General features: G+C 31.8%; 1 protein-coding gene and 1 long non-coding RNA gene across 2 annotated transcripts; one reads left to right on the top strand and one right to left on the bottom strand.

The window, feature by feature from the left end:
* Nucleotides 1-36,591: 36,591 nt before the first annotated feature.
* LOC127724587 (NADP-dependent malic enzyme-like) lies at nucleotides 36,592-66,841 on the bottom strand. Its single transcript, XM_052231605.1, has 13 exons — nucleotides 66,673-66,841; nucleotides 64,783-64,905; nucleotides 59,325-59,608; nucleotides 53,117-53,192; nucleotides 52,406-52,567; nucleotides 51,004-51,107; nucleotides 49,805-49,914; nucleotides 46,774-46,871; nucleotides 45,927-46,040; nucleotides 43,311-43,422; nucleotides 42,455-42,597; nucleotides 40,810-40,980; nucleotides 36,592-38,558 (listed from the first exon to the last, which is right to left on the bottom strand). Exons 2-13 carry the CDS (start codon nucleotides 64,870-64,872, stop codon nucleotides 38,304-38,306), a joined length of 1,719 nt encoding a protein of 572 aa, XP_052087565.1. The 5' UTR covers nucleotides 64,873-64,905; nucleotides 66,673-66,841; the 3' UTR covers nucleotides 36,592-38,303.
* LOC127724615 (uncharacterized) lies at nucleotides 55,136-57,409 on the top strand. The gene is made up of 4 exons (XR_007992603.1): nucleotides 55,136-55,643; nucleotides 55,914-56,017; nucleotides 56,311-56,397; nucleotides 57,043-57,409. It is a non-coding gene; the product is annotated as an uncharacterized LOC127724615 (long non-coding RNA).
* Nucleotides 66,842-72,089: the final 5,248 nt, after the last annotated feature.

Below are 72,089 nucleotides of genomic sequence, written 5' to 3'. Positions count from 1 at the left end.
AGTGTTTTATTTTTTTTTATCTTAATGATTTTAACTGATTAAATGTGTTAGTTGAATGTATTTATTCGTTAGAGAATGTAGGCAATCGCATTTAAGGGGATCGAGATTGCTGGGTTCCTCTTTTTTTTGTGGGGGGGAGGGGTGGGGGGGGGGGGGACCTTTTTAAAAAGTTTTTCGAATCGTAAAATATCACGTAAATTAGGCTGGAGCAAACACCCTCCTTAAATGATGGGACCTCCTATCCCACATTAAAAATTCATAACGTTATAATTTTATTAATCGCTTAAAAAGTGCAAAGATCCATCTCTTTATTTTGAGGCAACAGTAGTTTATAGATGTTCAAATCTTATACATCGATTAAGAAGAAAAAATCAAGGTAAAAATCAAAACCATGAGGAATCACGTGAATTCCATAAGAAGAGAGACCCGGATGCGTCGTCAGGGTAAGTGTCTCCTGCTATACATGCATTACCCGCCAATCAAATCCAGTCAAATATCACAATAGGTAAAACTACAGATTAGACGGCTATTCTGGAATCTAAATCCAAGACTGCAAAAACTTGTCGGTCGTTAGTGAATTGAGACCACGGACATATCGTATCGATTAGTCAATTCGGGATGATGACTGTAAACGTATTTAGGGTCAATTTTAATCGTTCTTTCACATAAATCTGTTGGTTTGTGTAATGAGCACAATCTTGCTAATGAAGTCCGTATAGTACGAACATGCACAATCCATACGTATCAATTAAAATATGTAAACGTCACACGATTAGCCAAAGGGTATTTTACTACTGAGAAATGGGAAGTCGACAATTTGAAAGTTGAAATCATCTTTATTCTCATGTAAGTATACTAGTTTGAAGTCGTCCATCTGTGTCAATATCAGGAAAAGATCAAGATATGAAGCAGACCTTCCAGCTTAATCTCAAGTTCACCTGGATAAATCAGATGCAAGCACGCACTGAGCACTGAAATTTGTGTTATTGAGTTATAGAACATCAACATCATATAATAAATATGAAGTAAAATTAAATAACTTTGCAAGATGTTTTTTTTTCCTATTAAGAAGGTGCGATCAGAAAGTTCGCATTTTAATGATCTTCGATGTATTTGTTTGTGAAATCGGTGCAGTTCTTCACAATGTAGGATATTTCATAACCTTAAACACGAAATCTATCCACGATACCCATTTTTTTTTAAAAAGCTCTGTTTATATTAATGAGACGTTGTTTTCGATCTTTTTGATTTCTACATGGAGAATAGAAGTGTAAAGTGTTGAAAAAACAATAGTTTGATATTATACTGCAAACAATTTATCCATATATAGGACGAGAACATGTTGATGTGATATGAATATGAACCCTGCTTTGTACTAGACCGACACGGTGAGCGGATTTTTAACATGGTATTTCATAAGATAACAATCCACAGAGAGGTATGTGACTCTGCCCGGACACATTATTCTGACCCCGGGGCGACTAGTCTTTGCTCAAATTCAAAGTGTCGCTTGCTTAGAGCAGACGCAGCAATAAACAATTTTAAAGCTTTTGGTCTAAACCGGCCGGGGATCGAACCCACGGCTTCCCTTATTCTAGGCGAGCACGCTATCACGATACCAGCGAGGCGGTTAATAAAAATTGTAAAGATTGTGATTGAAGATTTTGCAGTAGATCTTAAGAGCTTTTGAGAATCCACACCTGATTAAACACGCTAAACTGAAACAATTGTTTTTTTCTAACTGTAAATTGTTAAATCTATAACAACAAAAAAAGCAACGTTAAGTATTGTCTATTTACAACGACGAAATACTAGTAGATACATTTATTAGTTTTTAGTTGAGATACTGTTTAGCGGGTTTGTTTTTCTTTTTTTTTCTTAAATAATGATATTTACTTACTTTATTGATTAATTGATTGATTTTTAACGCCACTTTCAGCACTATTATGCTATTTCGTGGCGGTCAAGTTTTAATGGTGGAGGAAGCTGGAGTGCCCGGAGTAAACTACCGAGCCTCGTTAGGAAAACTGACAATCCTAGTCAATTAAGATTGGAGTCGAGCTCACCTGCCAAATACGGGATTCGAACTCACATCCCCCGTATCTAATTTGAAATGGAAGGCACGATTCGGAATAGTGCGTTTTTATATTCATAAAGAAAGACGACATGCATATTTTAGCAATCATGTGCTTTTTGTGTGACTGTTGATCATTCTGACTATGGAACCTTACCTACAATTGAATTGTGGGGAGATGTACAGAAGTTAAAAACAATACATGTGCTATCTATGTTATATATGATAAGTTTATTTACACCAACTTTGCTTTCGAAATTAAACTGTGAAAATAACAACGGACCACACGGTTTAGAATTATGAATCGATGCCGAAAAGAAATACAGATAAACCTAAAATAAAACAATATACCTTAGAGGATAAAAGAAGTTATTGATTACTTGAAGAAGAATGAAGTGAAAGACTTTATTAATAGGCACCAACTGAACACTGAACACTTAATTGAATTAGATCATTGATTGTAATTCATCGAATACAAATATATGGAACGCCATAGCTGCCTTATATGTACTTATTTCTATATATGCACATACTTGTCTATATATGCACATACTTTTTCTATATATGTACATACTTTTTCTATATATGCACATATTTTTTCTATATATGCACATACTTGTCTATATATGCACATACTTTATCTATATATGCACATACTTGTCTACAAGTCTAAATTGAAAACAACGTTCAAACCTATGATTGCGTTGGATAAAAACCGCAATTTTTATACGTGTGCATGCAAAACAAATTTCTTGTTAGAGGGGCCTAAATACAGCACAAACAACATTTTCCAAAAGACCAAAAAAGTGATAAAGTATATTTTAACAAAACGCATTTGACTAACAGGTCGAACAACAAATGTTCTTAAACCCTGCTGACTGCCATTGGCGATTGCCAAATAAACGGATCACAAGGTGTAATAAATGGATCTTAACTATAAATTTAATACCAAACAGAAAACAATAAACTTGCGGAAAAGATGGTATACCGCAAACAAAGGTGCAAAGATTTTTTGTACACCATATCCGGATTTCGACAATTAATTTCTCTTCAGTGATGTTAGGAATCGAAACGGTTATTGGAAGGCCACATAATTTACCTCAATGTAGGATAGACTCTTGAATTTTGAGGAGTCAAAATAGGATGAACGGATCATATAAACCCGAAGGCAAATATAATACAAGCCCAAACGAAAATATATAAACAAGTCTAAATTGAAAACAACGTTCAAACATATGATTGCGTTGGATAAAAACCGCAATTTTTATACGTGTGCATGCAAAACAAATTTCTTGTTAGAGGGGTCTAAATACAGCACAAACAACATTTTCCAAGAGACCAAGAAAGTGATAAAGTAAGATGCACGTACTTGTCTATATATGCACATACTTGTCTATATATGCACATACTTTGTCTATGATATATGCACATACTTTGTCTATATATGCACATACTTTATCTTTATACTTTGTCTATATATGCACATACTTTGTCTATATATGTACATACTTTGTCTATATATGCACATACTTTGTCTATATATGTACATACTTTGTCTATATATGCACATACTTTGTCTATATATGCACATACTTTTCTTTATACTTTTTCTATATATGCACATACTTTTCCTTTATACTTTTTCTTTATACTTTTTCTATATATACACATACTTTTTCTTTATACTTTTTCTATAATGCACATACTTTTTCTTTATACTTTTTCTATATATGCACATACTTTTTCTTTATACTTTTTCTATATATGCACATACTTTTTCTTTATGCTTTTTCTATATATGCACATACTTTTTTTTTAAATGATCATAACTCCCCCTCTCACCCCCTATTTACGGTATAGATCGCAACTTTTACCTTACATTGTGTTTTGTATTACATGTATTTTATTCAATGTTTCGGGTTATTTTAGGAGACTTTTCAGGGCAACTCTCCTCAGAGCTAGGCCATCCCGTATGTCAACTGAGTTTGTCAATTCCAGATATATTTGTTTAAAACCAGGTGACACCCACTAAGATGCAAATATGTATAGCAAAGTGTCTATCACCTAGTATGTGTGGCTTAATAAAAAAAGTTGTTGTTTAAGGCAACAAGGAAAGCAACTGCCTCCAGCAATACAAACTGACCGCCACGATATCCAATAATGCTGAAAGTGGCGTTTAACAACAACAATCAATCAATCCAATTTAAGTAGGTAGTAGGTTAAGGGAGATTCCTTTTTAAATCAGTCATGCATGAGTTTGTAATAGTTGGTTCCATAAATGTTTTTAAAGCCTTCGTGTGAAGGCAGCATTAATATAATATGTGTTAGATTAATAGAATTAAGATAAGAATACATTGTATATTCATCAAAAAGGGTTTGAAAAAACGTAACAAAGGTTATCAAGAGTTATGTTCCTTATCCTAGTTCTATCTCCTAAAACGAAATTAACGGTCTAAACTTTTCCTGATGAAGTTGAAACCTTAAATTGCAATATTTTTCGAATTGTTATTTTATAAAAATGCATGTTCTGTTGGATTAATTCATAACTTTTCTATTTTCTAGTTTCAACTTGGTATTTCGTAAAGACACGTCTATTTTCAATAAACTGTTAACACAGAGATAAGGCTCGCCTTCTGGTAATTTTGATAATGCAAACGATGAAATTAAAATGGCATTACTTTAACATGTAAGTTATGCAAATATTCAAAGTCAACGAACCGTGACTGAAGGTACAGGGCTAAACAATCTCTATGTACATGATATGTGCCAATGCTATTACAACTGCATACTAAATATCATTGACTTATCTTAAGCCGCCCCCATTAAACAAACCTAAACACAAACATTAACTTGTAAACTATGTAAAAGTTTCAGTCAATAAACCATGATGAGGGGGTGGCTATATAATCTTCATGGAAATGGGACTTGAAAATGCCAATACTTTTGCATACCAAATATCATTGACTTGATATAAGTGGTTCATCTTAAACTGATCTAATCACAAACTAATACATGTAAACTAAGCAAAAAATTCAAAGTCAATAGACCATGACTTAGGGGGTGGGGCCAAATAATTTTGGAAATGAGATATGCCAATGCTTATACAACTGCATACCAAATATCATTGACTTCATATAAGTGGTTCATCTTAAACTGATCTAATCACAAACTAATACATGTAAACTAAGCAAAAAATTCAAAGTCAATAGACCATGACTTAGGGGGTGGGGCCAAATAATTTTGGAAATGAGATATGCCAATGCTTATACAACTGCATACCAAATATCATTGACCTGCCACTAGTGGTTCCCAATAAACTTACCTAATCACAAACTAATACCGGTACATGTAAATTAAGCAGAAGTTTCAAAGTCAATAGATCATGACTGGCGGGGCCAAATAATCTCCATCGAAATGAGATGTGCCAATGCTAATACAACTGCATACCAAAAATATCATTGACATACCACCAGTGGTTCACCAGAAACTATACCTAATCACAAACTAATACATTGTTGACGACGCCGCTGCCGACGCCGGGAACAGCGTACCTATGTCTCGCTTTTTGACTCCGTCAAGGCGAAACAAAAACCTTATGTTGACCTCTTCATGTTCTCTGATATTTTGTCTCGCCTCGACGAAATGCAAAGGTGAGACTTTAATATTTGCTGTTCCCGGCGGCGACGGCTTCATCGTTAATGGTTCTGATTAACAAAGTAAGAGAAGAACCACAATTGGTAAGTCAATCATATTTTGTATGCAGTTGAAGAAGCATTACCATGTCTTATTTCAATAAAAATCATTGTGCCTCGATCCCAGAGTCATAATCTCTTGTTTTTAAAACATTTGCTTTGTTCAAATGTCAAAGTTCGTTATTAGGTCAGTGTGAGGGGAACCACTAATGATAAGTCATTGATATTTGGTTTGTAGTTGTATCAGCAATATCACATTTCATGTCCATGGAGATTATTGGGTCTTGTCCCCTCTTTCTCGTGGTCTTTTGAGTCTGCAACTTTTGCATAGTTTACATAGATATAAGAAGATGTGGTATGAGTGTAAATGACACAACTCTCCATCCAAGTCACAATTTGTAAAAGTAAACCATTATAGGTCAAAGTACGGCCTTCAACACGAAGTCTTGGCTCACACCGAACAGCAAGCTATGAAGGGTCCAAAAAATGACTAGTGTAAAACCATTCAAACAGGAAAACCAACGGTCTAATCTATATAAAAAACGAGAAACGAGAAACACTTATGAACCACATTAACAAACGACAACCACTGAACATCAGGTTCCTGACTTAATAGGCGCCAACCTTCACCCTACCTGAAACAATAGTGTAGCATAACAACAAAGAAAGACACACTATAAAATATCAATTGAAATGGCTTAACTCAATCAAAAGATATATTAACAAAAACAAGTGAACATACATTGAACGAATAAATTTGATCTATGACACAATGTAAATAAAAAATTAATAAAACAAGGGGGTTAGATTTAAAACAATACCAGAAAAACAACCATAACCTTGGAAAAATGCCGCCAAATAAAATAACGTACACAGGTAAATAAAAATAATTTTGTTGTAAGGTATACATGGAGTACGGAAATAATTTTTACAAAATAAATAATTTTGTTGTTCCTAGTACGAGAACAAAAATGAAAATTTATCGTCATACTAAACACTTTTCAAAGATGGTATATATTAAAAATAGTGAGACTAGATATAACACTGAATAAGTAAACATTAAATTAGAAAAATACATTACAAATTGTATCAACAGGCAAATTAACACGAAAGTACGATTTGAGAGTACTCGCAGGTACTGAAAGCTAGTTAAAAGCCAAAAACAATTAATAATAAAAAATCATGCATCAGAGACTACATGTTAAGGTTTGTTATTAGATCAGTTTGAGGGAATCCCACTATGGTAACTAAACGATATTATATATGAAGTTGTATAAGTATTCAAATATGGCATCATCCTTCAGGCACGGTTCACCTACTTTGGATTTTTTTTCATGGTCAACCTGTTAAAGTTAGTGATTAGCTCAGTCTATGGGGAACTACTAATGATCATTATTCATATATTTGGTATCCACTTGTACGAGCCTTGGCTCACACCGAACAGCAAGCTATAAATGGCCCCAAAAAGACTATTGTAAAGCAATTCAAACAGGAAAACCAACGGTCTAATCTATATAAAAAACGAGAAGTAGATGTTTACTTCATCAGTCTGGACTGAAGTCAGAATTTTAAGGAAATCCAACATGGGATTTAGTACTTTAAAATGATTGAAAATTCCACAAATTGAATGTAAATATATAAACAGTAATGTTCACATCAATCCCGTTATCCCAAAGGTATCTAACATTTAATTGTCGTCAGATATCAACAATGACTATCTCGAAACAATGCAGAATCTTTACTCTTTAATATTGCTACAGTTCCCCACCTTTGTATATGTATGGAGCATGAGCGACTGAAACTCACGAAGGACATGAGTTAACACACTGTGCTTGTGCTGTTCAATTTTGACTGTTCTATGTATAGATATTTTCGTTGGTTATTTTTTCATGATTTTTATTGCTCCTTTGGTAGCATCTTCATACAATTATATACGCCCGTCTTAGTCGGGCGTAATATAGTAAACGATAGTAAGTCCGTCCGTCAACGCTTCGTATGATAACTCAAATTGGCCTGAACTAGTTCTTATGTAATTTTTAACACAACATTAGGAGTGTCTAAAAGAAAATTTGCTTTCGTTCCAGAGTCACAGGACTTAACAATTACATTCAATACAACTTCGAATATTGCGCACTACTTTCAGTGTACTTGGGTTGAATTCTTCAAAATTTTACTATTTCTTGGATTGATAAGAGGAAGCTTCTTTTCGATTTTAAAGATGCTAAGGGATGTATTTCCAGAGCAGCAGGACTTTAACTGTCAGATTTAAGTGCCATTACTTGAGTATGCCTGTGTAGATTTAAGTTTATATTATTGTTGGAGTTGATGGAAGTAATACCGATCGACTTTGAAAATTTCACGATTTGCAATTTGTTATCATAAAATACGAATGATTTTTAGGTCTAAGTTGGATAATTAGAATATCACAACACATCACAAAATATCTTATATTATGAGATTGAGAGAATGTAAAAGGACCAACGTTAAAGCCTTCCCATCCAGTGGCCAAAGAGTATATGTTTGACCTATTTCATTATGTAAATAAATTGTTGTGCCTTTTGAATGAATTTGAAATTGATAGGGGTCTTTACGGCGAAATCGTTAACTCTTTCAATATGCGATTTTAGCAGTATTTAAATGTAAGGAAAGACATTTTAGATAGTGTCGGTAAGATCATTTTGCTATGAAAAACCATTTGTGTAATTCAGGAATATATATATATATATAAGTTTGAAAATTACACCCAACAGTGTTAGAATTAGACTTTTATGCTGACAAATTTTTGTCCCTCAATGGGATTCGAACTCACACCTTTGATACACTACAGCACCAATCGCTTAGCCTCATGTCCAGCGCTCTAGACCACACGACCACATCCGCTATATTAAAATATAACTTCAATAGTCGTAGTGTTACCTTGTCACGTAAGGCGAATCTAGAGATAAACATAAGACATGTGTTTTAAGCCAGTGAAGATGTTATATTATTATTTTATACACAATGTATTTGTTATTTGTCAGCAATCTAATTCAACAATTTTTATATATCGTATGGGATAATGATTCAATTCATTATACAGTCACTAGAAATAAGTATATCATACAAACAAGTCTAAGCAAGTGACAACCATACAATATATATGCCCACTGGATCTCAGTGTGTTTGAGACACAGGGTTAATACAAATATTTATATAAGTCTGAAAATTACACCCAACAGTGTTAGAATTAGACTTTTATGCTAACAAATGTTTGTCCCTCAATGGGATTCGAACTCACACCTTTGATACACTACAGCACCAATCGCTTAGCCTCATGTCCAGCGCTCTAGACCACACGACCACATCCGCTATATTAAAATATAACTTCAATAGTCGTAGTGTTACCTTGTCACGTAAGGCGAATCTAGAGATAAACATAAGACATGTGTTTTAAGCCAGTGAAGATGTTATATTATTATTTTATACACAATGTATTTGTTATTTGTCAGCAATCTAATTCAACAATTTTTATATATCGTATGGGATAATGATTCAATTCATTATACAGTCACTAGAAATAAGTATATCATACAAACAAGTCTAAGCAAGTGACAACCATACAATATATATGCCCACTGGATCTCAGTGTGTTTGAGACACAGGGTTAATACAAATATTTATATAAGTCTGAAAATTACACCCAACAGTGTTAGAATTAGACTTTTATATATATATATATAAATAAAAAGAAACTGTAGTAACCTATGTTAAAATCTCACAAATCCATTTAGAAGATCATACTATTTAAAAAATAACTAGAACACACCCGCGAAATCTTTTAAGCTTGGTTAAAAGTATGTAAACTGTTGTAGGATGAATTTTTGTAAAAGATTTTATGTGTGGAGAATTTCAGAAAAGGTATCAAACTGAGTCATAGGCACTTGGAGACGGAACAATTATTTTAAGCCCTCTCCCTTTTTTCCAAAGTCCGTTATTTTTTTGCTCTCTGTTAAATTCCATGATTTTCGCGTTTCTGTATAGTATGAACATACATATAATATAAATAAAGTGTATTTGCTATTAACTATCAATTCCAATTTTCTTCTCCACGGCGATCACTGCTATATTATATAGAGAGTCTATATATTATAGAATTATAATCATAGTATACATGCAGAATAACGCGAAAATAATTTTCCCTTTTACTCCCCTCTTTAAACATAATTTTTATAATTACTCGGGGACATACCAATTATTGAGAAGTGTTATGACCTTATTCTAAAGATATAGGCTTACTTGTAGTGACAACCTAAATGTGATATTTCATTCAATCATTCAATATTTTTATATAATCAAAATGGCAGCTAGATATGGAATTAACTGCAGTACACACATTGGGAAGCGACTGGAATACTTCTGTTGTGATAAACTTATATGTGTCTCTTGCCAAAACGACCATTTAAATCACAGCTCACTTATGTCAATATCTGAAAAATGTGAAGAAGTTAGGGGAAATATCCCAATTTACCAAACCCGTCTTCAAACACTTCAAAACGATGTAGATAGAAAAATATGGGAATATGAATCATTGAGGACGACAAACAAAGGAAATAAAAGTAAAAACAAAGAACAAATTCAAAAGAAGATTCAAGACCTCATAAAGCATCTTAAAGAAGTAGAGGCGAACTTGCAAAATGAATTTGAAAAAGGTCACAGAAAACTTGAAGAAATCTTAAACACTATCATAGATCATCACAGAGAGAAAAAAGAAGATATAATTAACATGCAAAGAATTTGTGATAGGATACCCATCATGCAAACGGAAATAGTACCCGTACAAAACGCTATGCAATTAAGTAAAAAGCTTGACGACTTCCTTGCCAATCGTGAACTTCAGTATCAGCAACCACAGATTCCTGAATTTATTGCTGCAGAAACAATGCCGAACAAGAATATTCTAAGACAGATAATCGGATCGATCAATGATGGCCTAGACATGGATTCCGATTGGGTAACAACTATTAACGAAAGATATAAAATTGAAAAGAAATTTAATGTAAAATGGAAAAATATAGGTATATCTCCTGTCGGAACAGACTGTGGCTGGCTATACAGAATTGGCACAAATGGTCCAATTCAGCTAGTTTCACAAAACGGTGATAAAATTATAGAAATTCCAAGTCAAAACATAGAGAAAATATTTACCACAAGCCGAAAAAATGCATGGATAACAAAAGTTGGGACAGAGAGCATCAAAGTTCTCAAACAAAAAGGAGAGCTTGAGCACCGTTTTAAAATAGCAAACGGGTTTCATTGCTTTGGAATATGTCCTACGAAATCTGGCACCGGTGTTTGGATTTGTCTTGCAAATGCGGCGTCGTTTGTTCCAAATCTTAAAGGTAAGACAAAAGTAGTTAAGATGACAGTATGGGGAGAACAAATATGCGAAATAGAATCTTCAAATGGACAAAATGTCTTCTCATTTCCATACAGGTGTGTAGAAAGCACCGTCAATGAAGATGTATATGTAATAGACCGACTAATTGAAGACAATAAAGGACAGGTGCTCTTCTTCAACAAAGGCGGTGAGCCAACTGGTGGGTATATTGGAACAGAGCTAAACCGAGAATTTGATCCACGTGATATATGTTGCAACAGTCAAGGAGATATAATTATTTCGGATTTTTCAAATGACGCAATTCACATTTTATTTCCTAACGGAAGCTTAAAAAATATATTGGGACTTGATTTACGCAGTTTAACACAACCGCTGTCAGTTGCAGTCGATGATACAGACAGAATTTGGGTAGCATTTAACAATGGGGATATAGTTATTATAACGAATTATCATTAAGCCGGTAATTCTACATTGTTGTATAGCCGTTAATGTTATTCTTCTGATGTTAAATTAAAGCAGAATAATGTTCTTACTTTCAAAATATTATACAATTCCTGTCTTTTGATGAGGTAAATATTTTGTTAATTGACTTTAAAAACACTGATATTCACTGAGGCCAACGGCCGGAGTGAATATAAGTTTTTCAAAAGTCAATTAAACTACATATTTACCGAAACAAAAGACAGTAATTGATTTGTTCTATATTCCCAGAAAAAAACAATGTATTTAATGACATTTACTTACCTAAACCATTTGTTTGAGCCATAAAAGCGTCCTGTACAGAAAAGATATATTTTAATGTGTCCGATGCTGTGAAAAAGTGTCCATTCAATCGGACATAATTTCATGACAACATACTATTAATTTCTGACCTGTAAAGTTCGATTTTTTAATTAGAGGACACTTTTTCACAGTAAAATGTGTTCTTTAAAGGAAGATAATAAAAAAGTCACTGAAATTATTTAGCGATATTTAATTTTCGATTACTAAAACAAACCAATTATGAACTAGTAAACAAAAATGGAAGGTGTTGAATTCCTGTCACAACCCCTGTGAAAAGAACAAGAAAGACCAAATGTAGGAAGAACACTATTGATGAGTACTATTCTTGATTTCATGATGTTGTAAATTGAAATGAATTATGCATACATGTATTGTTATTCACATAATTCATGAATTAAGTTCTATTAAATATATTACTCTTTTTGTGTGTATTAGTACATGTTTTATTGTATAACTTATGTTTAATGAGGCATGGTGATGATTACATTTTTAAGCAAAAAAATAAAATAGCCTTTCAAGACGTCATAATTATTTGGATTTGGACTAACATTTTGTATGCATTCAATACTCCAGTTTACATACCATGTTTTAATAGAGACAAAACCCCCATGTCAATTTTAAAACTTCAACTTAGAACTGAAGCTTGAATACATTTTGTAGGTATTGAGGATGGATATTTTTTTCACATGAAATACTATACAAGTACTGTCTTTTGATGAGGTAAATGTGTGGTTTTATTGACTTTTGAAAAAAACTGATATTCACTGAGGCCAACGGCCGAAGTGAATGTCACTAGGTTTTTCAAAAGTCAATTAAACCACATATTTACCGAAACAAAAGACATTAATTGTTTTATTCCATGTTCCGAGACAAAAAAATATGTGTAAAATAACAGTTATTTACCAAAACCAACTAACGTCAAACATTGTATCGTTATTATACACGTAAAAGCACGCGACGTTTTGCGCAGTGAATATACTTTTTCCGCAGGTGAATATGCTTTTTTATTCAAAATCCCATTCATATAGAAAAACCTACTTAAGTTCTATCAATATGGAATAATGTCCTTTCTTTGAAGGACACTTTTTCATATGAAATATTGTCCTTTCTTTGAAGGACACTTTTTCACATATGTGGACACGATTTCATAGATAAATATTGTCCGGACGATATTTCATTATCCATGGACATAATTTACTGTGAAAAAGTGTCCGGTGGATATAATTTCATGGCGAACCATATTTAATCATACATTTGTACATCAATGTTTACCATAACGTTACATGTGAAAGCACGTGACGTTTAGCGCGGTGAATATTCTTTTTCGACAGGTGAATATGCTGTTTTGTTCAAAATCCAAATCATATAGAAAAACCTACTCATAATATCGATATGGAATAATCGTTTACATCATATCCGTTTCTTGTCAGTATGTATATATATAGATTGATACTGTTTGGATTTGTTTGATTAGTACTCAGCTTTTTATGTTAATAAGTCTAGGTTAGTCTATGGAAAGGTATATACTATGAAATTTAGAGCGAGGGGCTTGCCCCAAGCTCTTAATTTCATAGTATATACCTTTCCATAGACTATCCAATTTAGCACATATTTACAACTCGAGTAATCTTTTAATTGGTCTATTGATAGTTTATTTTGGCTGACTACTTGTATCACAGGTGTTTGTAAAACGGAGCTCATTAACGAATTTTGTAAATCTACTCACCAGTATCATTGTAAAATATGTGATTTCAAAAGGCCCTTCACTCCAGAATGAAAAGATGGTAGCTGCTGGTGTAAGTATGTATACTGATATATAGCGGTGTTTTACTATACATGTTCTTCTTAGGTAAGATGACAAAATGAATTGATAAAAGCAGGTAATAATGAAATTGCAGTGGAAGCTTTATATGTTTTGAAAACATTTTTTAATTTCACAGTAAAACTAAAGCTATAATAAATTTGAAACATATAGATAGTTTGTCCCCAAAGATATAGTCTAGCAGATAGGCATTAAAAAGCAACGTCAAATAGATCAGAGATTATAGGTTTTGTGTGTTTTTTTTTATTAGTTCAAAGTAAAAACTAAAAGATTTATCAGAATATGTTTATATATATATATATATATATAGGTGGCACATTATCTTCAGACATAATCACAGTTTTTCAATTCATGACATCGTCCTGAACATGCAGGAAATATTTGCCACTGGACATTAAGCAACCAATAATCAATAAATCAATCAATTCATGACGAAATAGATCACTTTCCTTCAGAAAGTTTAAAAAATTATTACCAAGTTGCTTTAATTTTCCTTCACAAGTTTTCATAGTACACACTTTTCTGTGTACAAAGTAATTGCATGGATGATACATTATCATAATTTTAAGATATCGTTGTACTCTAATCAAGGTATAAAGAACCATATGTATTACCCTTTATTTTAATGATAAAATTTGCAATTGTCAAAAACATTTTTTAGATCCAAAGATTTTAATAGCAGGATATTTAAAAATCAATGTGAAAACTAATTACAAACTATTTAATTTAATGTCTTTAATTTGGAACACAGCATTTTATTTCAAAATAGCCAGTGGCAATTTTTGTTTTAAATATCTTGATTACGATACAATGAAATCTTACCCTTGTGGTCATTCATGCGTAGTTACTTAGTACACAGGAAAAGTATGTACTATGAAAATTAGAAGGCAAATATAAGCAATTTGATTGGACGAGAAGTTGTAAGTATGTGCTAAAATAACATAAAAAGATATGTTGACATTCGAACTCTGTTTTCTAGACTGACTAGAGAATTGTGCTTACGATCATGATAAGTTACTTTAGTTAAGTAACAGCGTCTGACGTAAACAATAAGGGTCGCATTAATCAATATCTATGAGTTGCGGTAAATCTGTGATAGATATATTTGGCTATTGTCGAGACGCATTATCAGACAGAAACTACAAGATATGGCTTTGTTGGCCGTTATGGAATATCTGTTTTACAGATGACGACGAATATGTTCCAATTTTCGTAACCACAATTCCGTCCTCTTTTCGGCGTTTTTGGCATCACCGAATTAGACTAATTATCAAGTTTTTGAACAAACATTAGTAACAAGACGGGTGTCACATTTGGAGCAGTCTCTTCTGACCATTCCGGAGCATCTACGATCAACCCCGGTTTGTGGGGAGATCATATTGATCAGTCTTTAGTTTTCTTTTTTACGTTTTGTATTGTTTTTATTTCGTCTTGTGGTTGTTTTTCGTTTTATTTTTTGTCGTGGCGTTGTCAGTTTTTTTTCGACATGAGTTTGAATAACTACTTCTGGGTGGTGTTTAACGACCTTGACTACCCTCAAGTTTGAATAACCGTTTCCTTTTATACAATGGAGAGATTTGTTTTCGACTGTCTTTGTCATAAGCCTTTAAAAATATATACGTTTATCCTATATATGCACTCAATATATGAATTCGTTTATTGTTGAATTTTGTTCTGTAAATTGAAATGTGGTATTTTTTCAAATCAAAATTGGTACATCTACAGAATAAAATAGTTGGCAAAAAGTGAATTTAAATACTTCAAATTTAGCAAAAGGTAAAATAGCAAAATGACCGAACTCCAAGGAAAATTCAAAACAAAAGGTCCTTTATCAAATGGCAAAATTAAAAGCTGAAACACATCAAACGAATGGAAAACAACTGCCATATTCCTGACTTGGTACAGGCATTTCCTTATGTAGAAAATGGTGAATTAGACTAGGTTTTATAGCTAGCTAAACCTCTCGTTTGTATGACAGTCGCATAGAGTTCCATAATATTGACAACAATGTGTGAGCAAAACAAACAAACATAATAGGTAAAATTGTCAAAAATTGGGTTACAGCAGTCAACATTGTTTTGTAATCTTAAGCACTTTAAAAACAAATAACCGTCTCACCCAAGAAAAAAAAGGCAAATAGACACTCTATAGACAAAATACAAAAGCAAAAATGAAAGAAAAGAATACAAAAAAATAAAATTGCTTTTAAACATTTGAGCGTGCCGTCTTAAATTAGATTTTTTTTCACCTTTGAAAAAACTAAACATTTTGCTAATTATTGAATTGTTGAATAATTAATTGAAGACAATTTTGAAATCATAAATTATGCTAGCTCCTACAAGAATAATATATCAAATGCTCCTTTTACATTTTGGTTAAAAGTTCGTATTGCTATTGTGCATATCAGTTGGTCAGCAACAATGAAAATGGTAATTATACAAATAATGCATATATATATATATATAAATATTCATCAGTTTAATATTGAGTTAAGAACAAGTTTTGGCAAACAATCCTGATAATGTATACGTATTTGATTTGCAAAATTAAGGCAATAGGAAAATTCATAAGTTAATAAAATTTAAAACGCCTTCTCCTTTCATTAAATATATTTAATAGCATGCAAATATTTTCTAATAATTTTAAAATTATTGTATTAAACTTTATAGATAGGAGAAAATATAATAGGAATTGACGTGTATTTGAGTTTCACATATCATTTATTTTTTACATGATGATCAGTTGCATTATATTAGAAATCGTTATCTCTTTATTGATTTAATATTTTCAAATACATTTCTAAAAATTTCTAGGTTTTGTTCACATTTTAACATAATTTGACAAGGAGCCAACAACTCTAGATCAAAGAAAAGATCGTCAGACAACCAATTAAGATAGTTCTGTAACCCCAGGTTTAAAGGGGCAATCAAAAGTAAAAGATGTTTTAATTCTTCATGTTTAGCTCCATAAAGACAAGATGAAGTATATAATCAATATTGATCTTATATTGATCTCCACTGAAAATTGCAGTTCAGAATAAAATCTTGGTAGCTATCATATAATGAAAAAATAATTAGACATCGTCAAGTGATACATACACTCTAATTATACAAAAAAGACAGGGGACCACTTCAACACCAAAATGGTAAGAGCCATAAAACCCACCATGAAGATTGATTTTTTTAAATGGTATTGAAGTCGTCCACCTTACCTATGATTGTAATTATATAGTTTAAATTAGCTTTTTAAAATTTTGATTAAGTTAAATGTTAAGTTCGACCTTTAAATGTAATAAAGCGGGAAAGGTTTTTGACTCTTTATCAAAATTGACATATTTAAAAACCGCTATTTTGGATTTCTTAATCGGAACCTATGAATAGTGTATCTAGATGAATAAAACACGATAGACTTATTTTTATCCATATATCATCACAACGATTATCCATAAAAAAAAACAAGTCATTATAACCATAAACAATAACAATATACACAAAATAAATGGAGAATGTGTTAATGGGCCACAGACGCCCCCGCTTGTAAATTTGCATGAGTCAATGTACTTATTATTGACATTTTCTTTTCTTTTAAAGTTAATGTCATATATTTCTACATGTTGACATTAGAAATTGCTTGAAGGTTTGAGTGCTCTAATTGTTCAATAACAACTAGTAATTAGGGATGTTGTTCGTTTTTATTCTTTTATGTTAATGTATAAAATAGTGTCACCTGTGTTTACGTAACCCCTTGCAATAATTTGTAATCTAAAGTTATCATGTTATACATTATGGCTATACTGATAATAACATTTTAACTTACTTCTGTATAAATCTAGCCTTTTGTCAACTTCCAAATACAGATGCAGGATTCACGTAGTTAAGACCGTTTTTTGTGATAATAAGCATTGTGTATAAGTTTCATAACATTTAGTTGAGGCAAACTAAGGTCAGAGAACGGAAACGCCAGATTTAGCAATTTTTCCATGCATAAAGGATCATAACTCAAGAACGGTTAAAGTGACGCCACCCAATTTCAAACTTCATCTGTGTTTTGTGGTAATAAGCATTGTGTATAAGTTTCATAACATTTGGTTGAGGCAAACTAAAGATAGAAAACGGAAACGAAAATTTGGCGATTTGTATGTTTATAAAGGGGCATAACTCATGAACGGAAAAGTGACGCCACCCAATTTCGAATATGATCTGTGTTTTGTGGTAATAATCATTGTGTGTAAGTTTTATAACATTTGGTTGAGGCAAACTAAAGTTAGAGAACGGAAACCAATTTTGGGGACGTACGCGATGGACGGACGGACGGACGGACAAGGGTAACACTTAATGCCCCCTTCGCCTAGCGGCGGGGGCATAAAAATGAAAATCATATGCCTAACAACGGATTTTCAAAATATAATTCAATCTACTGTTTCTTAAATGATGAACTATTCAAAACACTATGGTATTTTTACCCAAGGCAAAGATAACCTTAGTTGTATTTGGCGTAACGTTCTCGAATTGTTGATTTTGAATGCTCTTCAACTTTGTCTTTGATTTGACATTCCAAATATTTTGATTCCAATTTTCTGTAGACGGAATGTGCTTCTTTCGTACTACATTAAGGATGTTCGCTCCTCTTGTTTTTGAATTTTTGCCAGATTTTCGGAATCCTCTGGTTTTATCCATGTTTAGCCATTAAAAAATTTTGTCCACTAACCCCTACTTTTCTTTTCAATTTTTTTTTAACATATAGTTTAAAAGCCATATTTGAAAATCTTACAAAATTCTTGTTATTTTTTCATAGTTTTTAAAAGAGAAAAGCGGACAATGTTAAAAGCATGAAAAATCTAGAGAGAATCATTTCCCGCCAAATTTTCAGTGGCTTATATTTCGAAAATAAGCACACCGACCCTTCATTTTTTTCTGCTTTTTTAGTTCCTTTATCTATATACTATCATTTTATAACAGTCTTTTAAAAGGCTTGTTATTTTGAAACAGAGTAGCGAAAAAAAAATCAGTATCGTCCAGAGATTTTATTTCCAGTAGTTAAAATGATGAAATATAATTTCTTTTTGGTGTATCCATGGCAACAATCTACATTTATTTGCTATAAAGTATTGCAAAAAGGGGTGTGATGTCACATATTTCCCCAAAATTTGTTTAAAAGTAGAATTTCAATCCATTAGAATGATACCTTTTCTGAAACTGTTTACATATATCTATGAAGAAATCAAATAAAAATCACATGTCTTTCTTCTCATTTTTTCGTAAAATTGCGTCAAAAAGTTCGTGTGAAAAAAAGTGTTTGTAAACATTACAATAATTTCTAGACCTATGGCCGGTCGTGATAAGAAAATTCGGACAGTCAAACGGAAAATAGCCCATAAAACATGTAAAACTAATCTTGGTGTTCCTATTAACCCAATCTGAAGGCTTTATTAGTCATCAGCTGTCTAAAAATGAATTTTATTGCACATTAACTTTCATATTTGAAAAATCCACAGGGGCCAAAATGCGAATCCACACTCCTAATTAACTGTGTATTCAGTGTATATAAAGTGCGAATCCAGTTAGTTCATTTTCAGTGTTGTATGCGAGTATGTCTATTGTAGAATAAAGGATGATGGGAAAACTGCGTTTGTTTACTCTTTGAAAATACAAAATAATAGATTTGAATGTATGTTTTAACAGAATTTCATTAGAATATAACTTTTTAATGTATAATAACAGGATTAAAGTCCAAAAAAAGTGTTATTTAAGCAGCAGAATCCATAATATTGATTACTGAATGCGATTCATTTTAACTATAGATGCGATGAATTATCACTGTAAGTGCAATCATTTCTGATGTGGAATTTTTGGAAGTGCGATGAATTTTCATTGTCGTTTTATATGATTATTCGACATACAACAACTGAAAATAGTTTTTAAATGACTTTAATACTGATGATATTTACAATTTGAAATGCAAGCTAGTCGTAGCTGCTTACTTGAATATACATGGGTATAACCACGTTCATATCATGAATACATACTTCAGACATAATCACAGTTTTTCAATTCATGACATCGTCCTGAACATGCAGGAAATATTTGCCACTGGACATTAAGCAACCAATAATCAATAAATCAATCAATTCATGACGAAATAGATCACTTTCCTTCAGAAAGTTTAAAAAATTATTACCAAGTTGCTTTAATTTTCCTTCACAAGTTTTCATAGTACACACTTTTCTGTGTACAAAGTAATTGCATGGATGATACATTATCATAATTTTAAGATATCGTTGTACTCTAATCAAGGTATAAAGAACCATATGTATTACCCTTTATTTTAATGATAAAATTTGCAATTGTCAAAAACATTTTTTAGATCCAAAGATTTTAATAGCAGGATATTTAAAAATCAATGTGAAAACTAATTACAAACTATTTAATTTAATGTCTTTAATTTGGAACACAGCATTTTATTTCAAAATAGCCAGTGGCAATTTTTGTTTTAAATATCTTGATTACGATACAATGAAATCTTACCCTTGTGGTCATTCATGCGTAGTTACTTAGTACACAGGAAAAGTATGTACTATGAAAATTAGAAGGCAAATATAAGCAATTTGATTGGACGAGAAGTTGTAAGTATGTGCTAAAATAACATAAAAAGATATGTTGACATTCGAACTCTGTTTTCTAGACTGACTAGAGAATTGTGCTTACGATCATGATAAGTTACTTTAGTTAAGTAACAGTGTCTGACGTAAACAATAAGGGTCGCATTAATCAATATCTATGAGTTGCGGTAAATCTGTGATAGATATATTTGGCTATTGTCGAGACGCATTATCAGACAGAAACTACAAGATATGGCTTTGTTGGCCGTTATGGAATATCTGTTTTACAGATGACGACGAATATGTTCCAATTTTCGTAACCACAATTCCGTCCTCTTTTCGGCGTTTTTGGCATCACCGAATTAGACTAATTATCAAGTTTTTGAACAAACATTAGTAACAAGACGGGTGTCACATTTGGAGCAGTCTCTTCTGACCATTCCGGAGCATCTACGATCAACCCCGGTTTGTGGGGAGATCATATTGATCAGTCTTTAGTTTTCTTTTTTACGTTTTGTATTGTTTTTATTTCGTCTTGTGGTTGTTTTTCGTTTTATTTTTTGTCGTGGCGTTGTCAGTTTTTTTTCGACATGAGTTTGAATAACTACTTCTGGGTGGTGTTTAACGACCTTGACTACCCTCAAGTTTGAATAACCGTTTCCTTTTATACAATGGAGAGATTTGTTTTCGACTGTCTTTGTCATAAGCCTTTAAAAATATATACGTTTATCCTATATATGCACTCAATATATGAATTCGTTTATTGTTGAATTTTGTTCTGTAAATTGAAATGTGGTATTTTTTCAAATCAAAATTGGTACATCTACAGAATAAAATAGTTGGCAAAAAGTGAATTTAAATACTTCAAATTTAGCAAAAGGTAAAATAGCAAAATGACCGAACTCCAAGGAAAATTCAAAACAAAAGGTCCTTTATCAAATGGCAAAATTAAAAGCTGAAACACATCAAACGAATGGAAAACAACTGCCATATTCCTGACTTGGTACAGGCATTTCCTTATGTAGAAAATGGTGAATTAGACTAGGTTTTATAGCTAGCTAAACCTCTCGTTTGTATGACAGTCGCATAGAGTTCCATAATATTGACAACAATGTGTGAGCAAAACAAACAAACATAATAGGTAAAATTGTCAAAAATTGGGTTACAGCAGTCAACATTGTTTTGTAATCTTAAGCACTTTAAAAACAAATAACCGTCTCACCCAAGAAAAAAAAAGGCAAATAGACACTCTATAGACAAAGCACAAAAGCAAAAATGAAAGACAAGAATACAAAAAATTAAAATTGCTTTTAAACATTCGAGCGTGCCGGCATGTCTTAAATGAGATTTCTTTTCACCTTTGAAAAAACTAAACATTTTGCTAATTAATGAATTATTGAATAATTAATTGAAGACAATTTTGAAATCATAAATTATGCTAGCTTCTACAAAAATAATATATCAAATGCTCCTTTTACATTTTGGTTAAAAGTTCGTATTGCTATTGTGCATATCAGTTGGTCAGCAACAATGAAAATGGAAATTATACAAATAATGCATATATATATAGATTCTTACATTGATACCAGTGGATTATCGGATTTATCCAATCGAGATAGTTAAATTATCAATTTTAAAGTCTGAGCCTTGGCGAGGACTTTAAAATTTATAATTTAACTATCGAGATTGGATAAATCCGATAATTCACGAGTAACTATGTAAGAATCTGTTTCTCTAATGATTAAAAAATAAATTTTTATTTTTTGTTAAACCAAAACCCCCTTCGAGTGCCTTCCACATTTCACAAAGTTGTCAATTTCATTAACACCTGTTAGCATATTTTGAGCTGATAAAGGTTATGACCCTTAAATTCATCCAATCATCTTCTGAGATCACCGGCAACCACACGTTGATTAAATTTTTTTATACAATGAGTGCAGAAAGGTATAAATTGTCAAAGAATTAGAGAAATATATATATATATATATATATATATATAAATATTCATCAGTTTAATATTGAGTTAAGAACAAGTTTTGGCAAACAATCCTGATAATGTATACGTATTTGATTTGCAAAATTAAGGCAATAGGAAAATTCATAAGTTAATAAAATTTAAAACGCCTTCTCCTTTCATTAAATATATTTAATAGCATGCAAATATTTTCTAATAATTTTAAAATTATTGTATTAAACTTTATAGATAGGAGAAAATATAATAGGAATTGACGTGTATTTGAGTTTCACATATCATTTATTTTTTACATGATGATCAGTTGCATTATATTAGAAATCGTTATCTCTTTATTGATTTAATATTTTCAAATACATTTCTAAAATTTCTAGGTTTTGTTCACATTTTAACATAATTTGACAAGGAGCCAACAACTCTAGATCAAAGAAAAGATCGTCAGACAACCAATTAAGATAGTTCTGTAACCCCAGGTTTAAAGGGGCAATCAAAAGTAAAAGATGTTTTAATTCTTCATGTTTAGCTCCACAAAGACAAGATGAAGTATATAATCAATATTGATCTTATATTGATCTCCATTGAAAATTGCAGTTCAGAATAAAATCTTGGTAGCTATCATATAATGAAAAAATAATTAGACATCGTCAAGTGATACATACACTCTAATTATACAAAAAAGACAGGGGACCACTTCAACACCAAAATGGTAAGAGCCATAAAACCCGCCATGAAGATTGATTTTTTTAAATGGTATTGAAGTCGTCCACCTTACCTATGATTGTAATTATATAGTTTAAATTAGCTTTTTAAAATTTTGATTAAGTTAAATGTTAAGTTCGACCTTTAAATGTAATGAAGCGGGAAAGGTTTTTGACTCTTTATCAAAATTGACATATTTAAAAACCGCTATTTGGGATTTCTTAATCGGAACCTATGAATAGTGTATCTAGATGAATAAAACACGATAGACTTATTTTTATCCATATATCATCACAACGATTATCCATAAAAAAAAACAAGTCATTATAACCATAAACAATAACAATATACACAAAATAAATGGAGAATGTGTTAATGGGCCACAGATGCCCCCGCTTGTAAATTTGCATGAGTCAATGTACTTATTATTGACATTTTCTTTTCTTTTAAAGTTAATGTCATATATTTCTACATGTTGACATTAGAAATTGCTTGAAGGTTTGAGTGCTCTCGTTGTTCAATAACAACTAGTAATTAGGGATGTTGTTCGTTTTTATTCTTTTATGTTAATGTATAAAATAGTGTCACCTGTGTTTACGTAACCCCTTGCAATAATTTGTAATCTAAAGTTATCATGTTATACATTATGGCTATACTGATAATAACATTTTAACTTACTTCTGTATTAATCTAGCCTTTTGTCAACTTCCAAATACAGATGCAGGATTCACGTAGTTAAGACCGTTTTGTGATTATAAGCATTGTGTATAAGTTTCATAACATTTAGTTGAGGCAAACTAAGGTTAGAGAACGGAAACGACAGATTTAGCAATTTTTCCATGCATAAAGGATCATAACTCAAGAACGGTTAAAGTGACGCCACCCAATTTCAAACTTCATCTGTGTTTTGTGGTAATAAGCATTGTGTATAAGTTTCATAACATTTGGTTGAGGCAAACTAAAGATAGAAAACGGAAACAAAAATTTGGCGATTTGTATGTTTATAAAGGGGCATAACTCATGAACGGAAAAGTGACGCCACCCAATTTCGAACATGATCTGTGTTTTGTGGTAATAATCATTGTGTGTAAGTTTTATAACATTTGGTTGAGGCAAACTAAAGTTAGAGAACGGAAACCAATTTTGGGGACGTACGCGACGGACGGACGGACGGACAAGGGTAACACTTAATGCCCCCTTCGCCTAGCGGCGGGGGCATAAAAATGAAAATCATATGCCTAACAACGGATTTTCAAAATATAATTCAATCTACTGTTTCTTAAATGATGAACTATTCAAAACACTATGGTATTTTTACCCAAAGCAAAGATAACCTTAGTTGTATTTGGCGTAACGTTCTGGAATTGTTGATTTTGAATGCTCTTCAACTTTGTCTTTGATTTGACATTCCAAATATTTTGATTCCAATTTTCTGTAGACGGAATGTGCTTCTTTCGTACTACATTAAGGATGTTCGCTCCTCTTGTTTTTGAATTTTTTGCCAGATTTTCGGAATCCTCTGGTTTTATCCATGTTTAGCCATTAAAAAATTTTGTCCACTAACCCCTACTTTTCTTTTCAATTTTTTTTAACATATAGTTTAAAAGCCATATTTGAAAATCTTACAAAATTCTTGTTATTTTTTCATAGTTTTTAAAAGAGAAAAGCGGACAATGTTAAAAGCATGAAAAATCTAGAGAGAATCATTTCCCGCCAAATTTTCAGTGGCTTATATTTCGAAAATAAGCACACCGACCCTTCATTTTTTTCTGCTTTTTTAGTTCCTTTATCTATATACTATCATTTTATAACAGTCTTTTAAAAGGCTTGTTATTTTGAAACAGAGTAGCGAAAAAAAAAAATTTGTTCCCTCGTAAATTTTACAATCCCCTTTTCCTTGCCGCAGTTTTCTTTCAAATTAAGTTTACTGTTCGTGTCATATATGTGCACACGTATGTAATCAGTATCTTCCAGAGATTTGATTTCCAGTAGTTAAAATGATGAAATATAATTTCTTTTTGGTGTATCCATGGCAACAATCTACATTTATTTGCTATAAAGTATTGCAAAAAGGGGTGTGATGTCACATATTTCCCCAAAATTTGTTTAAAAGTAGAATTTCAATCCATTAGAATGATACCTTTTCTGAAACTGTTTACATATATCTATGAAGAAATCAAATAAAAATCACATGTCTTTCTTCTCATTTTTTCGTAAAATTGCGTCAAAAAGTTCGTGTGAAAAAAAGTGTTTGTAAACATTACAATAATTTCTAGACCTATGGCCGGTCGTGATAAGAAAATACGGACAGTCAAACGGAAAATAGCCCATAAAACATGTAAAAATAATCTTGGTGTTCCTATTAACCCACTCTGAAGGCTTTATTAGTCATCAGCTGTCTAAAAATGAATTTTATTGCACAATAACTTTCATATTTGAAAAATCCACAGGGGCCAAAATGCGAATCCACACTCCTAATTAACTGTGTATTCAGTGTATATAAAGTGCGAATCCAGTTAGCTCATTTCCAGTGTTGTATGCGAGTATGTCTATTGTAGAATAAAGGATGATGGGAAAACTGCGTTTGTTTACTCTTTGAAAATACAAAATAATAGATTTGAATGTATGTTTTAACAGAATTTCATTAGAATATAACTTTTTAATGTATAATAACAGGATTAAAGTCCAAAAAAGTGTTATTTAAGCAGCAGAATCCATAATATTGATTACTGAATGCGATTCATTTTAACTATAGATGCGATGAATTATCACTGTAAGTGCAATCATTTCTGATGTGGAATTTTTGGAAGTGCGATGAATTTTCATTGTCGTTTTATATGATTATTCGACATACAACAACTGAAAATAGTTTTTAAATGACTTTAATACTGATGATATTTACAATTTGAAATGCAAGCTAGTCGTAGCTGCTTACTTGAATATACACGGGTATAACCACGTTCATATCATGAATATTCAAATCTTGTTGGTGAGTTTGCTATTAGCTTGTCATGGATCCGAAAATTTACTGGAGCAGAACATCCATGAATATAACGTTTTTCTACGACGAATTTTCTTTGAAAAGTTTTATAACTCGCTTAAAAAAGCTTTGAACATTTGTCACGCCGTGTCATACATATTTCTACCGTATTGATAGGCTTTTGCACAACGAACAGTACAAGAATGTACAACGAACGGTATTAAAGAAAGAAAGAAAACAAACTACAAAGAGAATGAATCGTACAGTGTCAAAATTCTGAGCTCAGATTTTCAAGTAAATGTCTTCAAATAAAATTAAAAACAACGGGTTTCTCATTCGTATTATGTATTTTAACAACAACAAAGCACAAAATACACGGTCGCATTTAGTGAAAGAGCCAACCAACTATGCTCTATTTGTAGTTTAAGTTTGAGTTACACATAGTGTTTGTTTCGCGATGTTTACAAGTAATTCACAGACCTGTCCGTTTGAAATAGTCCCATGGTGTTTATGTAATATAAATGATATACAATGCTGCCAGGATCAATAAAAAAAATTTTCATCAACATTGAATACTTAACTGAATAGTTAGTCAATTAGTCTTTGGTGTAAATATAAGAACGGTATATCTACCAACATTGCTTCGCGATGTAGCGATTAACGTCCGGAATCAACTGTACGGCGGTTATACCCCGTGGTAGAGAACCATTTAAACATGTAACAATAAACTGTTTTCAATATTTCTTTGTATTCTCACAATTGCGTATTGGCTTATTCGTAACACCGACTTATAAGAAATCCAAGCATATTTAAGGTGACTCGACTGTTGCTCGAACTTTCTTTACTGTATAAGATTTATACACAATGGCATGATAAATATTAATTATCCAGTCATCCAAGCGTCAATTGTTTGTGCAAGATGAAAACGTTTCCATTCATTCAATCGTGAAATGAGGATCGTTTTGTGAATGCTCTTTGTTATCTCAAATGCATCCATTAGAGCTATTTTCCTAACGCTTGTAGTTTAAAGGTTTGGTTGGCTTGTTTGCTTTGTTTGTATAAACGTTTGCTCAACCTTAATTACAATGCTTAGGCAACATTTACAATCAAGGCCAACCACACCTTTTAACTACAAGCATTAGGAAATTAGCTCTAATGACGTTTAATTTATTTTTATGCGATGTAGATTTAGACCGAAACAGAAACTTTGCTTTTCCGGTGACGTGGATTGGCTTAACTGTCCAAGAAATATGTATTTAATGATGACGTGTCATAGGAAAGAATAAATTTTATCCTACATATAGACCAGGACAAATTATTTGAGAAAATAGAATTGACTATATTAGCAATAGATACCATGTTTAAGGAATTTATTGATATATTACCTCAGACTTTCACTCACTAAGTATGCATATATATTCAATCCTTCTGACTTCATAAATTTTGTTCGAGAGTCGGCTGAATTAAGACTTTATATAATGGAAATTTATTAATTTCCTTCTGTGAAAATGCATCGCATATACAATAGAAATGAATCGCCCTACAGTGAAAATGAAAGTCTAGTATCATTATTCGACAGTAAACATGAATCGTATAACGAAAACAGCATAGTGGAATTTGATTCAATATCAACAAGCTGAACAACAAAACCTGTTTTAAGTTAAACAACATTAATAATTATGTTAAAAGGTACATTTTTCTGCAAATGAAACTTAACTGCTATTTTTTAAATCTCTTGCACGCTCTGTTCGTGAACTATTCTTAATATGTATCTATTTGTGTATCAATTTTGCACCTGGATGGATGTAGGCTCGATGAAAACCCGTCCGCATCTCATACGTATATCATGAATTTATAAAAACAGTACACATTATATATTATTTCTTATTTTATTCAAAAATCTTGAATTTGTCGTCTGTTTATTTATCATTCTACATCAGAAATTCATCACGGATACAATAAAAATGACATTTTAGGATTCGCACATGACATACACTGGTATTGCTATCTTAAGCCTTGTATCATACATACAACGTCTACGGGATATCCAAATTACATAAATATCCTTACTCTCTCCGAATTATTAACATAAACCAAAAACCAGGCTAAGTTTAACGTGAAAGAAACATCATACACATAATGTAAAAATTAATATGCTCGTGATTATCATATCGGGCAAATATCTACAAAGATTGCCAGAAATTACTTTATTCATGATTACTTAGTTTTAAATTAATGCGACAGTAGTTTACCGATGTATATAATCTTATAAATTTATTAGAAAGCAGGTTGATAACCAGTTGAAATTAAACAAAAGAAATGGAGCTCTTTTTTAGAGAAGGTAAAAATGGCCAAGTTTGTATGTTGGATTTGTTTACATCTGTTTACATGGCCTTTAAGTTTAATGTAGGTGCATAATTTTGGATTTTTTTGCGTCTAATATACGTTTTTATACTTAAATCATAGTATGGAGCTTCGAGATACTTGTAATGTTTTTAAATAAAGAAAATTTTTCACAAAACAGTCAATTATGCAAAAAAGTACAAATGGATCTTTTATATGCATAGGCATAATTTTTTACCGAAAAAAATCCACAGAAGGATAATAGATAAATCTTTTTAAAGTATTAATTTACATTTCTGCCCCGGGATCAGTTATTTTTTGGAAAAAAGTCCTTAAATTGGGCAATATACAAAAAGAGAAAGTCGAATACACCGTTTTACATTCAGAAGTGAATAGTTGACTGTTTTTGTCTTGAAAACTTATAAAGCAATTATATTCAGATCCCATAATATTTATATATTTAGGCTACATGTTAATATAATAACTTTAAAAATTCACAGTAACATAAAATGAAACATATGTATAGAGTAGGTGTATTCGAATTACAAAAAAATAATGTTTCGTGCTACTACAAATGTTAAAACTTGAGGTATATTTCTTACTTTTTTTTTTCTTTTTTTTTCAATTTTCGTTCAGATAAATTTATTCGTTTGGCAAAATAATATTTTTTTTCGTGAACTGTACTTTAAAATAAAGTCGGTCAACACCCAATTACATTTTTACTTCAATCTCCTGACGATAGACTTTACTTGTGGATATTTTTTGTGCATAACTTCAGAAAATGTTCATATGTGTTGTGCGTTATCTCAGGTAATTGGTCTTTGATCTGTGAAATAATTTAATAGATTTTTTTGTTTTTTCTAACCTTTGAACCCCCCTGCCCCCTCCCTTACAACCAATCAGGCAATAGTTTTAAGTTGACAAAAGGCATTAAAGTACATTAAATGATGCTTTGAAGCTAGTAGATACATTTGTCTTTAAAATTACTACTGTTATGTAAGGATCGTAATGATGCCATGAGGGTAAATCTATCGGTTTTTATGAGCTAAATTGACAGCGGCTCATCCCTAAAATTGCTTCCATTTTTTTTCAAGATTGAAACATGTATGGTGTAATGTGGAGATAATTTTGACGAAGCAGAATCCTGACTGCACTAAGAATTCAATCTTATATACATGTATTTAATAATCGCGAATAAAGACTTAACAATATTTAACAAAACAATCTTATTTAGAGTTTTTTGCTTAACTTTTGTCAAGTAAAATGGTCCCTTGTTGATTTTTTAAAGGAAGTGTAAGGCTGGGTTTGTTTGTAAACTGGCTCCCTATTCTTTATCTGTTTGGCTCTGACACAACAAGAGTAACTCAGATACCCGTATGTTCCAAGGATGTGAAACAGCATAGGTTTGAAGTTTAGGATCGGTCGGGACAGTCAACGAATGAATAAATATACAATTTGTACTGACTGACAAATGAGACGGTTCATAAGAAGACGTGTGCATGATGTCGTCTCTTAATAGAATAAGCAGAAATGGCTATGTCCCTGTTTTCGCTTTGGATATACCCCATAACTCACTCAGATCAAAATTGAAATACATTAAGCAGGTGTACAACTTCATTCCCTGCAGTAGAATTTGTGTTTTAAGTTGGTTGAAGTCTGCCAATTCGTGTTGAAGGAGATGCGGAATCAACTCGTTGCTTTGTGTTTTGGGCTCAAAATTTGAAGAAAAACATTTCTCTCCCATTACGTGATTATTAGCATGCAAAGAATCGTTAAACTTTTTAAAGAAATTTAGCCTTGTTGTAAATACATCGTGAAAATTAAATTCAAGTTCAAAATTGATTTGACATTTTCAACAAAAGTTTTTTAGAACTTTGATCAGAACGATTAAAATAATGAAAGGGATATACATACTTTGACATGGTTTCTATAGTTTAAATTGTACAATATGCCAAGGTTGGTTTTTTAAAGACTTTGAATGGGCTGGTTTATTCGGGTATATATACTGAGCGTTCACCGAAATGATCACGTCAAGATTTGGTGGTAATTTGCTTTGTATTAAATAAATGAACTACTGATGTTAATAGGTTTATTAAACATTTCAAACATATAACTAATCTATGTTGAATATAGGCTTTATTGTTCTGAATTTGATTAACAAATGCTTCGTCTGTTCATGTGTCAAAATCTTCCTTCTACAGACAATTTTTGATAATCGGTATGAGTTTACAGGAGATTAGATAAATGGAAGAAGTTTCTATCTCATTCTTTAAAACTGAAATTTGCCGGATTATTATTATTTTACTGTTTAAAAAGTTAACAAAGATTAAATATTAGAAACCTTTAGAAAACAGGATATAAGTTACAGAATGTTTTTTATTAATAACATGCATGTATTGGGCAAATTGTTACATGAATTTATACCTTTTTTTATGATGACTTTATGATCTTATTAAACCTAAGTGATCGAAAAAATAAACGTTAGTGAGACATTTTTATTGGGGCTCATTATATATCTGTGAAATAGCAAATAAAAAAAAATGGTAACATTACTTTAGTTTGGACAAATGTGTATATGGGCTTTTTATAAGTCATACAAATCGAAGCTAACAAATGTCAAATGAAGATAAATTTGAAGATGTCAAGAAAAGTATTCCTGCAGACCATGCGACTTTGCAGAAACTTGAGAGCAATACCTATACATCATTACTTTCAAGAAACCAAGAAAGTGAGAGGAAGAACAGCAAAAATATACAGAAGAAGATTGAAGACCTCACAAAGCATCTTCAGGAAGAAGAGTTAAGATTGGAAAGGGATTGTGAAAATCGTCATCAAAAAGTTGACTTGAGTTTACAAACTACATTAACGGATTACGAAATAATACAATACGATCTTGATGAAATGAAAGGACTTTGTAACCAGGTATGTGCTATGCAAATGGATGTAGAAGTTGTACAACATGGTATGGATTTAAAACAAATATTTGATGACATCAATACGAGGATGAAAGTTCAGCATCAGCCGCCGCAAATTCCGGAATTTATTGCAGCCGAAACCATGCCAAACAAAGATATTCTTAGAGAGATTATTGGAACTGACGTGGCAACCATTATACCTGACAAATACGAAATCGAAACGAAATTTACTGTCATATGTTCAAATACGGGTGTATCTCCTCTAGGATCGCACTGTGGCTGGATATACAGCATTGGCAAAGGAGGTCCAGTTCAGCTAGTCTCAGATGACGGCACTATTATTTTGCAAAATCCAAATGAAAAAGGACGAAAAATCGAGAAAATATTTGCCAGTAGTTGTAAAAAATCGTGGATAACAGATTTAGAAAACAGCAAAATCGAAATTTTGAAACATGATGGTGAATTAGAAAACCGATTTGAAATTAAGTCTGGTTTCCATCCTTTTGGAATATGCTTGACGAAATCTTGCGAAGCTGTTTGGATTTGCCTTGCAGACAAAGCATCATTTGTTCCCCATATTAAGGGTAAGACAAAGGTGGTAAAAATGACAATAAAGGGTGTCAAAGTATGTGAAATAGAATCTTTTGGTGGACAGAATCTATTTACTTTTCCATATAGGTGTGTTGAAAGTTCTCTGAACGAGGATTTATATGTTGTAGACCGTCAAATTGCAGAAAATAGAGGACAAGTTTTTTTCTTTGATAAAGATTGCAAACCAAAAGGGGGATATACAGGTGGAGAGTTCAACCGAGATTTCGATCCACGTGATATATGCTGCAACTGTAAAGGAGAAATAATCATTGCAGATTTTTCAAACAACGCTATTCATATTTTGTGTCCAGATGGAATTTTGAGAAATCTGCTGAGACTTGGTTTGCGTGATCTTACTGAACCAACTTCAGTTGCCACTGATGTCAATGATAGAATTTGGGTAGGCTATAAAAATGGGGATATAACCATTATCTCCAAATATCAATCAGACTACAATACAAGTAAATATCGTGAATGAATCAATTTTGGTTTTAATTATTTTTATTTTATTTTCTATTTCAAAGGATATTTTCATTTTCATTTTTGTACTTTGATATATCAATGATCTTGAACATTAAATGCAGGATGTTCATTCATTTTTGAAATATTTATTATTTTGATTAATATTGTTTTAAGCATGGTAAAAAAAATAGCCGCTAAATATATAGCTCCTTCTTTGATCAAGTTCATGAAGGGGCAATATTTTAGTTCAAAGCCAAAATGTGTAAAGGACGACATTTGTGCATATTAAAGTGACATAAAGAAATGTCGCGATGAACCAAAAATAAGGCTAGGCTTGCAGGGTACAGTTTTGTCTGCTTGCACGAAACACGAATGATGACCTTACGGCATGTCAACACGAGAAAAAAAACTAACAAACGATTTGAATGAAACAATATTTTACCATGCTTTTAATCAGTCTGACACTTTATCAAATACAAATATATTATTTTATTTTTCTATAAACATTTGTTTTTCTTTCTTTCTTTACGTCTATTTTTATCTTACTTGAAATTTTACAATGTATCAATATCAAAAACAAATATTTATCTTTGATATCGTTATTTTGCTATGTTGCTTTTGTTAAAATAAGCATATGATACTAAGGAGCTAGAGGCTTTGGAATGACAGAATGTGAAACTTGAAACCAACAGCCTGATTTTTTACTAAAACAATGAACGAAAACCTAATATGTTATACAGCAACCTACGACACCTATTGAATTACAAGCTCCTGCTTTTGGAGTGGCACATACATAAAATTGAGGTGTAAAACATTTTTGAGCACTCAAATCTCCCTTGGAAAAGGTCTGTAACAACACAACAATCTGTAAATATCAGTTGGAAACGGGTCGACTAATCAGATTGGCATTATCCATAAAAACAAGATACAGAATATCGATGCAACAGTGCTTTCCTTTACAGAAAGCTAGTTCAAAGCCAAATTTCAACTAATAGACAATCCATGTTCTTCCAGAGTAAAATTTAATTAGCATACCTCAAATGGATTTCGTGTAAAGAAAAACATGACCTTTCTGATGCCAAAGTATAAACAGAGTGTAGTGACATCCTTAACAGTACCAATGTTACTGCAACAGATGAACATTTCGACAATTATTGTCTCTTAAGGTAGATAGGGTGTCTTCCTCCATCTTGGATTTTGTAATACCTGAAAACAATCGGTCTAGATCTTTAATAGAATGTGCAAATTTTGAGAGTAGTAGGTAATTCATGTGTAAGAATTTTCATTTTTAATATAGAAAATGATATGTTTTATCATATTAATTTTATGGTTGTATTTTACAAAAAACAGAAAACTTTTGTTTGATTCAATTTTTTCCAACTTTGCCACATAAGGGGAGGCAACTCAAATGTAAGGGCAGATAATTCAGATAAAGGTATTTTTAGGAATTTACCTATTTTATCATGTAGCAAGAAAACGGGTCCGGTGACCCCATTTTTTCTTTTTCTTATCTGAAAACATACTATTAAAGCTATCTTCTCATATTTTATCTCAAAATTCTATGGTGTAGTTTTCGTTTTATGGCAGAAAATTGGGTTTTCCATGCATAATCTATACAAAATCTGTTAATTTTGAACAACCTGTAGCGTGAAAATAAGCCCCGTGACCCATTCTTTTTATCATTTTTTTTTAAAAAGCTTGATATAAACTACATTTTGGCAAATTATTAAAAAATTCTATGGATTATAATTTAGACACCCCATCTACCTTAAGTGATGCTCGAGGCAAAATATTTGAAAGTATAAAACCTAATACAAACATTGAAAAACTAATAAAATCAAAATCAAATAAGATCAATAGTAAAGCCAAACCTGGGCAAGAAGTCAGATCTATGCATGAGGGATACATTCCTTTTTCTTAAATGATTTTAAAATTTTATAACAGCACATTTCAATAAAAGAACAGAGTTCCAATGTACCCCGCTTTACATTTTTAAGGCAATTACTGATCATATAATATTTCCAATGAGCATAACTGTTTTTAAAATTGTTGATCGGCACGGATTTTTGAACTTGGCCAAGACAACGCCGATATAAACCTATGATATAAGTTTTATAAAAATTTTGCAAGAGTTGTACACGTGAGAGCGCTAACAAGACTGGTATTTCTATGTTTCTCCGCAACCCGTTGCCCGGTTGAAAATAAAACGAATTGCTTATTTTCATGACAGTATCGAAGTACTGGTAGCTGGGCTGGTGGTACTTTCGGGGACTAAGAGTTCACCAGCAGTGGTAGGTATCAACACAGTGGTAGCAATTATTATTTAACATTTACATTACCGATGTACCAGCACCAAACGTCCATTTTGACAATAAATGTCTCTTCAGTGATGTTCGAATACGGAATTAAGAGTCCAAAATCTAATACAAAAGATTGAAGAGCTAATAAAACAAAAAGGACAAGAAATCCGAGATGTGCAGGAGGGAAATATATTCCTTGATATTGGCATTTGCATGCCAGTACCTAACTACAGGCTACTAGGCTTGTGCCACGCTCGGGAATTAAAGGTTTACCAGCAGAAATATCTACTAAATGATATCAAAAACATTTACAGTACCTATTTGACTGAATTAGATACAGAATTAGATGAGTGAGGTTTCTTCAGTGATGCAAGAGTCGAAAACTTAAAAGAGCTGATTAAACCCCCAAAAAACAAGAATATGAACCCTGCTTTGTACTAGTCTAACATGCTGTGGCAGATTTTTAATGAGCTATTTCACAAGTTAACAGTCCATAGGAAAACATGTCATGAGACTATTGAAGTTGTTCCATGTTGCTGGAAAAAAAATTTGGGTCCTGTAATTTAGACAAAAATGCATACACTGAAATGTCTCGCCTTCTTTACTAATCATTGATATTATCTTGATAGTTCTAAATATAAAGCTTTACTACAACTATCACAGAAACTTAACATGATCCAAGAAATAGAGGTCAAGGTCATATAAACCAAACAAGAAATACATGTTCACCTTACAATCATTCAATACACTAAATATAGTTGACCTATTGCTTATAGTTTCTAAGATACAGACTTAACCAAGAAAACTAAACATTGACTAATGAACCATGAAAATGAGGTCAAGGTCAGATGAACCATGCCAGGCAGACATGTACAGCTTGCAATCCTTCCATACAACAAATATAGTTGACCTATTGCTTATAGTAATAGAAAAACAGACCAAAACACAAAAACTTAACAATGAGCTATGAACCGTGAAAATGAGGTCAAGGTCAAATGAAACCGGCCAGATTGACATGTACATCATAAAATATTTCCATACACCAAATATAGTTGACCTATTGCATATAGTATTAGAAAAAAAGACCAAAACTCAAAAATTGAACATTGACCACTGAACCATGAAAATGAGGTCAAGGTCAGAAGACACCTGCCAGTTAGACATGTACACCTTACAATCATTCCATACACCTAATATAGCAGACCTATTGCATACAGTATAAGAAAAACAGACCAAAACACAAAAACTTAACTATAACCACTGAACCATGAAAATGAGGTCAAGGTCAGATGACACCTGCCAGTTGGACATGTACACCTTACAGTCCTTCCATACACCGAATATGCTAGACCTATTGCTTCTAGTATCTGAGATATGGACTTGACCACCAAAACTTAACCTTGTTCACTGATCCAAGTGAAAACTGTCTGACGGGCATCAGGACCTTGCAAGGTACGCCAAATATAGTTATCCTATTACTCATAATAAGAGAGAAATTAACATTTCAAAAAATCTTAACTTTTTTTTCAAGTAGTCACTGAACCATGAAAATGATGTCATGGACAATGGACATGTGACAGACGGAAACTTCGTAATATAAGGCATCTATATACAAAGTATGAAGCATCCAGGTCTTCCACCTTCTAAAATACAAAGCTTTTAAGAAGTTAGCTAACGCCGCAGCCTCCGCCGGATCACTATCCCTATGTCGAGCTTTCTGCTACAAAAGTCGCAGACTCGACAAAAAACCATTACAACCAAATCCCTGCATCAAAATATCCTAAAGATCTTGCCTGCATCAGATTTTCCTGCAAGGGCTACATCTAAAGGAATATTTCTGTCAAACAGATTGAAATGGAAGCAACTAAACGTATTTCTTTGATGCATTTTTTTTTTTTTATGCTTTGCCAAAAGTTTAATATCTTTACTGACTACTCAGCCAGACATAGCGAGACTGGAAAGAAGGTGAAATAACTAAAAGCATTTACTTTAACTACTAAATTTATTAACAAAGAAATAATTAATAATAGCTACTAACAAAGAATGAGAGGATAATACTACTAATCTGAGAGATCACAGAATATGTATAAATATAGAATATCAAATACAATGGAATATCATAAACAATATTATATATTAGGAATATCTGAACCAATTGTCTCTTCTTGATAAATACATCAAAAAGTGATGAAAGGTAAAAATAATATTTGGCAAAGGCTTAACAGTTTACTAAAAATGTTTCATACTGTCCAAACAAAGGTAGGGTTTATACTACTATATAAATGCAGTATTAAGGATGACACATTAGGAATGTAATAAAATCAACACAGATTGAATGATTGGTTGGTTGCTGCTTAACGCCCCCTCAGTAAAAAAAGGCTATATTGCAACAATAAACAAATCCATAAAGAAGAAGATACACAGCACAGAAAAAATACAATGATATGCACATAACTGCTTTTTGAGATTGAGTGATGATCCTAACAATATCTATGTAATCTTATCATGATTTAAAATAACGAACTTTGTCAATTAAATTTTGTCTCAAAAAGGAAATACCATGAATATAATTAAGAAATTTTGTGTATGATTTGTCAAATGCAGATTATGTGGTAATGATTAACAATTGCTGCACACTTTTTTCTCTTATAAAAGCAAGAAAAAAAGAGATAAAAATCATTAACTTATATATATGCATGATGGAATAAAAGAAGTTGTAGGGTGTAAATCATTAACATAGCAACCCATCAATACAACAAAACCATAAAAGGATAAGGAATTGTGATTGTGAAGTCTTATGACAACGTGGTCTTTCAACTTTGTATTTTTGAATTATTTCTCTGGTCATGTTTATATAAATTTGGCAATTTTGTGATACTTTTCAAAATGTATAAATGCATTGCAGATTTGTATAAAAATAAACCTGAGAACTTTTTTATTTTACAAAAAACATACAACATATATAATACATTTGTTGAATTTGAGTAAAAACTTCAACAATACAATCAAGAGTCAATTATTTCAGAATTATCTTCATGAACATTACTACAATAACCAAGAACATTTGTGACTTCTATAAACCAACTAATTTTTTCAGAGACATTATTTTTTGTATTTGTAAACTTTCTTATTGATTGTACGACAATTTATCCTTGTCATTTTTTTTTAGCTATTTTTGGTGTATTATATAAGACAAGACCCAAGTTTGACAGTCATGATGAACCACATACATATTATTTTCAAAAAGTTCACAAAATAAATTGCTTGCAAAAATTAGTTGGTTTACAATATATTACAAAATAAATACATATCATTACTGGCACAAATACTACTACATGAAAGTTATTATTGGTAGACTTTGCAATTCAGTTCAACTATGAATCAGTTACAAATATTTTTTTCTTGACCTCACTAAAAGCTTATCTTCTAACATTAAAGTTGGTACATACAAACTTCAGTATATCTCTTGCGCATATATGTTGAAAAAACAAAATGCTGTAAAATATATTTATTTTCTCAGCATCCAATTTTAACAAATAGGTTAGTATTATTTTTCATTTTAGTAGTTTTATATAAATATATCAATAGGTTTTTTACTTTTAAAGCACTTATTAGATAGTACTATTATTCTGGCTTCTGAAGTAGTAATTATAATCAAAATATGGCAACTCAACACTACTAGACTTAACCCAGCATTATAAATTGCTGCCTTTCACTGCCGGCCAGTCATACATCTGTGGAATGAAGCTTTCATAATCTGTACTGTATTGGTATGCCCTAATGGATTTATCAATATCTTCAGGTTCTGGGTACTTCAGGGCCAGACCATTTTTGTAAGCATACTGTGTCAGTCCTACTGCTAGCTTTGTAGAAACTTCTCTAATCTTAGATAATGGAGGATACACTCTTCCTTGAGCAAGTTCTTCTTCTTTAACCATTTCTGACAACATCTGTAATACACAATATGTTATTTTGAACTAAAAAGTGGAAACTAGTTGGTACATAGAAATAAACTAGATGTGTCAGAACGACACGAATGGCCATTGTTTTGAACTAAAAATGGCTGTTGTGAATTATTTAAGTTTCAGTTCAGTCTATTTTATACTCTTTTATCTGGTTAACATTTTAGCACCATTTTTATGTAACAATAGGCCCGCAACGTCGTCAAGTCTCTGCATTAGCAATGACTCCAACTAAAGCATACAAAACTTAGAAGACATTCTTGAGTTTATAGCCATTACTCACCTTTTAGGCGTGGGGAATGAAAGTCCGTATAACTGTTATTTTCATAAAATTTTCCAAGTTTAAAGCCTGTAATTTCAGCAAAAATCAATGGAGCAGAACCAAACGTAGACTCGATCTATAACTCATAATAGTAGACTTACATACTAAAAATCAGCTCAATATGTGAAAATGTTTAGAAAAAGAGTCTGTATAACTGCTATTTTCATGAAATATTGAAAGTCCAAAGCCTGTAGTTTTAGCAAAAATCAATGGAGCAGAACCAAACGTAAACTCATCATAGTACACTAATATACTAAATATCAGCTCAATATGTGAAGGTGTTAGAAAAAAGTCTGTATAACTGTTATCTTAACAAAATTTTCAAAGTCCAAAGTCTGTTATTTCAGCAAAAATCAATGGAGCGGAACCAATTGTAAACTCGATCTGTAACTCATCATAGTAGACTCACATACTAAAAATCAGCTCAGGGCTATTCCATTAAAATGTATGTGGGAGGGTAGGAAGTGAAGTTTAATTATTGAATGTGGGTCATGGGTCTTTTTTCAGTATGCGTCTATTACCATTATGCAAAATAATCTAAAAAATGGTTCTTGGTTGTAGGGATATTTTTAAAGTCCCTTCCTACCCTCCCACATACATGTTAATGGAATAGCCCTCAATATGTGAAGGCATTTAGAACAAAGGTCTGTATAACTGTTATTTTCACAAAATTTTCAAAGTCCAAAGCCCGTAATTATGGCAAAAATCAGTGGAGCAGAACCAAACATAAACTCAATCTGTAACTCATCATAGAAGACTCACATTCTAAAATTCAGCTCAATATATGAAAGCGTTTAGAAAAAAAGACAGTATAACTGTTTGTTGGGGAATGACGGAATGACGGATAAGGGTAAAACTTTGTTGTGGGGCCATAAAAATCTGAAAAACTGAAAGAAGCAGGATTAAGAAATCTGAAACAATCAAAGACCGTGCTAATTTTCGAGAACTGCAATCTACTATTTTTGTTTTCTTTTTTTTTCACATGTTTAACATTTATTTGGGTTAAAACATGTTCAAGAATACCTGACAAAGTGTCAGGAACGTTGTCTAATCAAGAAGGCTGGTGAGAAATATCTCATTTCAAAGAAGCCCTTTGACAGTCAATTCACTACCGGGTCACATGTCTTTACCAAACACCTGGAAAATGTGTTTGTCAGTGGTCATCAGTGGCTAAGTGGTCAAAGTTGTTCATCTAGTTATCACTGGCTCCAGGTACCCTGGCTTACTCCACCAATAAAAATTGACCACTATGAAATAGCCAAAGTGCTGAAAGTGGCATTAAACACCAACACAATCAATCAAATTAAAAATTGGCAAATGTGTTTAGCATACCTTGATGGGTTAAAATCAAATAACATTCTTACCAACTGGGAAGTAAAGAATCAAAGATATTGTATATATGTAGATCATAGCTCTACTGGAGTTATTTTCATTGCAAAAGTTGAATTCAATTACGATAAAAGCAGCTGTATTGCACTTGTTTTACAAGTTTGTGAATGATAAAGGCAGTCTTTATATATGCTAAAATGTAATTATTTGTATAAAACAATTTAGAAGAGAGATTGACAAATGTCATACACATTAATGGCAAAATTTTCCAGGTTCTAGCAAATATAGCATCTAGTTTCAAGTGGTAAATTGTTTTAGGTCTAAAAGATCATTAGGATACATTACTGTAAACATTTTCGAGCAAAAATTATTTTAACCATAAAATTTTACAAGAATCGTATTAGAATATCTATATTATGATTAAAAACTCCATGATCCCCTATATCAATCTCTGCATAAATCCTTTACATATATTATCTATTAATGAAGTCAAGCTACAGATTTTTTCACTAGACAGTACCATGATGATTTTGGTGGCTGCAAACCAAAAAATATAACACAATGCATCATAAAAATGGCAATGCTCACCTCTGCTGACTTTAGAAATATTTCCTCTGTAACTTTTCTGATGTCACTAAGAATGATAGCTAATGCCAATCCAGGGAATATATAAGCATTATTTCCTTGCCCTGGAACATGAGTTTTACCATTCATTGTTACAGCGTTGAATGGACTTCCACTGGCAAAAACACATCTTCCCTGAAATATAACAATCAATTAGTTGAACCATGCCATGTATTAATGTACTCTTTGGAAGTCAGGAATCTTGTCAGAGATTACTGCTGTCAATTTATGTTTTATGAATCGATAAAAACCTGTAAAAAATAAAAGAAGAATGTGTCTGAGGACACAAATGCCCCCCCCTCAAGCTTGTTTTTCAAATGAAAATGGGACAGAAGAAAAGACGGAAGGATGGATCGTCAAGGGTAACACTTAATGACCCCTTCGCCTTGCGGCTGGGGCATAAAAAAAAACAACCAACAAATAAGCAAATGACCAAATAAAATAAACACTAAATACAGCAACTAAATAATACAGCTTAGCATCCCAAGTTCAAGTCAAAGTTGAAAGAATTCCGCAAAATTTGGATAATCTTAAGTGAAATGAAGATCATAGAATATTATCTTTTAAATTTCTAAGTTTTCCAAAATATCGATAATCTAAACTGAAAGGAAGATTTAAGAATATTCTTTAATTTCTAAGTTTTCCAAAATATGGATAATCCAAAGTGAAAGGAAGATCCAAGAATATTCTTTTTAGGGTTCTCTGAAGTTCAAAATTAGGATGATCCACAGTGAAATCAGGATCCAAGAATATTATTCATTATAGATCTAAAAACTTCAATAGACCAAATGGGTCCAATATACTGGTGTGCAGCTTATATTTGCCTATAGCTAAAAAAAATAATTACCCATTTCATGTGATGATTTTTGACATCATCTTATTTTAATAAAATATTCTTAAATGTATATTCTGTAAATTAATTTAATTCCAAAAATACTTTATTTTAAGTTTCGTCCTTTCTAGGCAACTTTGTGGTGATTTTTTTTGGACAAATTTCAACTTTTCTTGTATTTATTTTGGTAAAAAAAACTAAAAATAACATATATTTGCAAATTCAACTCACTTGCAAATCATGTTGATGTACAGTATTTAGTCATGTGACTTAATATAATAACACAGTTGCAAATATATTCAAAATATATTCTAGTTTGCAAAGGTCACTATAAGTACAAAGCATTCAGCATACCGGGGTATATACTGTAAATTCAGAAATTATTGCGAGGTTTTTATTAATGTGAATAATGCGACTGGGTAGGTATCGCAATAATAAGAACTCGCATTCTGATATATGATACATATATCTGTATTAAGATTTTCCAGAAATCGCAAAAATTAATGTCGCATTTCTGTCCATTCTTCAAAAAATCTCAATAATAAATGCACACAATAATTTCTGAACTTACAGTACATACACTTGCCATTTTTTGAAATTATTGCCTCCAAATGAGCCCAAAATTTTATTGTCATTCTTTAAATCAAATTTGTGATTTACCATCAGCATCAAATGGAGTAAAAAAAATTATGGTTAAGATCATTTTGACAAAATAAATTACTGTCATTAGTCATGTGAGGTACCCCATTCCTACCCTCTAAATCAATAACTACTCACTTGCGTAGCGGTATAAGCCTGTTCTGCAGTACATTCAGCTTTACTGGTAGGATTACTGAGGGCAAAGATGATAGGTTTGTCATTGACCTCTCCCATATATTTTAATATTTCTTCTGTGAATGCACCTGTAACTGCTGCAGCCCCTGTAAAGATTATCGTAGGAATACAGTAGATTATGAAATCAATGTTTGAAATTATTTTGTTTGACTACTGTAAACATGGACAATTATGCACTGGGTTATTTTAGGATAATTCGAAAAAAAATCCTGTTTTCCGTATATATTACTTATAAATGGACTTAGTTTTATTCCAGTTAATATTACGTACAGTCTGCAGTTAAAGTTTTTAAAACATTTATTAGATTCATAAAAACCTTCTTGGATTTTTACCAAACTTGAACAGAACTTCTTACAATCAAAAGATAGTATCTAGAGGAAAATTTTTAATAATTTTTTCCCCGTTTTTGTTGAGCCTGCGACTAACAGCAAAAGCAGGCGAGACACTGGGTTCCGAGGAACCCTTACGAATTTTTTAGATATGTTATTAAAATTCCAAAGTAGATCTTTCAATTTTTGAGAATGTTAATCTGATCAATTCTATTGCAAGCAGACAGATTATAATGACTTACCTATAATAGCTGTAGGTTTTACTGTTTTAATGACTTACCTATAATAGCTGTAGGTTTGACTGTTTTAATGACTTACCTATAATAGCTGTAGGTTTGACTGTTTTAATGACTTACCTATAATTGCTGTAGGTTTGACTGTTTTAATGACTTACCTATAATTGCTGTAGGTTTTACTGTTTTAATGACTTACCTATAATAGCTGTAGGTTTTACTGTTTTAATGACTTACCTATAATTGCTGTAGGTTTTACTGTTTTAATTACTTCTGTTAATGTACTGACAGGTTTAAAGTCTCGGGCAAATAATTCTTTATGTCCAGTTACACCACCTGCAGGTCGACCCTGTAATTGTATTGTAAAAAACTTAAAAGTACTGTAGATGTATTATTATTTTCATAGGCTTGTAAGCAAAATTTGGCAAAATAACTAAAACAAAAAACAAACATTTTTTTTCTCTTAATCCACAAAAACAGATACATATATATAAACAAAGATGTTGCAGTATTGTTGCCAATGAGACAACTACAACTAGAGACCAAAAAACAAAGATGTGAACAATCACATTTCACAAGATGACCACATTTCACATCAGGTGGAACCACTTAAATGTCAACTTATGATTGCAAGAAATTATTATAGGAATCTTATTTTAATATGAAGATTACTCCTTTGATAAAAACCTTTTAACAATCTCAATTCTTCAAATGTTTCAGTTTATTTAACATTGGGCAATGATATCAATGAAGCTTAGTTGTGTTCTTATTAAATAAACTTATCACAATTTGTTGAATAAATTGATTAAGGCATATTATATAAGATATTTTCATTGTTAAAGGGAGATAACATCAACATTATTTTTAAATAGAGTATTATGATTTGGTGTTTGTATACAGTAGTTCCAATGATAAATGTTCCAATAATTTTGCCAAATATTATCAACTGGTGAAAATATAATTTGTTCAAGCTTCAAGTTCACCTTTTGAAGGACCACTTTTCTGCCATTGGGAAAAGTCCATTCAAAGTGATATGGAATCATGAAATAAAACTTTTTGGAGGAATAACAAATTTTTGTTTTTTTTAGTATTACTAAAAATATTGATTAATTAAAGAACATTTGTGAGCATACTCACATACCCCACATCCCCCACATTGTCACTGGGCAAACAAAATCCTAAGTTCAAAAACTCATAACTCCTTCAAAAGTCAACTGATAAAAATTTCTTGTGGATATGCACATCTACATATGATATCCTTATTATCTACAAAGTTTCATAAAATTATGTTGTGTGGTTTCAGAGGAGTTGCACTGACAAACAGTAGTATATTTAGGCAAAAATTCTTAGTTCAAAAAGGCATAACTCCTAGAAAAATTATTGAATCATTATTTCCTGTTGCTATACACATCTACATACTATGTGCCTATTATCTACAAAGTTTCATGAAATTCTGTTGTGTGGTTTCAGAGGAGTTGCAATGACAAACTGTTGCAGTAGTATATTTAGGCAAAAATTCTAAGTTCAAAGGGGCATAACTCCTAAAGAAATTATTGAATCATAATTTCCTGTTGCTTTACACATCTACATACTATGTCCCTATTATCTACAAAGTTTCATGAAATTCTGTTGTGTGGTTTCAAAAGAACAGGACTGAAATATGAACGGACGGATGGACTGACTGACGGACAGACAGACAGATGGGTCAAAAACATTATACCCTACGGAACTTTGTTTTGTAGGGTATAATTAATTGATAACTATTTGCATAACACCCTCAAAAAGATTGAAAACTGACATCAAATTATTTGACTATCAAAAAATATAGGTGTTCAAAATGTTTAAATTATTTTACAAACTAGAGGCTCTAAAGAGCCTGTGTCGCTCACCTTGGTCTATGTGCATATTAAACAATGGACACAGATGGATTCATGACAAAATTGTGTTTTGGTGATGGTGATGTGTTTGTAGATCTTACTTTACTGAACATTCTTGCTCCTTACTATTATCTCTATCTATAATGAACTTGGCCCAGTAGTTACAGTGGAAAATATTTTGTAAAAATTTACAAAAATTTACAAAATTTATGAAAATTGTAAAAAATTTACTATAAAGGGCAATAACTCCTTAAGGGGTCAATTGACAATTTTGGTCATGTTGACTTATTTGTAGATCTAACTTTTCTGTACATTATTGCTGTTTACAGTTTATCTCTATCTATAATAATATTCAAGATAATAACCAAAAGCTGCAAAATTTTCTTAAAATTACCAATTCAGGGGCAGCAACCCAACAACATGTTGCCTGATTGGTCTGACAATTTCAGGGCAGATAGATCTTGACCTGATAAACAATTTTACCCCATGTCAGATTTGCTCTAAATGCTTTGGTTTCAGAGATATAAGCCAAAATCTACATTTTACCCCTATGTTCTATTTTTAGCCATGGCGGCCATCTTGGTTGGTTGGCGGGGTCATCGGACACATTTTTTAAACTACATACCCCAATGATGATTGTGGCCAAGTTTGGTCAAATTTGGCCCAGTAGTTTCAGAGGAGAAGATTTTTGTAAAAGTTTACGGACGACGGACGACGGACGAAGGACGCAAAGTGATGAGAAAAGCTCACTTGACCTTTCAGGTCAGGTGAGCTAAAAATGAAGCTGAATAATAGAGGAATTAGTTTTCCTTGAATTATTCAGATCAACCTATATTTATTTTACAGGTATGACTTCATTTTTTACATATATATATAAAAAGACCAGGTACTAAGAGGTCAACCTCATTCTTATCATCAAAGATAAGAAATTAAAGGTGTTGTCTATCAAACAATTCTAGAACTTTAAACTGCTTACTTTTACAATCAAGCCTTTAGAATCTACCATCCATATTTTTTTCAAACCCTCCTCCTCAGATATCCCTTTAGCTTTCATTGCCATCAGTAATAAATGGGCTATTCCTAAAGATGCCTGAAAAAAAAAGACGATGAATCAAATATTGAAATGAACATATAACAAATACATTTCTGGACAAGAAATCAGCTAGAAAATGAAGAAACTGATGGATGGATGGACAGACAGGAAAAAATAATGCCCCTGGACTATTGTAGGGGGAGGGGCAAAAAACTACATATTAAATACATTGTAAAACAAATTTTCAATGTGATTAGATATATCTGTGCTTCAAAGATTTCTCTGGTATACATGAATGCACTTCACATACAGGGATCAAGAAAAATTGAAAACTAAAATGTTCAATGCATTTTGTGGTGTTGTGTAGTGTAGGCAATAAAAGAAATTTTATAGTTTTATGAAATAATTTCAAATACAATTAATATTAAAGACATTCAAGAGCTGTAATAAACAGAAAAATTCTGAAAACTTCATTTTACCCTACCTTAATTATAAATAGACTCAAATATGGGGCTAGGAGCTTAAGAAAGACAATTAAATAATTATTGACACTGTCAAAGTTGATAATAAGCTTATTTATATATTGTGATAAATTTTGAATATGTTTTCTGTGTATTTACCACATGATATCAGCAGAGGTTAAGTTTCAAAAAATGGTATTTCTTTCCAGGCTCATAATTGCTACTAATGGTTTATAATAAATTTTAATGGACATACACATGTTCATTTACAAATTTACCACCACTATAATTAGTTCAACATAAAAGAAGAATAAAAATATTCTAGTTACCTCCCCTGCCCCTTGGAATACAAATACATTATCTTTAAGTGGTTTCTTGGTGATTTTGATGGATGCCAGGATACCTGCCACTGCTACTGATGCTGTTCCTGTAAAATAAAATATATTATTTTATTCTAAAAATTCAAATATCATCTGAATTCAATGGGAAATAAATCTGCAATCAAATTTCTAATATGTACTGTAAACTTGGATATTTTTGCGGATTGTGTTAAATGGATAATTTTTTGCCACTGGCGATAAATTTGAGTGTTACAATAAGTTTACCCTTTACATTCATATTTTTGCTTTCTTCAAACCATTTACATGAGGGATATCTTTTTAGCATTTTATGTGATCCAAGAAATAAAAAAATAAAAATTTGGTCGGAATGTTGTTTCTTTGACACATTCCCCATTTCTATTCTCTATTCTATGAAATATTTCTCAGGACTAATCTCTGATAACATCACATATATTGGAAGCTATCATTAAGAATCTTATTTCTTGAAGGAACTAAAATGTAATGCAGCAAACTTCTATGATTGTTAGTTTGACAAAAATTAGTCTGACAAATGTTTCCTTAAAAGTGCAGAACCTGACAAATAAAAATTCAGGTTTCAAACCAGTCCCATTGTTAAAAAATCAAAATCCTTAAAACTTGACACTTTGTTAGTAAAATCTCTGCTTTCTTTGAGATAATCCAGAACATATATATTGACGGGACTTGACACTACCTAATAATAGCCAATTTTATCGTCTGGTAATAGTTAATAAATGACAAGATACGGAAACGGACATGTGTAAATTACGTACTCGCTATTATCTTAATAATTTCTGATAATATCAATAAAATGTCATTCAAACTAAGTAATAAGTGATGCCAGTGTATCGAACTTGTAATCTGTCATTTCAAATTTGTCATAGCTACATTCATTTTATCACAGAAGGGTACAGAATACAAATGGGGAAATAAAAAAATGGCGCCGATGGCATTCCCAGTTACCGCAAATTTCACAAACTATTAACAGTGTTCTCCCCAGGATTTTTTTAAGGCGCAAAATTCAAGGGCGCGTAACTCTTTTTTTAGAGTGAACGTTTGTGATCTGAAGCAATAAGTCATAAATCATGACATGCAATATGAATTATAATGCTTTGTGTTATGTGTTTAATAATGCAGAGTATTAATGAATTACAAGAATATATATATGAAATAAATTGATTTTAAACACAAAAGTTATTTATATTCAATCAATTAAAGAAGTCAAAATATAAATATTCATCTCTACTCTCTGCTCCTTCTAGGGATATTGTTTCAAGATAGTGTTATTTTGTTGGACAGTCTGTTCCTCAACTTTGTCTTTATCCTCTTCAGGGTTAAAAATTAAACCCCCACTCACAATAACTTTTGATTATACCCCCTTTAACATTTCTAAGCCATGAAAACTCAGTCAGCCACTTGTCATTGAAACCAGAAACATGGTGCTTGCTTTTATCAATTGCTAAAACTTGAGCTTGGTTGGGATTAGGAAAAGCAATGAAATCTGCTTATACAGACAGTGTAGACAGAGGTGTATTCCCCTTTTCATTAGAAGTCATTGGTGTGAAAAAAACTTCTACTTCCATCATCTACCTTTTGCTTATAATTCACCCCTTTGTTATTTGCAGAGAACATGTTCATTCAGAGTTAATAAAATCGAATATGGTTAATATATTTGGTATACAACTTTTTAAAACAATTTTTTTTTATAAATGAACAGCTGACCAGTTTCCGTAGTTTCACATTACGCTTCGGTGCATATTATTGTTTAATCCTATCTTTGGCAGATAGATATAAACGAAACTTTACAAATTCGTTAAAGTTAAAACCATTGAAATTATTTACCCAGTGACATTATACAGAAGCTGCGGCGATTCTGTACCCGTGTTGATTGTCACATATTTCCCGACGCACGGATTCACGATCGATGTTCAATGATCATTTTATTTCTAAAAATATGACAGTTTCAGACGAATTTACCTTGCAAGCAACATTTTTTCACTTTCTATTAAAGTAAATCACTCCTCGTTATCTTTAATCAAACTTCATTTTAATTGTTTCAACTACTAATACTTTCATTCATAGTTTTCATAGTAAATATCTTTAGCAATGTGTATACAAATTTATCATGTGTATTCAACATGTTCATTGGTCGTGTTTAAATAGATTCTTCTTCTCGACCAATGAAAAAAATCGTTATATAAATGGTCAAGTGATCACACGCACGATGCGTAAATACAATGTATTTGCGATTTATTTCTTCAATTTCTGCACTAAAGTTTTAAAATTTTTTAATTTTCTTCAAAAAATATCTATCTTCTTGATGATCATTTACGCTATTACCTGATAACATAGTCCGATAAGGCTGAGATAAGCGTGGCTCAGGTAAAACTAATTATCAGTTATTGCGTAACACTGACCGACCCATCAGCGGTGATCAGTAACTTGACAATTTTAACCAACATTTATAATGAAAATGTGAAAATTAACACGCTGCAGGATCAAGTATTAAGGGACAGCAGCCAATTAAGACGCTGCGGGATCTACAAAAATATTATGAAGGCGCTGCGGCACCGCAGCGTCATATCGGCCTGGGGAGAACACTGATTATGAAACACTCCACATCAAATAAATCCCACTTATATCGGTCATTTTATATGACAAAATATATCTACTTTACGATAAAACTTATCAATTCATTGTATTTGTTGAACGTTTGGAATTATGCGAAAAATTTATTGAGCAGTTCAATCAGACGCTTCCAAAATCCATAAATCTCGCGAAGTCTTGTAAAGTTTGAGATTTTATCAATTCTTTACTGAAAAGCCTATCAGCTTCATTTCCCATTAGATATAGTGTTCCCAGGATAATCCAACTCCTAGGAAGATAAAAATGAAAAATGTTGCATATTTAGTAGTATGGTCATTCATATTAGATAATGCTTTTATTTGGGAATTGTTGCAAATGTAGTAGCATTAGCCAGATTGATAGTAATTTGACTTACCTTGAATATCATCATTGAATGTACAAAAGTCATGCCTGTATTTTTCAAGGAACCTAAAAGCATTATGATTGCCAAAATCTTCAAATTGAACCAAAACATCTCTTCCAAATCTGAAAAATAAATTATACAAATTCTTTAAACAAGTAACAAAGGTCAAACTTGTAAAAAAGAATCAGAAATTGTAAAAAAAAAAAATACATCTGTCTTATAATCATCATAAAGGGGCATTAGCTACGATATATAAAAAAAATATGATTTTTGTTTTTTTTCAATCATTAATGAAAGTGAAATAGTGAAATAATAATTCGCTTTTAACAACCAGTTTGGTTCAATTTTGTCAAAATAAGCAAAGAAACATCACTAATGAATTATTTACTTGCAAGTGAATAATTCGATCTCATTGAAACAGTATTCATGTGAACTTTAATTGATCCCTATAGCTAGAGATGGGTTACGCATGAACTAGGGGTGTTCAGTTATTAAATGGAAAAGAATGTAAACATTGGAAGTGAAACAAGGGAAAACCATTTGGTTGACTGATTCGATCTAGAAAAACTCATTCTTATACAGGTAAAAACGATTATTAACACATTTTTTTAATCTATAATATGAAATCAGACAGACCTAGAAATATCCAATTGTACGAGTTCGCCATCTATTTATATCTATGTTTATGTTTATATCGGGTTATATGACCATCTGCAGTCTTCGGAGGTCACCTTGATGATTATTTAGATGGCGTCTAGACTAAAATACACACGAAATGCTGATACATACTATCGAGTCTATGCATCATGAATTGTTTATTTTAGACTTTTTAAAATTTGGATATGCGTTTTAGTATGTTATAAGTCGAATGTAAGAATTTGAGTCAAATCGGTGAACATGAATTTGACAGCAAATGCCCTTTAAGATTGAAGTCATTGAAATGAATTTTATGCAAATTATAAACAGTACACTTTTTAAAATGCTTGTTTTAGAGCTAATGTTATTAAGATCTTTTTTTGAATGTCTTAAAATTAGTCATTTTGAGACTATAACTCTTATATGTAAGTCATCAAGACGTATGACCACTGAAAGTATTCAAAAATAGCTTCATCATTACTTCATACTGGGAACATGTTAATACATATGTTATGAAAAATAACTTAATCAATTGTGAAAGCTTAAAATAATACTAATTTCAAAACAGCCTATACCTTTTAACAACTGCGTCCATGAACTCATCAATAAATTCATCATATTTTGGACCATTATCCCTCCTCATTCTTAGGCCTGTGTAGAGAGGATCTTTCAGAAGACTCTTTAACAAAAACAGAAAATAATCATATAAAACATACTTATTGATATTTTCTAAAATTCAGTCAATTCAAATTTTGCTTTGATCTTTTTTTGTGATAATTTTGCATATCACACTACTCAAGTCTATCAATAATTTACTAAAAATCATTCCAAAGAAAAAAACTCTAAAACAGTCAATTGTCATATATATATATTTTAATTCTTTATCAAATATCAGTTAAACACCAATCAATCAATCAATCAAATATCAATTATGTGTTTCAATCTGAAATAACATTCAATATCAAAAGACATATATTGATATATTGATACATAGTCTATATATAAAACTGAAATTCCTGACAAAACTAAAATATTTTGTCCCTAAACTAAGAAACAAAAAAGGCAAAAATACTTAGTTTTTTATCAGTATTTTATCACAAAATGTATTATGATAGAGATTTGAGTTATCTCCCCTTTCACAGTTACCTGTTTGAGCTATAATTTGAAACTGTATTTTTCTGTAGGTCAAGAGTTTTATAAAAAGAAAATATTTTGTTATCCTATCAATACAAAGGTGGTTTTAGCATCCATTTTTCTTTATTCTGGGACTTTCTTCAACATTTCATACATTCAGGTTTCCATAATTGATATACACTGACAAGAAATGAATTTCAAAATGTGTATATGTTACTTGTAATGGAGCCTGTAAGTCGGGGGTCGTTGTTGATTTCTGTCTTTTCTATTTGTTTTTTGAAAATTTTTCATAAATCATAAATCAGGCTGTTGGTTTTCAAGTTTGAATTGTTTTTCATTTTATCGTGCTGGTGTCTTTTATAGCTTACTATATGGTATGGGTTTTGCTCATTATTAAAGGCTATACAGTACCCTATTGTTGTTTACATCCTCATCCTTTGGCCTCTGGTGGAAAGTTCTCTCATTACCAATCATACAAATACCATATTGCTTTATTTTCATATATGCTGCACATACCTGCCAACTTTTTAGAATTTTCATGGGGAATTTTAAGCACAAGAGGACCTAATGCATATCTATACATGTTGTTAATGTACTTGATTAGAACATCTATGGTTTTGAATGAGTATACATGTGTTTACATGCATTTTTACTCCTCTGAATGCCTTTACTAAAGCATTTAGTCTAAATAATTGAGTTTTATATGGGCCAGATCAACACCTCTCATGTGGGATATCCCCCATAAAGTGGGAAATTTGGCAGGTCTGGCTGCACCTTTCACTAGTATTTTCTAATTTTGTACTTTACCAGGACAAACTATTCCTTTATGAAAATTTGTCTTACCTCATTGTTAGTTCCTACGTCTAGTAATATCGGCAGACATTGATGTGGTTGTATTCCAGCTAAGGCTGTGTAGAGTGATAGCTTACCGACAGGTATACCCATACCATAGCAACCCAGATCTCCTAAACCCAAAATTCTCTCTCCATCTGTTACTACTATTGCCTGTATTGGAAGAAAACACAGATCATTTGAATGATTTTTTACTCACTAAAATTATTTTTTTACTACTGTAAATGCAGAAATTTTTGCAATCTTTTATTATAGCAAAAAATGGTGAGGAATGGGTTTGACAAATAATAAAAACTCATTTAATTTCTGATACATTGTGTAGCATTATTTCTCTGCAGTATTTAGGAGAAGTTGTCCTTTATAAAGGGTTGCATTTTACAGTATATCAAATGGTTATTTTTGTGGTGTCCTATTTAGATGGTGATGTTCTACAGCCTGCTTAAACAAATTTGACTGAATACAAATATTGCTTGTATAATATTTTGGTTTTCCAAGGTTTTTGTTTGAAAGACATTTTTTCAAATGCAATCCACCATAATATGTGATCATTTAATTTCAAGAAATTTTAAGAGTGATTGACCCCATTTTTGATTTAATTTTTTCCGTTTTTTTGGAAACTATTACTTCACTTTACAAAAAAAAAACTATCAATATTTCACTTTTTTTAAGTCCATTTTAAATTTTATACAATTTTATACAAACCTTCACATCATCTATAGGCCAGTTACAAATTACATCGTACACATGTCCTTTGTCATTTATTGTAATATAAAGTCCTCTGAAATCAAAACAATAAAATATTATAAGTAGGAATTTTCTAAACATATTACATTTTATATATATACAAGTCTAAATTGAAAAGAACGTTCAAACCTATGATTGCGTTGGATAAAAACCGCAATTTTTATATGTGTGCATGCAAAACAAATTTCTTGTTAGAAGTGGTCAAAAATACAGCACAAACAACTTTTTCCAAAAGACCAAAAAAGTGAAAAAGTATATTTTAACAAAACGCATTTGACTAACAATGTTGTTCGACCTGTTAGTCAAATGCGTTTTGTTAAAATATACTTTTTCACTTTTTTGGTCTTTTGGAAAATGTTGTTTGTGCTGTATATATGTAGGACTCAAATCTATGGCGGGTTCCAAATCTATGGCGGATTCCTAATCTATGGTAAATATGACGTAATGCCGTCTCAAATCTATGGCAGTTTTTGTTTTCTCCAAATCTATGGCAGATTTTGAAATTGCCTATTTTTCCGGGAAAAAGAGTTACATATAACGTCACAATCAAATAACGCCATATGACGTCGTCGCCGCCGCCGAATTTGAAGATGGCGGAACCCATGAACACCATTCCAGATGAAGGTTTTGTATTAGCAAAGGAAAAGAAGAAACCAGTTTCAAAGGACCCTAATCCAGAAGCGTTTTGGAGGGACTATGCAAAGGTAGTGTCCATTTGCAAATTAAAAGCAGAAAATCCAAAATGGGGATCCGCAAAAATAATCAAGTTTTGCAATGAACAGTTGAACGATAGAATGGTTAGAAAATATTTGGAAAATTATTTTTATGATTTGACTTCGAATCATTTGTATAAAAAAAGTGTTGACCTAGCTACTCCTCATAGGAAATGTCTTTCAAAGGAGGATTTAATTAATCTAGTAAAAAAGAATCATGCATTAGATCACAGAAAATCTCACAGCATTTATGAATCTATTCGAAGATTTGTTTTCCCAGTCGTAAGGGAAAACGTGAAGCTTTTATTTGATCTTTACGTGGACTGTGAACAATGTAAAAGTGCTATATCTCTACCAAAAACAGAAAGAACAAGACGCCCAATACCAGCAACTTATCCAAATTCAAGATGGCAAATTGACCTAAAAAAGATGCCACCTGATAAAGGATATCAGTACATATGTAATATCGTTGATTGTTTTTCAAGATTTGCATTTGGCCAAGCATGTAAAACTAAAAGTGCTACTGAAATAAGCAAAGTTGTACTCAGTTACATTTATCTATATGGAGCTCCACGTATTCTACAGTCTGACAATGGAAAAGAATTCCGGAACTCGCATCTTAAAGAAGTTGTAATACAATTTGACACAGTCCAAATGCATGGTAGACCATACCACCCACAAAGTCAGGGCAGAGTGGAACGTTTTAATCGTACACTGACTGAGTATTTTAGAATTAAAATGTCAGAACGTTCAGACTGGTCCGATCAACTTCCTGAATTTTATTACGCATATAACAACAGGCTAAACAAGGCCACACGTCCAAAGACTCCATATCAGCTATTTTTTAGTCGACCAAATTTTGCTGTGCCCCTTGATGATCAGGTATTTACTTTACTTCGTTAATTTTATTTAAATTATTATTTCGGAAATTAAAAATTGAGTCTTTGTGTTATAAAAAAATCTTAGTAATTAGGTCATTTATAGTAGTATTCTATTTTATGTTACAGCTATTCTGTGTCAATAAGTCGTCTAGGACCGTAGGATGTGTCAATAAGCTGGCTACGGCAGTATGCTGTGTCAATTAGCCGTCTAGATCCGTAGGCTATGTCAATGTGCCGTCTAGGGCCGAAGGCTGTCAATGTGCCGTTTAGGGCTGTTGGCTGTGTCAATGTGCATTCAAGTACCATAGAATGTGTCATGTGCACTATAGCGCCTTAGTTTGCAAATGTACTATTTTTAGCCGTAGGCTGTGTCAATGTTATGTCTGTTACCGTGACAATGTGCCGTCTAGTGACTTAAGTTGTAAGAATATGCAGTCTAGTCTGTGTAAATAAGCTATCATGAGACGTGTCTTAAGAAAAATTTGATTAGGGTTATTATTCATATCAGTATTTGTTTTTTAACTTGCGGTTGAGATAGATTTTTACATTATAGATTTATTTAAAAATTATAACTTGCCGAATGTCAGGAAATAAAGACAAACCAACAAAACAACGGTTTTTTTCACACCAAAGAAATTGAAAATTATTTTTTATTATAAAAAGAGCATCTTCTTTTCAACATACCTTTGTATTTATAGGTACCTTATGCTTCTCTTACTAAAGAAGAACGAGACTTTTTAGAGCACGCCGAATTAGATGTTGATGAAAATGAGTCAGAGGAAGAACTCCCAGAAGTATCTGTTGATGTGCTACACTCATCCTTAACTGAGGCTTCAGGTGGAAACCAATTCGCCAGTACAAATCATAATGAAGAGGAACTCACTTTACATGGTAAGATTTAAACACATATGCATGAACTTTTTACTTAAAGCTATCGTCCTGAACATGCATGAAATATTTGCCACTGGACGTTAAGCAACCAACAAACAATCAATCATTATTTAAAACTAATAAAAGTACACAAATTTGAATTATGAATTTAATTCTAAAAATGAATACAATTACTTGTTTTACATGTGATAAAAATAAATGCAAATTTAACATATGCTTAGCTATATTTAACTGTAAATTAATTAATTAGTTTTTGTTTTTATTTTGCAGACCATGGCGTAAATGAAGAACATGGCAATTTACCTCCAGATTGTACCCAGGAAAATGATTTTGTAGTGCCCGAACCATCATTTTCACAAACTGTTATTTTGCAAGTAAGTATGTTAAGCCTTGTGCATTACTTTGTTTATAATTTTCAACACACGCCAAAAAAAGAAGAAGAAAGAAAACCAACACATTAGATCTTACGAGTACGTACTTGTTCCTAACCAATACATAAATATCTTTTTTTTTAAATAGAAAAACCTATTGTTGTATGAGTTTCCGTATAACCTACAGATTAGACGAATATTTTTACATGTGTATTAATGTATTATTTGTTCAGTGAAATATTAAGTGATAAATTGTGCACAAAATAACACGAAATATTCTATTTATTTTTTTGTAGGAAAATGTTAGTCCATACTACAAACAAATGTATCAGAGAAAGTTTTATAATGAGCAAAATAAAGAAAATGTACCAGTTCATCCACAGGTATGTGATTTTGTTGGGATTTGTCTTTAAATGTCCTATATTTTAAACTTTGTGCCTTAGTAGTTTGTTGCTCGTTATGTAAGCGTAATATGTAATAATTTTGTTTACATACTGTTGTATAGAATAGGTTTGTAACTGAATGATGTACTTTTTAAAATATTGTCCTATATAACATAAAATTTGATGCATTTGATAGAAATCTTTAAAAGTGTTGCGACTGCACGTATACATGTACATGTATAAGACTTTTAATAATGCTGAACCATTCAAATGCAAAATGTAAAAGTTGAATTTTAGTTTGCTTTGTACGGTTATTACTAGTATATCAACTTTATTTTAAAACTGCTACACTTTGCATATATTTTTTTAACCTAAAAATAAGTAAACCGCGTTGGTTTTCCCGTTTGATGGTTTTACACTAGTCATTTTTGGGGCCCTTTATAGCTTGCTGTTCGGTGTGAAAAACCGTACTGTAACCTATAATAGTTTAATTTTACAAATTGTGACTTGGATGGAGAGTTGCCTCATTGGCACTCATACCACATCTTCGTATATCTATCTAGATGTACTATTATTAATTTAGATTTGATTTCACTCAGCCAACATATACTTTTGTTTATACTTATAGACTATTTTTTTTTGTAGAATGTAAATCAAAAACAGTTACCGGTATTTAACACTGGACTCACCGATTTTTATAAACAAATTCACCGGGAAACAATTTCAGCTTTTCCACTAGAGCAGTTTTCCGATGGTTTGAGGGAAGACATTACCTACTATCCGGAAGAGGGACAAAATGTGATGTACAGACCGAATCCTGCGATGAACAAAGGCACCGCAGTTTTCAGTACAGGATATTTCAGGAAAGGGGTCATAGACTCAATTTCAGCGTCTACTGCTGGAAAAGTGTATAAAGTGACAGATCAAATTACAGGATACAAATTTGATTTAAATCGTCATCAAATTAAAAAGATGTGATCAGGAGAAAATAAATAGCATGTGAAGAGTCAAAGTGTTTATTTTTTTTACAAACAGAAACTGCTTTCTTGTTGTTTAATGACTTACTATTTGGTTAATGTGTCGGTTAAACATGACCATGCACAGAGTAGAAAATGCTTATGTTTACGGGACACATCATTTCAAGATCATGAAGTCTTTATTAAGCTTTTTAAATTGATCATTTATAAATTTGGTTACTGTCATGATGTGGTTTATAATTTATACAATATACAAAAGAAGTTGTGGTATGACATGTACGATTGCTATGAGACAAATCACCACAAGAGACCAAACACAGAAATTAACAACTATAGGTCACCGTTCCGCCTTCAACAAAGAGCAATGCCCATACTGCATAGTCAGCTATAACATGTTTATTTCACTAGTGTTTATACACACTCTTACGTTGTCATTTATCTCCATTTGTTTTAGACAAGTCATTGGTCGTATATACTGCATTGTTTTCCATTTGCACGACATTTGCCATAGATTTTAAATCAACAAAAATCCGCCATAGATTTGGAAATTACAAAATTTGCCATAGATTTGGGTTGTAAAAAATCTGCCATAGATTTGGGATGGCATGACGTCATAATTAGAAAATTTAAAAAACTTGCCATAGATTAGGAGTGTAAATTTTTTGCCATAGATTTGGGATGGCATGACGTCATATTTACCATAGATTAGGAATCCGCCATAGATTTGGAACCCACCATAGATTTGAGTCCTACATATATATATATATATTATAAAAATTTGTCACTCTTGTTTCAGAAGTTATTTGTGTGTAATTTTTTGCACTTTTCCCCCATTGTTTATATTTTGATTACAAAGTGTCAAAATACAATTCATCTGAGATACATGTACTTTAGTTTTTTAAGATTCAATCTCATTTACCAGTCACATGAATATGTCCGAAAGTGAGAAATGGTTGGAATTGACAATACAATCTTCCTGAAATACCAACATATGGGTAATGTGTTAACAGGCGCATTGCATTGCGCCAATTTTTACAAAATCCAATCTTTCATTTGCGCCACAAGGACATATTTCATTTGCAACAAAAAATAAAAACTACTTTGCACCATTTTACAGGTAAAGTTTAAATATTCATTGCTACATCGTGAATAAGAATTTTTTTTAGTGTATTCCCCCTGGATAACTAAGTAAGCTCATATATAAAACTGAGAGTCACTTAGGCTAAAATATATAGTGTTCACATGTTTAAGGTGTCAAGATGGACATTGTCAATTCTGAGACAAACAGGTCGATAAATTTCTCAGAATTGGATTGTTTCATATTGGGCCGTTTATAGCCGACTATACGGTATGGGTTTTTCTCATTTTTGAAGGCTGTACGGTTGCCTATAATTGCTTTCATCCACTTCGTTTGAACTTTGGTGGATATTTGTCTCATTGGCAATCGTACTACATCTCCTTATTTTTATTTAGAGGAAATAAGTCTCAAGTTTTTCATGACTACACATATATATTATCCAGTGTACAGGAGTACATCCAAGCCATTGCTTACAAGTCTAGTGTCAAAACAAACTTTTGGTTTTACTCCAGTGTATAGTGCTTTCTTTGAGGTTTTGTGATTTTGTTTATTTATAACAGAACTGTGTTTTAACATTATTATGAAAAGTCTCTTATTAAGAATGTATCAGTGTATAATGTTTCATTATGGTTACGATGGCTGATTTTGGAGGAACATGCTTTATTATGCAATCAAAAACTGTGTTTTAAGGTTATTATTAAAAGTCTCTTTTGAATAGAACTATTTTTTTTACTATTTACCTGAAATATCTCAGAAATCCCCTATTGATTTAGTTGAATATCATGGAAAATATATATATACATATGTTACTCCATATAAAAATGTCTGCTTGTATTCTAAAAATATCATCAAGAATTTTATTTCAAAAATACCTTGGTTTTCTGAAAATGAGGCCATACTTCAAACAAGCTAAACCAACAGTTGGTGTATAAATAATAGGCATCATCAATTCTGTATGTTCACTAACAACTCTATAAAACAATTTCTCGTTCCTGTCTTGAAGAGCCATCAGATAAATGTATCGATCAAGGTCGTTCTGCCAGCGATTGAAGTTTTCCATGATGTTGACCACTTGTTCCTGTTGGTCCATCACTCTGGGCGGTAACAAACCATGAACACCAAGCATCTGTCTCTCTTGAAGAGTGAATGCCATACCCTGAATAATACATTTAATTTAAACTTATTTAAAGATGTGCCAGTTAGTTTTCTCATTTGAATTGTTTTACATTTGTCATTTCGGGGCCTTTTACGGCTTACTACATGTATCTAGTAAGGGTTTTGCTCATGGTTAAAGGCTGTACAGTGAACTATAGTTGTCATCTTCCTCATTTAATGGTATCTGGTGGAGAGATGTCTCATTGGCAATCTTACCACATCTTCTTATTTTTATATGAAGGTAGAATACCAATATTGAATTTTTACATTGATTTATAAATGTTCATGAATGTTAAGGATGTACTTAGGTGAACTTAAAAAAATCTAGAATTTAAAATTGATACTATAAGTCAAGGAACAAAATAAGCTAAAATATTGATAGGTAATGGAGCTCCTTTTCGAGATATTTTGTTTTTTAAAATGGCGGGAAAAGGCTGACTTGGACTTGTACCTTATATTTGCATTGGTATTATTTGGGTCTCATTTCGAAAGAAAAGAAATCTAGAATCTACTTAAATTTTGGTAAATGACCTTTTATGAGCTATTGAAGTCTTATATGAAAAGGAAAATGGGTGTTATGGGGCAAAATATTTTACCCTGTATCGTAGGAAAAAAACCAAGGAGTCCGAACATTTGACAAAAATTCCTAAACCTCACCTAAGTACATTCTTAAGGAGTCTCAATCGCTCATCTTGTAAAAATATGCCTTTTTGGTAACTACTTTACCTAAATATACATTCAGTTATGTTTGCTTATCTATCTTTATGTAGTGGCATTTTTGAAGTTTTGCTTTGATGATCATTTTCACTGTTAACAGATTATAATTCTATCTATTCGATTTGTAAGATAATTGGAAAAATTATAAAAATTGGTAGAAAAATTGTCATTTTAAGTTAGAGTCTGACAATTTCTGGCAAATGTTGACTTATATAAACTAGTGTGACAATTTGGCCATGTTGACTTAATTGCAGATCTTACTTACTGATCATTTTTGCTTTTTAAAGTTTCTCTCTTTCTACTATTCTAGTTCATGACAATAATGCAAAAAATGGATAAAAATCATCATTCAGGGGCAATAACTCCTATAGGGAGTTGGTTGGCAATTTCAACAGTTCAACTTATTTGCAGATCTTATTGTGCTGAAGATTTTTTGCTCTTGATGGAATCCTTCTTTAAGTTATCTATTACAGTTTCTGTAAAAAAAAACTCAAAAATGGATAAAAATCATCTTTTAAGGACAACAATTCCTTTTGAGTTAAGGGGTCCACTGAAGATTTCTTTAATGTGGATTTAATTGAAGATCTTATTTTACTTAACATTTGTTTTATTTACTTTTAATCTCAATCAATTATAGTTGCTACACCAACAAACAAAAAATGCAAAAATGGGGGTAAAAATAATCATTCAGTTACTTTTTAAAGTTTCCCTCTATCTGTAATAGTTTTCAAGATGATAATTAAGAATTGATTAATATTTGCTGTGCATCTAATGGACCATTGCTATTTTCCTTTACAACTGTCACTATAATTTTTCTTAAACAAACTCATTTTTATATACTTGGTGCATATCTTTCATATTTTAGGAGTGAATCGGACAAAACAGAAAAGTATTATTATTTGCATTACTCGAAATGAGAGTAGGTTTTGATAAATGTAAAAGTTACAAAAAGAAAATGTAGCCTGGGACCCTAGTCCAATGTTTGCCTCAAACTGCTTATGCATTACTGTTGAGAAGTAAACCTTATTTTCATCCTGTTGTAACTTATCTTACGGGTTTAAATGACAGTTGTAATGACAATGTTTATCTACTGTAAACTTTCAAAACATCTTTTTTTCCTTCCTATTTAGTGATAAAAAAATGAGATATATAGATATATCACAAACTCAATTATATATAGACTAGCTTATGACTATAATTGAAATAGATGTTAGAATTACAGCAAACAAACAAAGAATAAATCATATTAACAACTTCAGATTGGCTAACATGGCTAATATGGCTAATGAAAGTACTGTAAAATGGACTGATTTATGACAGATCACATTAATTTAAGATTAAACATAGGGAAAGATTTATTGCTTTGCAAGTTCAATAATTACTTTCTCAAGTGTTAAGTATCAAATTATTCATTTTAGAATTAAATAGCAAACGAAAATCAATCATTCAAATGATTTTCACATTTTTTGGTGGCCATGTTAAACTGGGTGGAGAAATTAAATTGGGACATTAATAGCATAATGTATTGATTTTGAATAATTTTGTGATATAAAGTAATATAATTGGACTTGAACAAATAATAAACTGAACTCTAAAACTAATTGACATGAATATGAAATTAAGAAAGTTTTATATCATCTGATAAACTAGTTTAAAGACAATTCTTCTAATATTTTGATCTCTATATTTTCTTGCTACCAATATTTTAAATTGATATCATCTCCATTCCTAGAGAAGTCTATATCCTGATTTTGACTTCATTTATATGTTTTATATGCAAACAGAACTGACATGGTCACAGTAAAATTGAGAATGGAAATGGGGAATGTGTCAAAGAGACAACAACCCGACCATAGAACAGACAGTGCCTGCTTGAAGTTGTTTTCTTACATGTATAATAGAAAAGAAAAGATATGTGTATCCATCTATGACACAAAATCAGTGCATACACAGCAAAAAAAAACACAAAAAGCAGAGGAACAGTACTTTTATTGTTGTTCTTCATCTTGAAGTCACAATGAGGCCTTCAACATAGAGCAAAACACCTCACTGCAAGTTTCCCCTGAGTGTTTTTATGCATATTATTTAACCCTACCTACAGAAATATGTAAAGTTTGTTATTTATCACATTTATCTTAGTATCAAAGGAACATTATCCCAATTCATATATACACTCCTATTCTCAACCTACTTTATATGCCTAACAAACACTTAAACTCTGCAGTTTTCCACAGTGCCATCTCTATCTTGACCAGGTATTTAAACTTTTGCAAGTTCACCTGTCCTATTGAATAGATACAATAGCTATTGTTCTCTGTGTAGTTTATTCTCTGGGACCTTTAAATTTCTTCTAAGAGAAATCTATCATTCATTGATTAAATTACCCAGTAAAAAAAATTTCTTATATATAGACAAAAATACTGTTTTTATACTCATTAACTGTATGTGATGATGTAGTTATTCAATATTAATAATATATTTTCATTCAGTTTAATATAAACATTGATTCAATCATAAAAATTTGATTTCTGACAAAACTTTCAACATTGTTCCTTTTAAAAAAAAATTTGTTTGACATGAATAAGAACTTGAAAATAATGATGTTTCAAATTAGATCTTCTTAAATGTATTCTTTAACTAAACAAAAAAAAATCAAATTTCAATAGGAACATTGATAAAACTTTTGTTAGAAATCAACTTTTTATGATTGAATCAATGTTTATATTAAACTGAATGAAAATATATTATTAATATTGAATAAATACATCAGCACACGCAATTAATGAGTATAAAAAAAGTATTTTTGTCTATATATAAGAATTTTTTTTTACACAGGTAATTTAATCAATGAATGATAGATTTCTCTTAGAAGAAATTTAAAGGTCCCAGTGAATAAACTACACAGAGAAAAATAGCTATTGTATTCATTCAATAGGACAGGTGAACTTGCAAAAGTTTAAATACCTGGTCAAGATAGAGATGGCACTGTGGAAAACTTTCATTGGGTTCGCAATAATGTTGTCCAAAACAACTGCTTTTACCTATTGGAATCTAGCATTTTGTGGGGGGGAGCAATGAAACCAGTTTTTTGTGTATCAAATCTTTAAAAGTAGCTTGCACATATTAAAAAAAATTCCTGCTTCTTCCTTTTCATTATTTTATAAAATTTTCCATTTTTTGGAAAATATATATACAGAATAAAATAAACTCTCTTTATTATGAACCCTGTACATAGTATGACTGAACTACTTGTTTTGAAATTTACAGATCATTCATTGTTCAACAACAAGCTTTTAAATTATCAACATAATTGGAGGGTGCTTTAGTAAGTGTACATATTGAATCTCTCTGAAAACCATTAAATCAGATTTAGCATGTTAAACAACCCAATTAATTTTCAACTAAGCACTCTAAAATTGATTTTATTGTGAAGGCAAAATGTCAATTTTTGGTGTAGTTGTATTGTTGCTTTCTATTTAGTTAATCTCAAGTCTTCTTTAAATCATACAAAACTGGTGTGGCCTAATTTACACATGATACAGATTTTTAAAGGTATTTCTTTTAATAGTTTTTGCAATTAAAATACATTTGTACATATAAAACGGTTAAAGTTACAATATTTCATTAAAATAACATTAGAAATAAAAGTTCATCTTCACCAGATTTTCAAGAATGAACAACTCACAGCAATCCATGATTTTCAGATAGGGGGCATAATATAAAAACAAATTCATAATTTTTGACGGACATATATATTCAATTATAAAATGCTATTTTTATCTACAAGATGAACAAATGACAGAGGAAGGAAGATATGTTTTTCTTTGTTTAATTTTATTCAAGACCATGGGACCCCTTCTCCTTGCTTTTGCACCTGCATGGATTTATTATCTAATTGTACACCTCAAATACTTCTTGGAAAATTGTTTAATCCTTTGAAATCACAGGGACATCTTACACAGCTTTTAAGTTATAAATCTTGTAATGTAAAGTATGTGTTTTGTGGCAATGCAAGTATGGTCAGGACTCATTTAATCATATCTTGTTTATCTTTAACTTTTGACCACTTGGACATCAGAATGACCCTACCACTTGGACACAAGAATGACCTAGAAACTTGACACACCGATTACAAATATTTTGATATGAGCTTATTCATCATGCTTACAGAGACATATATACACATGTGTATATATGTCTCTGATGCTTATAAGTGGTTAAATTGTCACTTTGTTAAGAAACTGAAATTTAAATGGCTTATTGTCTCTTGTTTCTTTGCAATTTAAGTACAAAAAAATAATATTCGTTCTGTGAGTTTCATTAATATTTTTTTGCAAATTCATCTCATTTAAAAGTCAAAATTGAGAACAAGTATCTTAGGGTATTTTGCATGGCATTTAAAATGGGTGCATGATAAAAAGAAAACTTCAACATAAAACACAGAATAGTATCGTTTACCTTATTTAACAGAGGGTCTCTTAACAGATCAACTCCTCTGACCCTGGGTCGGGCAATTTTTTCATCAGTAGCAGACGCATTTTGATCCATGTTGTTTGTAAAATCAGCTGGAAATACTGCCCTCTGGAAAAGAAGAACAGATAAATCTGTTTCCCGCGGATTTTGTAACTTGCGATAAACTTATGTCCCAGGTGACAATAAACTAATCCAGTAACATGACTCTAAATTATAAGAATAAAACGAGATGTTCTGTAATCATAAAAAGTAGACACCAAATAACACAATGAAAACAGAAAAACAAATTCTAACTGTCCCCGTACATGCAGTTTTCCACCAAATGAGTACATAATATTTGCCAGTAATTTCGGTGTCAAAATTAATCTTAAATTTTCTGTAAGATTTTTTCTGGGATTGTTGTTTGTCTACAACTAATATTCTTTTTTTTTTTTTTGGGGGGGGGGCTTCAATACTACCATTTTTTCTTATACTATTATTCATGTTTCATTAATTGTTTTTTTTTTTCAAGTTATGATCCGCTTCCCTTTTTTATTAAAATGTCTCTCTCATTTCAGTTACTTTCGATATAAAGAGAACGTCAATGAGAAAGCAACCCAACGGCAAACATTTTTAGAAGACAAATAGAGGGCAACCTACAATCTTAAATTAAAAAAAATACAGATGTCAAGTATTAAATCTTCCCCAGTCAGACTAGTAAAATGTATCAGCAGCATACTGAACTTAACAGAACAATCAAACTAATAAGTGTCATTAAAATTATATTCTCCTAATACTTCTTGGAATATTTTACACTGCTATAGCATCAACTCACAAAGTTAAAAAAACAAAAAAACAAACGTACTCACAAAGCAAACTGTTTTTACAATTACATTAATTTAATCCTGCGCTTAGGCTGATGACAAAAAAGCACAAGGTGTCAGATGAATTTATCCCGTCAATTTATATGACTATACAAATATATTACTAGTATTCAATAGAACATGATTTTCCTTCCAAAATCAACATTTAAATCGAACCCGTGACCCCTGGAATGCAAAGCAGCCGTTCTACTCCAACGCAATTAGAAGATCGGTGACTGACTGTGCCAAGGGTCCCGGGTTCGATCCCGACTGGTACATTGCCGGGTATATTTTGGAAGGAAAATCAATCCCAGCTAGCTGTTACATGTATGTTGGGCATCTCAGCTGAAAATTCCACATTGAATAAAAGAGAATAAAGGAAATGGACCACTATGACAAGCCTTTTAAACACAAGACTCACTGTAAAAGATCCGTCGCAGTATAATTCACCATCTCCAACCACCACCAACTCACCCGGCCTTCACTGAAATACTGAATTGTTACCCTTACATTTGCCTACCACCACCCCAGTGACTTTCAGTCTGGAAAAAATTATTCTATACATTTTACCTAAGTATTTTTTGTGTGTGTGAAATTTCAAATCTGAAATACCTGAAATGACTTTAACACATTTATTATGTGTAATAGTTGTCTAAGATTCAACAAATAAACTTAAAAATGCGACAAGAATTGTGTCCCTAAAAGTTTTGTTGGGTTATGATATTTTATGTTGTGTATAGTCACCATAATTCCGCGTTCCTAGGTACCAACACTTACATTTGGTAATATACTTTTGGCATGGCTCGGTATTTATACATCCCGCCATTGTGTTATTGTGCTATGGTCATTTTTGTTTTCTGGTCTTTCATTTTTGCTGATGTACTTTTTCTACATAAGCAAATGCCTGTGCCAAGTCGGGAATATGACAGTTGTTTTCCATTCGTTTGATGTGTTTGAGCTTTTGATTTTGCCATTTGATTTTAATTTTCCTTGGAGTTCGGTATTTTTTTAAATTTTACTGTTTACAACTAACCTTGATAAATGCTACTACAATTTATATCCTGTGTTGCTTTACTGAAAACTTATTATTTTTACATAGTCCATGACTAAACAGTTTTTGTTTGTAAACTTATGCATTATACTGATTGCATGACTAGATATATCACTATAAAATGGACGGATACTCTCAAGTGTCCAGGAAGTACTTTTGTAAAACAGACTGAGGAAAAATTGAATAATTGACAATACGCGATTGTTTATTTTCATAAAACTTCCTGCCAATACTTGGTATAAGTTACATCAAAGATTTCAGTAAGGAGAACTTGACTAGAACGTGCCTGTGACGACGTACATTTACTTATAAAGGTCCTTGTTTAAGTTTTCAATAATAAACTTGATGATGATTGCAATGTTTATTTCTAGACTAAACTGAACTCAACTTTAAGAAATTAGTTATTTTTGAAAATAAATAATATAAAACCTGAATGGTTATACATATTATCAACCACTTTTCTAGCTAAACAACTTTTGACTGGTGACTTTTTAAGGCAATCGTTGCAACTTTGCGAAAATGAGGTCCATGTCCATCAGAAGTTACATTACTAGTATCATATATAACCTTGTTTTTTGTTTTGTGTTTATACTTGTAATTCTTGACTGTTGTGTTAATATTGTGTTACATTTTGTGTTTTTACTTGACACATATTGTAAGTTGCACTCCCAACCAAAAATATTAACTGTTTTTTAAACAGTAAGGAGTATCGAAAAGTAAAGTTATCTCTCTTTGGTCATGATCTATTTCAATGTTAAAAACAAATTAATATTATGTTCACATACGGATTTCATTTGAAGTATGACTTCCACTTGGACAAATTTGATAGGACATGGTACTTCACAACAAGATTGTTATGGTAAAATTGTTTATAAAGAAAATAAGTAAAAGAAATGACCTTCATTTTCGCTGAAATAGTATAATACATTATTATTTAGGGACCAACTGAAGCCCGCACCGGGTGCGGGATTTTCTCGTTGTGTTGAAGACCTATTGGTGGCATTGGGGAGTTTTCTGCTCTTTGGTCGGGTTATTGTCTCTTTGAAACATTCCCCGTTTCCATTCTCAATTTTATTCAAAATTATTCTTTTGACTGTATAGACGTTTTGAAAAATGTTATTATCGTTGTTGATGCACAATTGCATATATTGATTCGCTTGTTTACAATTTGAATCTTCGGGTGGTGGATTTTTAGTAGTCCCAGTTGAATCTATCCGAAACTTGCCAACACTCGGAGAGTTTGAGCTCAACATATGATATCGATCTGTTGACTTTTGAAAACCCTAAGTTGCATTTCCTTGTGTTTAATTGTGTTGCTGGGTTGCTGCTTCACTAATCAATGCCTCACATCTACTTTAATTTTTCAGATTTGCTTAGAGGGATTAGGACAGCAAACCGTTATTAGCTTGCTGTAAAAGTTGCCGATTAATCCTTGCAAAAAGACACAAAAAAGAATTAAGGCACACGATACTTCCTTGTGACAAAAAGTTGGTTCGTGAGAGTACCAACAATTCTGATGTAAAATCAAAAAAGAGTGCAGTTTGAAAATTCGACACATGAAAAACGCAGGAAAAGTTCAAGACTAGTATTAATACAAAATCATATATGGACCAACTACTAGCCTTTGTTAGTCTTCTGTTTGTTTTATTTTGGTTCATTTGTATGTTTCATCATTTAGTGTGGCGTCCATTTCCCTGTACAAGAATGCACTATTGTTTAGGGGCTAGCTGTAGCCCGCCTCTTGGTGCGGGATTTTCTTGATGCGTTGAACACCCATTGGTGGCATTTTTTCTACTCGTTGATCGGGTTGGGTTGTTGTCTCTTTGACACATTCCCTGTTTCCATTCTATATTCTATGTTTTTATGTTACTCGTTACTGGTTTTTGTTTGGTACTTCGTATTGCCATGATCTATTGAGTAAAGCATGCATGACATCTGCAACTGATTTTACAGTTTATTCTTCTGTTGTGCTACTACACCACTGTCCCAGGTTAGGGGAGGGTTGAACGCTCACAAACATGTTTAACCCCGCCACATTCTTTATGTGCCTGTCCAAATTCAGGAGCCTATTTTTCAGTGGTTGTTGTTAGTTCATATCTGTCATACTTGTTTTTCGTAAATTGCATTCTGCATTGTTTCACATTTTTTTAAGGTCGGAGCCTTTTATGCTCTGACAATACGATATAGAGATTTTTTCCTATTTCAAAGACCTATATTTGCTTATATATATATCTTCGTCATTTGAACTGTAGTTGATAGTTGTCTCATTGGCAATCATACCGCGTCTCCTTTTTATATGGTCCACATTAACACAATTTAGCCGAAATATGCATAGTATAGTCCTTACAAGTACACCTTACAGCACAGTTGCTCAGAGGGAATCATTCTTTCCAAGGACAAATTGAGACTGGAATGCATTGCCCACTGATCTGCCTCGGCCAAGACCCTTGAATCATTCGAGGCTCTATAGTCAGTTACTTGATTGAATATGAATCAGTTGGTTTTTACAAGCACTTTTTGATCTGTACAGAAACATTTTTGTTTGTTAGTGAGTTAATTATTATATTGATTCATAGTAAATAAGCGTAGGCGCAAATCGCTGTTCGACCAAAAGCGACAGTAAAATAAAAAAATCATGTCCAAATTATGATGCAGGCCACCAAACGGCATGCAGAAACAAAAAACTTCAAACTTACCAGAATTGATACAAGTCTGACATTTCCAAGGAAAGGATGTTTTCTGAATTCTGCTAATTTCAGAAAATTACATACTTTTGTTAGCATCTATCCGTCCGACATGTAACCAGGAATTACAACTATGACGTTAATGTAATTGTTACATACGACGATACGTTAGAAAGTGAATGATTAAAGCATGGTTATTTAGAATCAGATATGAATATAAAATACAAAGTAAGGTCTATTGAAAAGCTTTTAACCGGCATACATAAGACATAAAACACATAAAACAGAAAGCACAGCATGCATAGCATAAATACTGTTATCAAAGCACAGCAAATTATAGCAAATGATAAGCAAATTAAAGCTTCATTTCAGGGCCTGTTATAGCTATGGGTTTTTCTCATTGTTGAAGGCCATACGGTGACCTAGAGTGGTTAATTTCTATGTCATTTGGTCTCTGGTGTATAGTGTTGTATCATTGGCAATTATACCACATCTTCTTATTTTTATATAAAAGCAATATAAAATAATTTAATCAAAAGGCGTAAGTTCTGAAAATTGACTTGACCGGGATGATAGGCGGTAGTTCTTTTGTCTCTAGAAAATGGTAGCATGTTGAGTATAATATAAAAAATTGTCTTTGCGACAAACTCTCTCCTTCTCTCTCTCTCTCTCTCTCTCTCTCTCTCTCTCTCTCTCTCTCTCTCTCTCTCTCTCTCTCTACACGGGCATGCATATGCATTGCCGGTGTAGTTATGCATCCTGCACATCGAAGTCGATACCCTTTCAGTAGGGGTAATTAAGTCAAGCGAGAGAAGTGTCTTTGCATGAATCCTTCAGTATTATATACAACTGCCACCCTACGAAATTAGCAGGAGAGGAGCTCACTTCTAAATATAGTCAGATATAAACATATGGCAGACTTACCATTTTGGTTTCAAAATATATTCCTTCTTTTGAACACAACCATGTAAATCTTACGACGGATTAAAACAGCTATTGATTAATTATTTGTCCTGGAATTAGAGCTTAATGTCACTGAAGTACTTTCAAAGAGTCGTTTTATATTGATACATTTTCCGCATGTTTCAATATTAAGAAACGGATTTTTAAGACATCAAAAAATGACGCATTGCTTTTAGCGTTCTGAAATTTAATTTATATTTTGAACGTGTCTTTCATCTTTTAACCTTCGTTTTTCCAGAAAAGAATTCTTTTCATGAAACTAATCAGTCTTAAGAAACTAATTTCGGCTACTTTGTCTCGTGGGAATTTTATTTTGCTTCTGTAATTTCATAATGTCGGAGGATATTTTAAAGCTAGATTAACAGACAATTATACAATAACAGGATAGACATGTGGTTTATACTTTAATGAGACAGCAACCCAATGACAAGAAAAAAAAACAGGAATCATCTAGTGATCAACGTACTGTCTTCAACAATAGATGCATGTCTATGCAATATGCATGTCATGAACTAGTCAAAATTGTCATTAGTCTAGCTACACAGCATATACTATCAAAGATTTGCCATTTACACTGTCGACAGTTGAATGACCGTTCTATAAAAGACACAACAGCACTAAGTTGGTAAGGTGTTGATGGATATAATATTTTTAACATTGCTTACATCCAGTTTTAAAAACGTTTGAGAAAAATAGTGTAAAATGTTGTAAAACGATTTTTGTTGGATTTGTATCAATTTTACAATTAAATAAAGAAGAAACGAGGCATATCAGCTATAGTATATTATAGTTACACTCACCATAAGTCTTCAGATAAAAGTCTTATGACAGAATGACTTTCAAAGTGTATTTGAATGTTAAATATGAGTAATAAAAATTGTCATAGATCTTGTAAAACATCAATTTTTATTATTTTTTGGATACATATACATGTTATATTTCATCTTCAAAGTAATTCAACATGAATAAACATTTTGAGGTTAAAAACTACTTGTTGTTCTATTTTTAGCAGCAAACATCTATCTTTAATGAGCATCAAAGTCACTTGAAAATCATATTTAAAAAACACTTTGTCCAATGGGCAATCAAGGTGAGCTAATGAAATCCCTGGACGTCGTTGTAAATAAAAAAAAATTTCTTTTCCTCTGAAATTGCAATTTCAACAAAACTCGATCGGAATTGATGATATCTATTATAAAGTTTGCCCTTTTTGTTTACTAACCAACCAACATGAACGCCATAGCTAAAAATAGTAACTAAGGGTAAAATGCATGTAATTGTCCAATACAAATGTATCTTGAAAACCATTTGCAGAAAAATTTACAGGGACACACACAAATGCTCACAATGCCAAGATCGAACAGCTTTCCAGCTCAATAAAAATTATCAGGTGGGCGACTTCCTTTTTGGATTGAGCTTCCTTACGATTTTCGTGCTTTCTCTATTATCTCTAATAGATATAAGAAGATGTGGTATGAGTGCCAATGAGACATGCAACTCTCCATCCAAGTCACAATTTGTAAAAGTAAACCATTATAGGTCAAAGTACGGTCTTCAACACGGAGCCTTGGCTCACACCGAACAGCAAGCTATAAAGGGCCCCCAAAATGACTAGTGTAAAACCATTCAAACAGGAAAAGCAACGGACTAATCTATATAAAAAAACGAGAAACGAGAAACACTTATGAACCACATCAACAAACGACAACCACTGAACATCAGGAAAAATTATAACAGAAAAGTATAAACTGA

The sequence above is a fragment of the Mytilus californianus genome, unplaced genomic scaffold, assembly GCF_021869535.1.
Source record: "Mytilus californianus isolate M0D057914Y unplaced genomic scaffold, xbMytCali1.0.p SCAF_14, whole genome shotgun sequence".
Lineage (NCBI taxonomy): Eukaryota > Metazoa > Mollusca > Bivalvia > Mytilida > Mytilidae > Mytilus > Mytilus californianus.
This window is presented reverse-complemented; position numbering and strand designations above follow the sequence as displayed.

What these genes read in the sequence shown, in the direction of transcription:
- LOC127724587 (XM_052231605.1), bottom strand. Translation starts at nt 64,872, where the DNA reads ATGGATCAAAATGCGTCTGCTACTGATGAAAAAATTGCCCGACCCAGG. An exon ending in ATGGACGCAGTTGTTAAAAG is followed by an intron (nt 49,915 to 51,003) that starts GTATAGGCTGTT and finishes TTTATTTTTCAG; the next exon opens with ATTTGGAAGAGATGTTTTGG. An exon ending in ATTCAATGATGATATTCAAG is followed by an intron (nt 46,872 to 49,804) that starts GTAAGTCAAATT and finishes TTTATTTTACAG; the next exon opens with GAACAGCATCAGTAGCAGTG.